Consider the following 72,089-nt stretch of genomic DNA (forward strand, 5'->3'; position numbering starts at 1 on the left):
CCTGTATGCGTTGTCTAATTTTAATTTCATCGGGGATGAATAGGGGCAGCACATTGGATTTAGTATTGTTTATTTTGTAGTATAAGACCCTAGAGAACCCCTGCAGAACGTCCCATACAGCCTTCAGCGACTTTTCGGCATCTGTTACAGTTAAGATCTCATCGTCGGCATATAATGTTAGCGTGTGATATTGTGCGCCGACAGGGATGCCCCTTATGTTGCTATTTGACCTAATGGCCTCGGCAAATTGTCCCCTTTGATTTTTGCACTCGTAATGAAACCAAGGGCATCCCTGTTGCGTGCCGTTTGTGATGTGGAATGACCTGGAAAGAAACCCAGATGCTAATACTTTAGCAGAAGGTCCTGAGTATAACCCCATGATGCCTTTGACAATAGGGAAAATCCAAATTTATGCAACACCCCTTCCAGATACCCTCACTGTACCCTGTGAAATACTTTTTCTGCATCTAGTGACAGGAATAACGTAAGGGATCTGGAAAGCTCTGCCACGTGTAGAAGGTCTATAATGCGTCTGGTTCCGTCCCTGCATTGTCTACCAGCCACAAAGCCTAACTGGTCTATGTCCACCAAGGTTGGTAGAACCTTATGTAGTCTAGATGCTAAAATCTTCGAGAATAGCTTAATATCCGTTTTCAACAAGGATATGGGTCTAAAGTTGCCAGGAGAGTCTGCTGGCTTGCCAGGTTTAGGTAGCGTGACTATAGTCGCATTTAACATCTCAGGGGGAATGTGGCCTGCAGCCGCTGCAGGTACGGAACCAGAGGAGCCCGAAATACTTTATAATACTCATTTTTGTATCCATCTGGACCAGGAGCAGAGTGCAATTTAGCTGATCCTATTGCCTGTTCTATTTCCCGTTCAGTAATAGGGGCGTTCAGAGTATCTAGATCTGATATAGAAATTTGGGGGAGAGAAAGAGGGTCCAGAAATGCTGCGATATCTGCAGGTCTGGGTTGGGGGCTAATACCACCATTCCGTAAGTTATATAAAGATTGGTAAAAATCCACGAAAGTGTCTGAGATTTTTTGGGGATGAGTTACTAGCCGGGAATTATCCATCTTAAGATGAGCGATCCTATTTGTTACATTCCTACGGTTTACCCTTCCAGCTAGAAGAGACCCTGCCTTATCTCCAATATTGTAGTAGGTAGCCTTCAAGCGTCTTATCGAGCGCTCATGGTCATATTGTAAGAGGGTTCTAAGGTTAGCTCTGGCGTCAAATAGCTGCTTGTGGAGAGAAGGACAAGGGTGCAATTTATATTCTGATTCTACTTTGGACAAAGCCTCTAAAGTGTCCGATAGGAGTTTAAGTCTTTGTTTTTTCAGGCGTGATGCTAGTTGTAGTAGAATGCCCCTCATGTACGCCTTCTGAGAGTTCCAAAGGGTTGAGGTTGAAATTTCTGGGCCGTCATTTATGTCAAAGAATTCTCGAATAGCCTTATCAATACTCTCAACTCTGTCTAATCGTTTCAACAGATAGGCGTTGAGCCTCCACTGTGGGGGAGAGGGACTCGGCAAGCCTGTTTGGATTTCTAAAGTTATGGGTGCATGGTCAGACCATGTTGTGAGGCCTATTGCGGAATTAATAGACTTACACAATAAATCGAAAGAGATAAGGAAATAGTCTATTCTGGAGTGCGATAAATGGGACTGCGATAAGAACGTGTAGTCTCGTTCCCCACCATGATGGTACCTCCATGTATCATGGAGCTGGGTTTCTGCTATAAGGGATTTAAGATCCTGTCTGTATGTCGGGGTTTGACTACTACAATCTAATTCAGCATTTGCCGGAATGTTAAAACTCCCCCCACCACAATGGAGCCCGAAGCCATAGATCTGAGTTTACGGAAAAAACGGCGAAGGAAGGATACTTGTCTAGTATTAGGCACATAGACCATGGCTATGGTCACCGGTAAATTATCTGATAGGCCTGTTAGAATAATCTAACGTCCCTTAGTGTCCGTTACCAGGGAGGATAGAGTAAATGCCACATTTCTCTTTATTGCCACCAGACCTCCTGCTTTCTTTTTTTAAAACGCAGGGGAGTAGTATGCAGCATACGGGTAGGTTACCCGACACTGCTAGATTGTAATGTGTATTTCCCTTTAAGCTAGTCAGGCCTGCTTCAGGCAATCCTTGTCATCGCCAGCAGAGGGAGCCCCCAGTTCAGTATAAGTAGGCTAGGGCCTAGCCCAGGGGAGAGAGAAGTTTCTAGACTCAGTGTTGAGAGGTTCAGAGCTCAGTCGGCAGTGCTGAGACTGCATCTCTGGTGTGTAGGGTCCTACTCACCCAGCTTTCCAGGTCAGTGATACCTGAAGAACTCCAAAGGCAGAGCCAACCGTCCGGAGGGAAGAAGACCTCTACCAAGTATTTGCTCAAGGGTTATTACCAAGAATTAGGTGTCTAGACCTTGAGAGTATTACTGCAAGTAGAGTTAGAGGAAAGCCCGGATCCTAGAAGGCCTGTCTCGAAGTTAACCTTGTTGTAAGTGAAAGCCTGAACCTCCACTGTTAACTGCATGATAAAGGGTGAAATAACTCTGGAACTGTATTATCTGGCTGTTTGCCCTATTACGTATCCATGCAGTAAAGTTGACCTGTTGTATGAATACCTGAGTTACTCCATTATTCCACCTATAACTAAACGGCGTGCCACCGTTCAATTGGCACTGGCGTCACGACATTCATCACCTGCCTGTTCCAGTGCTGACCCGTTTGAAGACGACAGTGAGTCCCAGGTTAGTGGGTTACCCTGCACTACAAAGCCCAGCATACCTAAAGTTACACTACTGACCCCCTGGGACACTGCATCGCTCTTTTTGGCGTCACGAACAGGATCCGCATGCTTCTGGAGTGCAGAGAAGTGTGAACTGTGTGCTTTAACTATTCCACCACCGTATTGCAAGGACTGTACCCTTTATTCCCAAGTCGGTGGATTACAATTGTGCCTGGGAGGAATCGGAGGCGCTGCGCTGTGTTGCGCTACCCCCAGGAAAAGAAAATCGTGGTTGTGGATTACAATTTATTAACTTCTCAACAACCCTGCTTGCTGTCAGGGAATGGTGACCAAGATGGCCCCCGGCCGCCTGGAGTGAAGTTTCCCGCGCTGCTGAGGACCTTCGTGGGCGGATCCCTTCAAAGACACCGAAAATCCCGCCCCTCTTCATCATCGCACCGCCGCTGCCCTGTTTCCTCTACGTCACCGCGGTCGCAGGAAGTCCGGAGTCTCTCGAGATTTGGCCTGCGCACACCCGGCGATACCGGTAAGAACTTGTAACCGGAGAGAAGGGGATTGTTCCGGCCCCTTTAGTCACCAGCGGCCACATTGTAATAAGTTAACATGTCGGATCCGGGAGTCGCCGAGCGGCCGGCCCCAGGAGAGCTTGCTGCTCCTAATCATCCTATAACCCCCAGCGTGATGCCCTTTACCATGCCTTACTATTTTGGGGCCCCATGGTTTCCCCGCTATAAAGGGGAGGCCCATACCCTAAGAGACTTTAAAGAAAAGTTGCTGGCATTATTCAAACTGTACCCCATAAATGCCGATCAGCAAATGGAAATCTTGCTAGCACAACTGGAGGGAGCTGCCCGCAGAGAGGTATTATCCTGGCCTGCTGCGGAACGGAGTACTCTAGAGCAGATATTCACCCGCCTCAGGGCCACTTTTGAAACGAGGACTGCCTCAGAGGTAAAGATGCACTTTTTTGGCAAGAAACAGAAGTCCGGTGAGTCCCTCCGTGACTATGCCCTATCACTTCAGGAGGCTTTGGGGGCTGTAATCCAGATAGATCCCAAGGAAGCTGATAACCAGGACCAGACCCTGAGAGAACAATTTATTACCGGAGTGTCTAGTGAGCAAATAAGGACCCAATTAAAGATGCTGTCCGCCCAACACCCTAACAGTACCTTTCTGGACTTTAAAGAACTGGCTATAAAAATTCTGGGGTCAGCAGTATCTACAGAATTGAGCACACCATCTGAGTCATCAGCCTGCAGGTCAAAACCGCTTATCATTAACCGAGCTGAGGCCGGTCAAGCTGTTCAAGCTGCAGCTACCGATACTATCGCCAGGCTGACGGAGCAAGTAAATCACCTCACTAAAAGTCTAGAGAGAGTGTGCAGAAAGATGGAGGAATGGGAAAAACCCATAATGTCAGAAGAAGAGTTCCTGCCACCTCCATACCAAGAGACTCACCCTAGGGGGCCTGGGAGGCGTAATAGGGATCGCAAGCGGCCCGTGTGTACATACTGCAAAAAGGTGGGACACACAGAATCCACGTGCTGGCAGTTAAACGGGCAACCCCTGAGGCTGAGGACCACCCCTCGGGAGGTAGAACACTAGGTCCAAAGGATCCAAATTGGATGCCACGGTATGTAGGGTCCCATCCTAAAATCAATGTAGAGATCAACGGGGTCCCCTTCGAGGCCCTATTGGATACTGGGTCTCAGGTCACTACTATTCAGCTGCCCGCATTTAAAAGATTCTGGGACACCAACCAATTGACCCAGCCGCCTGAATCCTGGGTAGAGATTATCGCCAGCAATGGCAAACCAGTAGAGATTCAGAGATACTGGGAACCCACCCTGCAGGTGGGAGAAGTAACCTTGCCTCAACAGGGGGTGATAGTAGTACAGGCTGGCGACAGAGGAGGACATCCTGTCATTCTAGGCACCAATGTCTTCAAAAACTGTTATTCAGAAATACTTGCCGTATTACACCAGACCCTGCCCACTGCTTCCTCTGCATCCAAGAGGGTGATTCAAAAGACTATCACTGTGTTAAGTGCCCAGCAGAGGTTTGCTAACGGGAAAGGAGAAATTTGTACTGCCAGGATTCGTGATATTAAGCCTGTGACCTTGCCTCCTAATTCCCAAACTCTTTTATGGTGTCGTGCTGTCCTGGGAGTCCAAGGCCGAGATTATCCGGCCCTGGTGGAACCAATCCAGATGGAGAACTACCCTTATGTGAGAGACCAGACGGCCAAGACTACAGCCAAACTGTTCTGGAAACACTTCCTCCTGCCCTACGGATGTCCAGAAAAGATCCTCACCGATCAAGGACCTGCTTCTGAGTCCCATCTGTTCCATGAACTGTGCCGCCTACACAACTGTAAGAAGATCCGGACAACGGCCTACCATCCTCAAGGTAATGGATTATGTGAAAAAATGAATCAGACCTTGATAGAGATGCTGAGGGCCATGCCTCCTGAAACCAGAGGAGATTGGCCTAATCTGTTGCCACAGCTCATGTTCACGTACAATCATACCATACATTGTTCCACCGGGTATACCCCCTTTTATTTGATCTTTGGGCGCCAAGGGATATTACCTGCTGATCACTCCTTGGACGTACACGTACCTGATTGCATCAATCCATTACCTAATACCGACTGGGTTGCTGAGCACCAAAGGCGATTGAATACGGCCCAAGTTATTGTTCAGGAACGTATGGACTATGCTAGGGACCGACAGCAGAGAGACTATGACCAAGCAGCCCAAGCAGAACCCTTGACAATAGGGGGGGTGGTATGGTTAAAGAATAACCGCCGTACCAGTAAACTGGACAGTAAATGGGAGCAAAGTCCCTATGTTGTCACTGCAATCCCAAATGTGGGAACTCACACTTATGAGATCACCCGGGAAGGCAGGGGATCCCAAATTGTACACCGAAACCGGTTAAAGCTCTGCCTGACACCAGAACCCGGTGCCGAGGGTTCCATATCTGAACCCCCTGTGTCAGAGTCATCAATACAACCCGAGGATCCTATGCAGGCTGTCAGTAACCTAAGGTATGACGCTGATCCCATGCATTGGCTTCTGACACCATGGTTGAACTTGTTGGTGCCCGCTCCGGCACCTACTGTACCTTCACTTCCAGAAGAGCCGGTTCAAGATGCCCCGGATCCAGTTCCCCCTCTAGTGGATCCTGTTGTCCCTGTTGTTCCTGACCAAGGTCTCACGGATGGAGATCCTCCTGTTGCTCCTCTCTCTTCTACCTCGTTGCTAAGGGAAGAGGAAACCCCTGTGTTGAGAAGGTCCACCCGGATGACCAGGGGACGTCTGCCAGTCCATTTAGGAGACTTTGACTGTGCTGGTGGTGTCTCCTCCCGAACAGTTGCTACCGGAAATAGCCTGCTTGACGTTTGTGCGCAAGAATGGACTCCTCCACGTGAGCCCTTGCCTGTTCTACACCCACGGGGAAACCCTGTGTAGTTCCTTATTATACTTCAGTCAAGAAAAATAGACTAACCTGGTTCATCTTAAGTCCGCTGTGCCAGGTCAGCGGCCGTGCCTAAGAAGCAAGAAGACGCCCCTTTTCCTTGCGTCATTTGTTCATTAAGTCACAAATGTTATATCTTCTGTGTGAAATAGTTATTTATCATATTTATAATGTAATGTTTAAATTATGCACCATCTGATGCCGGTTCAAGCATGTGTGTGAGTACGAGGCCTTACTCACGTTAAAGTCTGGGGGTGTGCAGCATACGGGTAGGTTACCCGACACTGCTAGATTGTAATGTGTATTTCCCTTTAAGCTAGTCAGGCCTGCTTCAGGCAATCCTTGTCATCGCCAGCAGAGGGAGCCCCCAGTTCAGTATAAATAGGCTAGGGCCTAGCCCAGGGGAGAGAGAAGTTTCTAGACTCAGTGTTGAGAGGTTCAGAGCTCAGTCAGCAGTGCTGAGACTGCATCTCTGGTGTGTAGGGTCCTACTCACCCAGCTTTCCAGGTTAGTGATACCTGAAGAACTCCAAAGGCAGAGCCAACCGTCAGGAGGGAAGAAGACCTCTACCAAGTATTTGCTCAAGGGTTATTATCAAGAATTAGGTGTCTAGACCTTGAGAGTATTACTGCAAGTAGAGTTAGAGGAAAGCCCGGATCCTAGGAGGCCTGTCTCGAAGTTAACCTTGTTGTAAGTGAAAGCTTGAACCTCCACTGTTAACTGCATGATAAAGGGTGAAATAACTCTGGAACTGTATTATCTGGCTGTTTGCCCTACTACGTATCCATGCAGTAAAGTTGACCTGTTGTATGAATACCTGAGTTAATCCATTATTCCACCTATAACTAAACGGCGTGCCACCGTTCAATTGGCACTGGCGTCACGACATTCATCACCTGCCTGTTCCAGTGCTGACCCGTTTGAAGACGACAGTGAGTCCCAGGTTAGTGGGTTACCCTGCACTACAAAGCCCAGCATACCTAAAGTTACACTACTGACCCCCTGGGACACTGCAAGTAAATGTGCGGAAAATCGGGGTGTTTACACCTGTGGGAATCTACTGGTAACAGGTGGGTTTTCTGGGCCATAAGTACATTACATTGGGGAGTAGTGGCATCTGCCCATAACCATCTCCTATTATGAGGGGAGTTTAACCCCTTTACATTCAGAGAATACATTTTAATACCCGTTGATATAATAAAACATACCAGCTCTATGCTGCTCCGATTGCACATACGGAAAATAAGCTTCGCCATTTGCCTGACTCAGTTATAACCATGGAAGAGACTATAACAAGAGAAGCATAAAAAACATGATAAAACAGAAAAGTAGAAGCACTAGTAAAATACTTCATATGGGTAAAGTGGAAGAGAGGGTTATCACTAGAGTTGAGTGGACACCTGGATGTTCGGGTTCGGCAGGTTCGCCGAACTTGAAAAAAAAAATTCGGGTTCGGGACCTGAACTTGACCCCGAACCCCATTGAAGTCAATGGGGACCCGAACTTTTGAGCACCACAATGGCTGTAAAAATGTCATGGAAAGAGCTAGAGGGCTGCAAAAGGCAGCAAAATGTGCTTGAGAGCATGGCAAGTGCTCTGCAAACAAATGTGGATAGGGAAATGAATAAAAAAAAACATAAAAGACCTTAAAAAAATAAAAATTAGGAATGATGTAGGAGGAAGAGGTTGAGGAGGCGGTGAATGGGTGGATGTGGCCGTGGAGGCTCACGTGGCGGTCTAGGTGGAAGCGGCGGCGAAGGAGGAATAGGTAGCCAACACAGATGTGTGTTATTTAGCATTTTTACATAGGGGTATCCCCCCAAAATAATGGGACAAAAAAAAATGTGCACTTGAGTACAAGGATGGATGGTTGAGGCTGTTAGAACTGTCTATTCTGTACAAGGTACAGACAAGTCTTGTGGGATCCAAGCCTGGTTCATTTTAATGAACGTGAGCTTGTCCACGTTGGCTGTTGACAGGCGGCAGCGTCTGTCTGTAATGACGCCTCCTGCGTGCTAAATACACGTTCAGAGAGTACACTGGCTGCAGGGCAGGCCAGCACCTCCAAGGCATACAGGGCTAGCTCAGGCCATGTGGACAATTTGGAGACCCAGAAGTTGAATGGGGCAGAACCATCAGTCAGTACGTGTAGGCGTGTGCACAGGTACTGTTCCACCATGTTGTTCAAATGCTGCCTCCTGCTAACACGCTACATAGCAGTTGGGGCCGGTTGTTGCGGCGAGGTGACAAAGCTTTTCCACATGTCGGCCATGCTAACCCTGCCTTCTGAGGTGCTGGCGCTGACACAGCTGCGTTGGCGACCTCTTCCTCCTCCCCTTCGCCTTGTGCTTCCACTTGTCCGCAGGCGTCAGTCAGGAATTCTCTCAGAAGCGCGTCTACCAGCGTGCGCCTGTAGTCGCGCATCTTCCGATCACGCTCCAGTGAGGGAATTAACCACCTCCGGACCGCCTAACGCAGATGTGCGGTCCGGAGGCGGCAGCCCTGCGCACGACGACGCATATACGCGTCATCTCGCGAGGGCCGGGATTTCCTGTGAACGCGCGCACACAGGCGCGCGCGCTCACAGGAACGGAAGGTAAGCGAGTGGATCTCCAGCGGCGATCGTTCGCTGGCAGGCTGGAGATCCGAATTTTTTAACCCCTAACAGGTATATTAGACGCTGTTTTGATAACAGCGTCTAATATACCTGCTACCTGGTCCTCTGGTGGTCCCTTTTGTTAGGATCAACCACCAGAGGACACAGGTAGGTCAGTAAAGTCGCACCAAACACTACACTACACCCCCCCCGTCACTTATTAACCCTTTATGAATCCCTGATCACCCATGATCACCCCATATAAACTCCCTGATCACCTCCCTGTCATTGATCACCCCCCTGTCATTGATCACCCCCCTGTCAGGCTCCGTTCAGACGTCAATATGATTTTTACGGATCCACGGATACATGGATCGGATCCGCAAAACACATGCGGACGTCTGAATGGAGCCTTACAGGGGGGTGATCAATGACAGGCGGGTGATCACCCATATACACTCCCTGATCACCCCCTGTCATTGATCACCCCCCTGTAAGGCTCCATTCAGACGTCCGTATGATTTTTACGGATCCATGGATCGGATCCGCAAAACACATGCGGACGTCTGAATGGAGCCTTACAGGGGGGTGATCAATGACAGGGGGGTGATCAATGACAGGCGGGTGATCACCCATATACACTCCCTGATCACCCCCCTAAAAGTGAGACTTTGTGAGAAAAAAACAAAAAAAATCAATATCCGCTAACTTATGCAAAAAAAAAAAAATTTCTAGGAACTCGCCAGGCCCCTCATTGAATACCTTGGGGTGTCTTCTTTCCAAAGTGGGGTCACATGTGGGGTATTTATACTGCCCAGGCTTTTTAGGGGCCCGAAAGTGTGAGAAGAAGTCTGGGATCCAAATGTCTAAAAATGCCCTCCTAAAAGGGATTTGGGCCCCTTTGCGCATCTAGGCTGCAAAAAAGTGTCACACATGTGGTATCGCCGTACTCAGGAGAAGTTAGGCAATGTGTTTTGGGGTGTCATTTTACATATACCCATGCTGGGTGAGAAAAATATCTTGGTCAAATGCCAACTTTGTATAAAAAAATTGGAAAAGTTATCTTTTGCCAAGATATTTCTCTCACCCAGCATGGTTATATGTAAAATGACCCCCCAAAACACATTCCCCAACTTCTCCTGAGTACGGCGATACCAGATGTGTGACACTTTTTTGCAGCCAAGGTGGGCAAAGGGGCACATATTCCAAAGTGCACGTTTCGGATTTCACAGGCCATTTTTTTACAGATTTTGATTGCAAGGTACTTCTTACACATTTGGGCCCCTAAATTGCCAGGGCAGTATAACTACCCCACAAGTGACCCCATTTTGGAAAGAAGACACCCCAAGGTATTCTGTGAGGGGCACGGCGAGTTCCTAGAATTTTTTATTTTTTGTCACAAGTTAGCGGAAAATGATGATTTTTCTTTTTTTTTCTTTTTTCCTTACAAAGTCTCATATTCCACTAACTTGCGACAAAAAATAAAAAATTCTAGGAACTCGCCATGCCCCTCACGGAATACCTTGGGGTGTCTTCTTTCCAAAATGGGATCACTTGTGCCGTAGTTATACTGCCCTGGCAATTTAGGGGCCCAAATGTGTAAGAAGTACCTTGCAATCAAAATCTGTAAAAAAAATGGCCTGTGAAATCCGAAAGGTGCACTTTGGAATATGTGCCCCTTTGCCCACCTTGGCTGCAAAAAAGTGTCACACATCTGGTATCGCCGTACTCAGGAGAAGTTAGGCAATGTGTTTTGGGGTGTCATTTTACATATACCCATGCTGGGTGAGAGAAATATCTTGGTCAAATGCCAACTTTGTATAAAAAAATTGGAAAAGTTTTCTTTGGCCAAGATATTTCTCTCACCCAGCATGGGTATATGTAAAATGACAGCCCAAAACACATTCCCCAACTTCTCCTGAGTACGGCGATACCAGATGTGTGACACTTTTTTGCAGCCAAGGTGGGCAAAGGGGCACATATTCCAAAGTGCATCTTTCGGATTTCACCGGTCATTTTTTACACATTTCGATTGCAAAGTTCTTCTCACACATTTGGGCCCCTAAATTGCCAGGGCAGTATAACTACCCCACAAGTGACCCCATTTTGGAAAGAAGACACCCCAAGGTATTCCATGAGGGGCATGGCGAGTTCCTAGAATTTTTTATTTTTTGTCGCAAGTTAGTGGAATATGAGACTTTGTAAGAAAAAAATTAAAATAAAAAATCATCATCATTTTCCGCTAACTTGTGACAAAAAATAAAAAGTTCTATGAACTCACTATGCCCATCAGCGAATACCTTAGGGTGTCTACTTTCCGAAATGGGGTCATTTGTGGGCTTTTTCTACTGTCTGGGCATTGTAGAACCTCAGGAAACATGACAGGTGCTGCTATAACTTTTACCCAAACCATTTTTTTTTTGCCCAAACATTTTTTTTTATCAAAGACATGTAGAACAATAAATTTAGCGAAAAATTTATATATGGATGTCGTTTTTTTTCCAAAATTTTACAGCTGAAAGTGAAAAATTTCATTTTTTTGCAAAAAAATCGTTACATTTCGATTAATAACAAAAAAAGTTGAAATGTCAGCAGCAATAAAATACCACCAGATGAAAGCTCTATTAGTGAGAAGAAAAGGAGGTAAAATTCATTTGGGTGGTAAGTTGCATGACCGAGCGATAAACGGTGAAAGGAGTGTAGTGCCGAAGTGTAAAAAGTGCTCTGGTCATGAAGGGGGTTTCAGCTAGGGGAGCTGAGGTGGTTAAGCACGGCACATTGTCTTTGTAGCGTGGATCCAGCAGGGTGGCAACCCAGTAGTCAGCACACATTAAAATGTGGGCAACTCTGCAGTCGTTGCGCAGGCACTGCAGCATGTAGTCTCTCATGTGTGGCAGGCTGCCCAGAGGTAAGGACAAGCTGTCCTCTGTGGGAGGCGTATCGTCATCGTCCTGCCTTTCCCCCCAGCCACGCACCAGTGATGGGCCCGAGCTGTGTTGGGTGCCACCCCGCTGTGAACATGCTTCATCCCCATCCTCCTCTTCCAGTAGTGGGCCCTGGCTGGCCACATTTGTACCTGGCCTCTGCGGTTGCAAAACTCCTCTTTCTGAGCCACTTCTAAAAGACTGGCCTGAAAGTGTTAGAGATGACCCCTCTTCCTCCTCCTCGTCCTGGGCCACATCCACTTCCATCATCGACCTAAGTTTTTTCTCAAGGAGACAAAGAAGTGGTATTGTAACGCTGATACCGGCGTCATCGTCACTGGCCATGTTGGTGGAGTACTCGAAACAGGGCAACAGGGCACACAGGTCTCGCATGGAGGCCCAGTCATTGGTGGTGAAGTGATGCTGTTCCGCAGTGCGACTGACCCGTGCGTGCTGCAGCTGAAACTCCACTATGGCCTGCTGCTGCTCGCACAGTCTGTCCAGCATGTGCAAGGTGGAGTTCCACCTGGTGGGCACGTCGCATATGAGGCGGTAAGCGGGAAGGCCGAACTTACGTTGTAGAGCAGACAGCCGAGCGGCGGCAGGATGAGAACGCCGGAAGCGCGCACAGACGGCCCGCACTTTATGCAGCAGCTCTGACATGTCGGGGCCTGTCCCCCAAACACATCAGTTTCAGAATGTTTACCCCTGACTGTGCTGAACTTGGTGGTGAAGGTCTGTCGTTGACCGGATGAGGAGGTGGTAGAAGAGGAGGAAGCCGAGTAGGAAGAGGAGGCAACAGGAGGCAAAGAATGATGCCCTGCGATCCTTGGCAGCGGAAGGACGTGCGCCAAACAGCTCTCCGCCTGGGGCCCAGCCGCCACTACATTTACCCAGTGTGCAGTTAGGGAGATATAGCGTCCCTGGCCGTGCTTGCTGGTCCACGTATCTGTGGTTAGGTGGACCTTGCTACAGATGGCGTTGCGCAGTGCACACTTGATTTTATCGGATACTTGGTTGTGCAGGGAAGGCACGGCTCTCTTGGAGAAGTAGTGCCGGCTGGGAACAACATACTGTGGGACAGCAAGCGACATGAGCTGTTTGAAGCTGTTCGTCTCCACCAGCCTGAATGACAGCATTTCAAAGGCCAGTAGTTTAGAAATGCTGGCATTCAGGGCCAGGGATCGAGGTTGGCAAGGTGGGAATTTACGCTTTCTCTCAAAGGTTTGTGAGATGGAGAGCTGAACGCTTCCATGGGACATTGTGGAGATGCTTGGTGACCCAGGTGGTGGTGTTGGTGGCAGATCCTCTGTTTGCGGGGTGGCAGGTGGCACTGTCACTCCAGAGGTGGATGAAGAGGCCGAGACTGCAGCAGAAGAGGAAACAGGAGGAGCCTGAGATCTTTCTTGGTTTTTGAGGTGTCTACTCCACTGCAGCTCGTGCTTTGCACTTAGATGCCTGGTCATGCAGGTTGTGCTAAGGTTCAGAACGTTAATGCCTCGCTTCAGGCTCTGATTGCACAGCGTGCAAACCACTCGGGTCTTGTCATCAGCACATTGTCTGAAGAACTGCCATGCCAGGGAACTCCTTGGAGCTGGCTTTGGCTCTGTCCCTTGCTGCGGTGGGCAGTAGCAGGCGTACTGTCTAGACTCTAGAGGACGGCCGCTCCACTTTTGCACCCGGCTCCCTCTTCTGCTGTGCTGGTGGCTCTGTGCGACCACCGCCTCTTCCTCTGAACAACATAGGTCACTCGCATGACCTTGATTCCATGTGGGGTCGAGGACCTTATCATCCTACACATCATCTTCCACCCAGTCTACACCTTTGCCTTCCTTGTCGGTCTGCACACTTTCAAAGGCCCCAGCAGTTGGGACCTGTGTTTCGTCATCATCCGAGACGTGCTGCGATGGTCCTCCCATGTACTCATCTTGAAAGATAATTGGTTGGGCATCGGTCTCTTCCACTTCTGGGGCAGGTCTAGGTGGATGGCCCTGGGAAACCCTGCTAACAGTCATCAAAAAGTGTGGTCTTTCAGCAGGAGACTGGGTGGGAGACAATGTGAAGGAACTGGATCCACTGTCAGCAACCCAATCTACTATCGCCTGTACTTGTTCAGGCCTCACCATTCGTAGAGCAGCATTAGGCCCGACAAATACCGCTGCAGGTTTTGTCGCCTACTCGCACCTGAGGAAGGGGTTTCACTTGTGCGTGTAGCTGGCACAGATCGACCACGTCATCTCCCTGCAACAGGAGCTCCACCAGCAGCACCACGTCCCTTATTTGACGCTCTCCTCATATTTCTCGAATTTAGGATCTTGCCCTAAATGGGTGTTTAATAGTAAAATAGAACGACAGTATGTAAAGGGTGTATCCCACACTGCCTGAACCAGACTAGGCCTCAATTAAAGATTTGTTTGCCCAAAATGGCTGTATTTCAAATGCCTGAATCACACCCTCTACATACGGAGGTGTATCTCACACGGTCTGAACCAGTGTAGGCCTGAATTCAATATTGGTGCACCAAATGGCGGTATTTCAAATGCCTGAATCAAAGCCCTGTATGTAGAGGGTGTATCTCACACGGTCTGAACCTGTGTAGGCCTGAATTCAATATCTATTTGCCCAAAATGGCTGTATTTCAAATGTCTGAATCAAAGCCCTGTATGTAGAGGGTGTATCTCACACGGTCTGAACCAGTGTAGGCCTGAATTGAATATTGGTGCACCAAATGGCGGTATTTCAAATCTCTGAATGTAACCCAAATGTATTAAGGGTGTATCTCACAATGACATCTGCAGCAAAGGCTGACAAATAACCTTTTTTTGCCCAAACGGGTGTTTGTTTAATAACTCAATATGGCAGCAGTATATAACCCAGGAATTTCAAACGTGCTTATGCTGCAAGGCCTGAAATATTGTGTATTTTGCCCCAAAAAGGGTGTTTTATTAATGACAGAACATAAGCCCTGTATGTAGAGGGGGTATCTCACACGGTCTGAACCAGTGTAGGCCTGAACTAAATATTTCTTTGCCCAAAATGGCTGTATTTCAAATCCCTGAATCAAACCCCTGTATGTAGAGGGAGTATCTCACACGGTCTGAACCTCTGTAGGCCTGAAGTAAATATATCTTTGCACAAAATGGCTGTATTTCAAATGCCTAATTCAAACCCCTGTATGTAGAGGGGGTATCTCACAGGGCCTGAACCAGTGTAGGCCTGAATTCAATACTGGTGCACCAAATGGCGGTATTTAAAATCTCTGAATGTAACCCAAATGTATTAAGGGTGTATCTCACAATGACATCTGCATCAAAGGCTGCCAACTAAATTTTTTGTGCCCAAACGAGTGTTTGTTTAACAACTGAATTTGACAGCAGTATATAAGCCTATAATTTCACACGTGCTGATGCTGCAAGGCCTGAAAATAGTGGTTTTTGTCAGAAAAGTGTGTTTTCAAACCCCAGAAAATGATGGGTGTATTTCTACCTTAAATTGCACACTGACTAATCCAGATGTTGTAGTTTGCCAAAAAAAATGGTGATTTGAGATGTCCCAAAAGCTCAGATGCAGTGCTGGTGCACTGAGCTTGCATAAAATGGCCGCCGCCACCCACCTAACTAACAGAATTATAAAAGTTTTTTTTTTTTTGGTCAATGGCCTCAGGGCAGGGTAAAACGAGTGTGCCCTGCACCCACACAACTATTTCTCTGTATATCACTGAGTTAGATTCTCTCCTACTCTCTCCCTGAAATCACCATGAAGTCCAGCAGCAGCCTCTCCCTACACTTGTAACAGCAGAGTGACGTGCAGCGCTATGTGACTCAAGCTTATATAGAGGCTGGGTCACATGGTGCTCTGGCCAATCACAGCCATGCCATTAGTAGACATGGCTGTGACGGCCTCTTGGGGCAAGTAGTATGACGCTTGTTGATTGGCTGCTGTGCAGCCTTTCAAAAAGCACCAAGAAAGCACCGAACCCGAACTTTTACGGAAATGTTCAGGTCCGGGGTCCAAAAATCCTAAAGTTCGGTACGAACCCGAACTTTATAGTTTGGGTTCGCTCAACCCTAGTCACCATGGTAGGCGCATAATATAACATCGAAAGTTGATAGGGAAGATATCCAAATGGATCGTGGACGTCACGAGTCGGGAGTAGGTAATTGCCGCTCTCCTGCTGCCTTCCTTGGATGTTTCTGCTTTAATAACTTGCCCCAACCTCTCTGGGTGGTTCACAATTAGGAAAAAAAAGGGGGCAAGGCAACAACAGCCAATCAGATTTCAGCCATTGACCTCCCTTGGATGTGGTAGCCCTTTCTCAGGCTCCTTCTCCGGCATCGAACCCTGATTCCCCGTTACCCATGATCACCATGGTAGGCGCAGAAAAGAACATCGAAAGCTGATAGAGCAGACATCCGAATAGATCGTCGCCGTCACGGGGACGTGCAATCGCCCAGAGGTTATCTAGAGTCACGAATGTGGCAGCAGGCCCTCGCCCCTAAGGTTTTTGAGGGTCACCAGCAGGCCATTAATCATAATTTTTCAAGGGTGTGTATGATGCCCTCCTTTATGTGTAATAAAGGGTGTATTGGAATTCCGGTTCCTTGTAATTTTTGGCAGCCCTTTCCCTTAGTGCATAGGCTTTATGAGTGTAGGAGTCCCGCTACCTGAACGATTGTACCACAATGTGAATGAGGCCCTCCTTTATGTGATATACAGGTTGTATCGGAGCCTCTTCCGTGTAATTTTTTGCAGCACTTCTCACTTTATATACAATTGAATATACAGGAAAGAATGTTTGTTTTTCCTGTAAAATTGATTATATTTTGGGGGGGTTTTGTGCGTATTTTTGGCAGTCTGTAAAAATGGCGTACAACTCGGACAACATGGTTCCCAGCAGCGCCCTGGGAGTCCAAGATGCATCCAGACATCGTCCTCATGTTGTTCCCGATCCATTTTGGTGGTGTTTCTGTCACTTTCTGACCTTTTTCAATGGACCAGGCACCATCCCCTCTTCAGAGCAGGGGGTGCCTGGTTGTCTCCCATTGTACTCGGGTGCTCGGCCGAGAACACGAATATAGAAATGTGTTCGGGCTGAACACCCGAATACTTTGGTGCTCGATCATCACTAATGTCGACCTATCAGGGATTTGAAAATTGACAATTTCTTTGCATTTTGCTCATTTCTTATCCTGGCTTGCCATCTGGTGGCCAAAATAAGAATTACAACAATAATGCTCTATGTCTCTTCATATAGACTGAGAGCATTCAGCACATGTACTGAAGTCCCGATTGGCCGCACGGGGCTTCAGTTCTAAACCCAGAAGCGCAAGCTTCCGGGTTTTTGCGCATTTAGGTGCCGTGATCTCACTTGATCACGGCATCTACAGCATTTAATTATCGCTATCAGCATTATTGCCGGTTGCGGTAATTAGCCGCAGGTCTCTGCTATTTGAAACACCAGAGACTTCCCGGCAATGACGCCCGCTGCAGGCGCGAGCGGGCGTCATGCTTGCAAAGCGCAAAGGTTAACAGAATCCAATGATTCTACTTAGTTAGTAGACTCATTCGATTCTTTGAGTTAAAAGAAACGTGTGTCACCAGAAGACCTCCCAAATATCCTCATAACAGTGTGTCATCCGAAAATCCCCTATAACAGTGTAAACTATTATTGTTATTTTATTAAATATTTTGGCACACGAAAAATACGGTACATAGCATACTGCAAGTACACCTTATATACGTGTAACATCTATACCACACTATGACTGTATACCATGTATGACACACACAATACATTACACTATATACATAGCATATTGGAAATACACCTTATATATACACCATATATATCACACTATATACATAGCATACTACAAGTACACCATCTATACCACACAATAACTGTATACCCAACATAACACACAATTTACACTGTAGCTGGCCAGCTAGGACCTGTCCTAGGTTGCTCGTATAGCTTATATGTGTATACAGCTAGACCTGCCAATAGCCTTAATACAGTTCCTATGTTTATGTGTTAAAGACAAAAGCAGAGTTATTTACTGTGACATCATGTTTTGGATGTCATATTACTGTTATATTTTGTGTTCACAGAAGCAGAAAAAGATAATATGCCTTTAAGATTCATTTTGTAATGTAAGGTAAGCTCAGTGACACAGCAGAAACAGAAAGCATAGTGTTAATCTGTTGTTGCTGGGCAGAAGTCTAGACCAATCACAGCCAGCTTCTCACACAGCAAGAGTTTTCACCAATCACAGCCAGCCTCACACAGAGTCTGTCTGGAAATTCTCCCGGCAGGAGCTGCTAGAGTCATTATTCACTAGAGACAGGAGCTGAAGAGACATTCACTCCACTGAGAGCTGAGTTTTATGGGTACAAGAGGCCAAAATAGGTATTTAGAACAGGTATATAATGTTCATATTGTTAGTATTGTGGTTAGAACTGTATACTGAGCTAGATATATATGTGTTTACTTACAGTTCCACCAATTGCAAATACAATTGCAAACTACAAATAGCATACAGATCAGTAGAACTATCGGTCAAATCTTAAATATACCTCTCAGAGAGATCATAAAGTGCTTAAATAACTTAAAGTGAGAGTACAGATACTCAAGAGAGAAATATATCCACCATTTTATGTTGAATGACAAGATTGAACAGTTGAACCACCATCTTATGCATACCGCCATTTTGTGATATCTTTTCAACACGTGTTTTGTACATGGACTATCTGCTGCGGAGGCGGCAGTGTTATATATGAAAAGTTGAAGTTAATAAAGAAGTTATTTCAAGCATTTGGTGTCCTCTTTAAACCTACTGTTTCCATAGAACGGCGCCAGAGGAATTACAGCGTAATGGACAGTCTGGTTAGACTAAAAGTCAGAGATATCGGAATTCTTCTAATGCCAGAGTGCAAAAGGCACTTCACAGTGCTGCGCCCGCCACAGTGGAACTATATACAGAGCATACTGGAAATACACCAAATATACATGTACCACCTATACCACACAACGACTGTATACCATGTATGACACACAATATACTCCACAATATATACATAGCATACTGGAAGTACACCTTATATACATGCACCATATATACCACACAATGGCTGTATACCAGACATGACACAATACACCACACTGTATACAGAGCACACTGGAAATACACCTTATATACGGTATATGTACCATATATACCACAGAATGTATACCAGACATGACACACACAAAGGACCTATATACATCACAATATATACCGTACATAGCATACTGGAAATACACCTTATATATACACACTGTATATGCACATATCATATATACCTCAGAATGACTGTATACCAGGCACATACGACACACAAAATACACCACACTATATACATAGCATACTGGAAACACACAATGTATATACACATTATATACATCTGTATGTAGGTGTGCACCATGCTATATATACAATATCTACACCAGGTGTCACTCTATATACGTGTATACGCCATTTATATCATACTGTATATAACTATTCTATAAATGCATCATGTTTGCCATATCACATAAACAGTATATATGCTGCAGCCCACATGTACATGCCACGTCACCTATGTACTTACCATGTATGGTACTGTATGTATCCTACACACGCACGAACACATGTGCAGACAACCTTATACCATGCCGCGTACATACCATATATACCACAGTATGACATACACCATGATACCTCCCATGTGTGTCAGTATTTGGCTCCGTTGTAGTACAGTACAGGAGTACTGCTGAGTACTTACACAGTAGAAGTTGGCAGTTGTCGGGTCCTGAGAGGGTTCGGTCCGTGCAGGGCCACTATCCTCCCTCGAGGTACTGGCATACTATGATGACGTGGTGTAGGTGGCACTGTGTGGCACATTGGTTCTTTGTAGTGCTGGCCTATCCTACATAATAAAAGCCCTATGTGCGTGTGCTGTGTCCGTGGCGATTTTTACACTGGGCAATGCCGCCTGCACCACCCACACCAGCGCGCCTACCAATCATCACACGGCAAGGTCTCAGCCATCCTTTTAACTGCGCATGCGCTGCTCGCTGAACAAGCATCACACATTGTGTGCTTTCCACAGCTGCGCGCCGTCATTACTGTCTGTGCATCACAGAGCCGCACAGTCCCAGCACTCTCAGCCACAGACAGCAGCCGCTGCCAGCAGTCTCAGCCATCAGTCACAGTGCCAGCAGTCTCAGCCACCAGTCACAGCGCCAGCAGTCTCAGCCATCAGTCACAGTGCCAGCAGTCTCAGCCATCAGTCACAGTGCCAGCAGTCTCAGCCATCAGTCACAGTGCCAGCAGTCTCAGCCATCAGTCACAGTGCCAGCAGTCTCAGCCACCAGTCGCTGCCAGCCGTCCATTGCCATTTAATATAGACTGTGCCTACTAATGTTTATGCACTACTGCTCTAGCGCCTGTTATTGTAACAGGCTTAATGTCTAGTATATATATAATACAGAGAGTTAGTGGGAGATAGTCAGTGTAGGTTAGATCGTTATATAGTGTAGCGGTTTTAGCGCAGTGTGATAGGAATTACTGTTTCTCTGCTGTCCATACATACAGGCTACAGACATAGTGCTGGGATGTCACAACAATACTTAATGCACCAATCAGTAATATCTACTCAGACCTGCTAAAATGTGAAGTTGCACGTCTTGCGCAAAAATATGCGCATCATTAATTGCCGATTTGCGCAATCGCGAATATATTGGAGCACTCTATCTGCATATAAAGTTATTGTAATGTTCTCAGGATACTTCTAGCAGCTTGAAAAATGTAGCAAAAGTGACCAATGCCTGTATTGCACGCGCAATACGCGCATATTACATTGCCGATTTTCGCAATCCAGAAAATAATGGCGAATTCACGAATATATAATGAATATTCTCCCAAATATTCGCAAAATATTGCAAATTCGAATATTGCCCCTGCCGCTCACTATTGTTCATGTTTAGTGCAACTGTCTGTATTATGTATGTGCACCCCTTATCATATGTACAGCGCTATCGATTGAATGGCGCTTTAAGAATAAAAAAAAAAATAATAATAATATCTATCAATTCAATTTATCAGACTAAATATTTCTGAATATACCTGACTAAATATATCTAAAGTATCCTCAAACTATACCTGCAACACGCTAAGATTTCTTTTGTCTGTAATTGGTGTCTGCCAGAGCAGCTAGACATATGGCACACATGTAATGTCCCGGAATGCCATTACCACTCCTTTTGCATGTTGCTACCCTTTTCTATAAGCTAATTTATGTCATCAAATGTGTTAATATCATCTGTGTATAAGGTGCATATTTATTCTTATATATTTCCTATGTAACTGTTGTATTTATGTAATTGCCTGGTCTACCACTAGGTGGCAGCAACGTTTGGCAGAGCACTAGTTACAGGGTCTGGAATCCTATTCCAGACTCTATGCCTCTGCAATGTCCCACTGGGCACACCTGGGGGATCCCTTACCCCTCTAGAGGTATCTACGAAATATGTCCCTCTGTTAGAGTAAGTAGTCGTGACGCCAGCTGCAGTTAAGCAGCGGAAGCACAGGGCTCCCTTTGTAAGATGGAAGTAACCCAAATGTAGGAAGGCCAGAGTGGTGTTGCATAGGCCACAATATCCCTGGAGATGTTGTGTAGCACTTGTCATGATGCCCCTACCTTTGGATATGGATGGAATCCCAGATGTGGTGGTCTGAAGCAGTGCAAAGGAGGAAAAGTAACTTGATGGGGTAGAAATAAAGTTGATTCCAGACTTGGTATAATGTTAAACAGTTGATTTTACTGGTAATAAATGTTTCCAAACTGTTTCCAGACTTTCTCTTGGTCTCCAGCAGGGTTTAGTATATTTTGGCAGGTAAACTCTTGCTCTGCAAACAAACTCTTCTCTGCTATGCAATGGCTCTCTTAGCTCATCTATGTCAGTAGTAGCGATCTTGTAGGGTATCCTAAGGACTTCTTGTCTTGGCTTAAAGCACATCAAGCTTCGGCTCAGGTTGGGCTTGACCAACCTCCAGTGATAAGGCTGGTGTAGATCTAACAGTACCTGTTCCGTAGACTGCCTTAGGCAGGGCACAAGGCGACGTGCCCCAGCCCTTGCTTCCTTCTCCCAGCAGGGAGGAAACTAGACTGCCTTTTCCTAGCCAAACTCACTCCTCCTCTCCTACTACAATCCAGTCCATCCTCTGTAACTAGTTCTGCCAAGTATATCTGCCACCTTGTGGTAGACCGGGTTATTACACTCAAACAATAGATTACATGGTAAATACATAGCAATAGATATGCACAATATACAAAATGACATAATCAGCACATGGAAAGTGGTAGCAAGGTGTGAAAGGAGTGGCAATGGCACTCCAGGACATTACACCTCTCTTAGAGAGAGTAGGAGTTAGTCAGAGTCAGTCAGTTCCAGCCTACCCTCCTTAGGGAGAGGTTGAGTCTAGCTTTCCCCCTCCTGGGGAGAGGTTGTGTGCAGAGTCTAAGCTACTCCCTGCTGGGAGAAGGCAGCAGGCCTGGTCCTGTCCGGACAGGTTCTGTTTGTCCTAGCTAACCTTATCACTTGAGGTTATGCACCTTGGTTGCATGTCCCCTCCTGGGCTTGCATTGCCTCCATCCAAGCTAAAGCTACAGCTTGAGGTACTTTATGCCAGGACAAGAAGTTCCTAGGATTATCTACAGTAAGAGACAGACTATTGCTAACATAGCTGAGCTGAGAGAGCTACTCAAAAGAGGATACAGCAGAGAGAAGTTTGTTGTTGCAGAGAGAGTATTTGCCTGCTGAAACCTATTGGAGATAAAGATAAAGTCCAGAAACTGTATGGATTACCGTTTATTACAAGTAAAAGCAACTGTTCAACCGTTTACCAAGTCTGGACTCAACTTTGTTTTACCTCATCCAAGTTACCAATCCCCTTTGCACTGCTTCGGACCACACTACGTCTGGGATCCAACCATATCCTAAGGTAGGAGCACCGTGACAAGTGCAACACAACATCTCCAGAGATATTGTGGCCTATTTAACACACTCTGGCCTTCCTACCACTGGGTATCATTACATCACTACAAAAGGGAGCCTTGTACATCCGCTGCTTAACCGCAGCTGGCGTCACGACTACTTGCTCTAACAGAGGGACATATTTTGTAGATTCCTCTAGAGGGGTAAGGGATCCCACAGGCACAGCCAGTGGGCACGTTGCACACACATCCTTTCACAGCTGTAGCTGAGCTCACAGTGACATGATTTGATCATTGCAGTCTATGGGAGAAGTGATCAGACGTTCCTTAAAATAAGTTAAAAAAAATGTTTAAAAATATATACAGTGGGCAAAATAAGTATTTGATACACTGGCGATTTTGCAAGTTTTCCCACCTACAAAGAATGGAGAAATCTGTCATTTTTATTGCAGGTACACTTAAACTGTGAGAGACAAAATCTAAAAAAAATTCTGAAAATCACATTGTATGATTTTTTTAGTTAGTTTAGTTTGTTAGTTTCTCTTTAAGAAGCCCTCCTACTCTGCACTCATTACCTGTATTAACTGCCCCTGTTTGAACTCGTTACCTGTATAAAAGAGACCTGACCACACACTCAATCAATCACACTGCAACCTCTCCACCATGGCCAAGACCAAAGAGCTGTCTAAGGACACCAGGGACAAAATTGTAGACCTGCACAAGGCTGGGATGGGCTACAAGACAATAGGCAAGCAGCTTGGTGAGAAAGCAACAACTGTTGGCGCAATTAACCCCTTAAGGCCATTTTTCACCTTAAGGACCAGGCCAATTTTAGCAAATCTGACATGTGTCACTTTATGTGGTGATAACTTTAAAACGCTTTTACATATCCAGGCCATTCTGAGATTGTTTTCTCGTCACATATTGTACTTCATGACAGTGGTAAAATTGAGTCAAAATATTTCATTTTTAGTTATAAAAAAATACCAAATTTACAAAAAAAATAGAAAAATGTGCAAATTTCTATTTCTCTGTTATAATAGATAGTAATACCTCCAAAAATAGTTATTACTTTACATTCCCCATATGTCTACTTCATGTTTGGATCATTTTGAAAATGACATTTTATTTTTTTGGACGTTAGAAGGCTTAGACGTTTAGAAGCAAATCTTAAAATTTTTAAGAAAATTTCCAAAACCCAATTTATTCAGGACCAGTTCAGTTATGAAGTCACTTTCTGGGGCTTACATATTAGAAACCACCGATAAATCACCTCATTTTAGAACCTACACCTCTAAAGCTATTTAAAACGGATTTTTACTAACTTTGTTAACCCCTTAAGTGTCCCATGAGAATTAAAGTAATATAGGAATGAAATTTTAATCTATTTTGCAACACATCAAGGGTTAACAGCCAAACAAAATTCAAAATCTATTACCCTGAATCTGGAGTTTACAGAAACACCCCATGTGTGCTCAAAAACTGATGTATGGGCACACAGCATGCGTCAGAGTGGAAGGAGCACCATATGGTTTTTGGAGAGCGGATTTAGCTGGAATGGTAATTGGGAGCTATGTCGCATGTGAAGACACCCTGAGGTGGCCCCACAGTGGAAACCTCCAAAAAGTGACCCCAATTCGGAAATTACAACCCTCAAGGAATATTTCAAGGTGTGTAGTGAGCACTTTGACCCATCAGGCGTTTCACAGAATTAGGAAACACTTGGCAGTGAAAAGGAAAAATTAAAAAAATTTCCAGAAAAAGTTGCTTTATACCCACATTTTTCACTTTCTCAAGGGGTAACAGGACAAAATGCACCCCACATTTTGTTACCCATTTCCCCCCGAATACGCCAACACCCCATATGTGCTCAAAAAATGATGTATGGGCGCACAGCAGGGCTCTAGAGGCAAAGTGCAAAATATGTTTTTTGCAGGCTTGAATAAACAGACATGAATTTTAGGTGCCATGTCACATTAAAAAAATTCCAGAGGTCCCCAGAAATGAAAAACCCTAAGAAGTGACTCCATTTTGGAAAGAGCACCCACGAACATTTTAAGTGGTAGAAAGGGTACTTTTCAGCAAACAGGTGTCTCACAGAAGACAGAAACATTTGTTAAAGGTTTTTAACCGCTACAGGACCGCCGCACGCAGGGATGCGTCTTTGCGGCGGCCCTGTAATTTCTCCTGGACGCGCCGGCGCGTCCTCTCGCGAGACGCGAGATTTCGGGCAGAGCCGGCCCGCGCATGCGCATTGCGGGCCGGCAAAAATTAAAGAAGTATTTCGTCACCAGCCTGCCAGCCAATGATCGTGGCTGGTGATTTTCAAAAAATCGAATCACAAGCCATTTAACACATTATATTTATAAATATAAGGTGTTAAATGGCTGCTGTGCTCCTCTGCTGGTCCTTTTCATCAGTTGGTCCCAGCAGAGGAGCACAGTTCACAGTGAGTACACCCAACACAACACTTAGCCCCCAGATCACCCCCCATCACCCCAATTAACCCCTTGATCGCCCCCTGTCAATCACTAGTGAAAGGGAAAAAAGTGATCAGTGTAAAATGTCACTTTTTTTTCCCCACTGTTATTGACTGATAGGTTTAGGATAGTTTAGGCCCCTTTGTTAGGCAGTTAGCGCCCAGCCCACCGCACCGCAGTCACTGATTCGCTGATTAGCGTATCGCTAATCAGCATTTGTACTTTTATAGTATCTGTAAGTGATCAGAACTGATCACGGTCAGATCTATAATTGTATTAGTGTCACCTTAGTTCTCCCTCCACCCAAAACGCAGTGTTTGCCCGATCAGGCCTGATCGGTCGCCCACACGTGCGTTCACCCACGCCCGCCCCACCGCAGTGTCAACTTTTTGATCACTGTGCAATCACTTTACAAGCGCTGCGGCGATAAAAAAATCAGTTTTGATATTTTTTTTATCAATCGCAGCGGCCTCCGGTACTTCGCTAGCCTCCCCTTTGTAAGACAGGCTTGCTTTTTTTCTTGGGTAGTCTCAGGGAATACCCCCTAAATTTAGTTGTCCAAATGTCAAACAGGGGGTATTCCTCTGAAGAGGCCTACAGGCTTCTGACCCAGTCGGATGAGGAATGGGAACCCTCATCTGACGAATCCAGCGGGTCAGAATACGAACCTGTAGAAAGCAGTGGCAGTTTGACCCAAAGTTCGGACGAGGAGGTTGAGGTCTCTGATACCACCAGGCGTACCCGGCCCCGTGTCGCTAGACCGCAGGTTGCGCAGGATCTGCTTCAATGGCAGCAGAGTGGGGCTGGCGCTGTCGGATTACGTGGTGAGGCATACACCAGCAGCGCAGCCCATCCTGGACCTAGTACCAGCACTGCCGTACAACATGGTGAAGTGGCGAGCACCAGAAGGGCAGTTGAAGCTGGTACGGTGGCACGTGCATTAGTTCCCCCGTCGCAGCCACCGCACAGACAGGCCCGTAGGGCCCCTAGAGTCCCTGAGGTGCTGGCAAACTCTGATTGGCAGTCCCCAACTTCAGCCGCACCAGTAGTTCCCCCTTTCACCGCCCAGTCTGGAGTTCGGGTTGAGACAGCTCAGATCGGATCGGCACTGGGGTTTTTTGAGCTGTTCTTGACTGCGGAGCTCTTGGACTTAGTCGTGGCAGAAACAAATCGATATGCCACTCAATTTATAGCCGCCAACCCAGTGGAAACCCGTCCAAGTTTCTGAATTAAAAATTTTTCTGGGCCTTCTCCTCAACATGGGCCTAACAAAAAAGCATAAATTGCGGTCATATTGGTCCACGAACCCAATTCATCACATGCCCATGTTCTCTGCTGCTATGTCCAGGACACGATTTGAGACCATCCTGTGTTTCCTGCACTTTAGTGACAACAGCACCTCTCGTCCCAGAGGCCACCCTGCTTTTGACCGGCTCCACAAAATTCGGCCCCTCATAGACCACTTTAACACCAAATTTGCAGATATTTATACCCCAGAGCAAAACATCTGCGTAGACGAGTCCCTTATACATTTTACCGGGCGCCTTGGCTTCAAACAATACATCCCAAGCAAGCGCGCCCGGTATGGGGTCAAATTCTATAAGCTATGTGAAAGGGCCACAGTCTATACACACAAATTTCGTGTCTATGAGGGTAAAGATCATACCCTGGAGCCGGTCGGTTGCCCTGACTACCTGGGGAGCAGTGGGAAGACAGTCTGGGACTTGGTGTCACCCTTATTCGGCAAGGGGTACCATCTTTATTTGGACAATTTTTACACAAGTGTGCCCCTCTTCAGGCATTTGTTTTTAGAACGGATTGGCTGCTGTGGCACCGCGCGAACTAGTCGCCGGGGCTTCCCCCAATGGCTCGTTACCACCCGTCTTGCAAGGAGGGAGAGGGCTGCCTTGTGTAACGAAGAACTGCTCGCGGTGAAATGGAGAGACAAGCGTGACGTTTACATGCTCTCCTCCATTCACCCAGACACGACAATCCAAATTGAACGAGCAACCAGTGTCATTGAAAAGCCCCTCTGTGTCCACGACTATAATTTGCTCATGGGAGGGGTGGACTTCAATGACCAGATGTTGGCTCCTTATTTACTTTCCCGCAGAACCAGACGCTGGTATAAGAAGGTGTCTGTATATTTGATTCAATTGGCTGTATATAATAGTTTTGTTCTCTACAGTAAGGCTGGAAGAACAGGATCCTTCCTCAAATTTCAGGAAGAGATCATCGAGAACCTCCTGTATCCAGGAGGGTCCGTGCCCCAACCACCAGTGTAGTGAGCCATCTACACGAGCGACATTTCCCCAGTGTCGTTGCTGGTACCTCAAACCAACCGCCACCCCGAAAAAAATGTTGTGTCTGTAGTAGGAGTGGAATAAGGCGTGACACCCGCTATTTCTGTCCTGACTGCCCTGACCACCCTGCCCTATGCTTAGGGGAGTGTTTTCGGAAGTACCACACACAGGTACACCTAGCATAGGGATCATCTCACCAGGACAGGCACACAGGGCTATTAGGGCCCATTCACTCACTGCTGCTGCATAACGCACTTCGCCACATCTCTGGGCGATTTGCGCTTTGCACATTGTCCCATGGGGAAGGAGAGGTTTGTCCTATAAAGGTAAAAAAAAAAAAAAAATCACAGGTAAGCAAAAAAAGTTAATGTTCTGTTTCAAAAGTTCATAAAAGTTAATGTTCTGTTCAAATGTTATTATAAAGTTCATGTTAATAAATTTATTGCGTTGCGGCCTGGTTTTTTCTTTTTTGTTTTGTTTTTTTTACCTTCTAGGTGGACCAACCGATCGACCAGCTGCAGCACTGATGTGCATTCTGACAGAAGCATTGCGCTGCTGTCAGATTACACAAAAGTCGGTGTATGCCGCGCTGCAAGACGAGATTTCTCCTCTGCAGTAAAAGATACGTTTGCCGAGGCATATGAGCTGAGGGGGCGGCGGTGTTCATATGCTTTGGCAAACACTTTGTATATAAAAAAATAAAAATAAATCCCGGCAATGATTTATTCATCCACATCGATTGATGTGAATGGAGAAATCGTGTTTGCCAGGGCATACGAGCTAAGTGGGTATGGATGTTGGGCGGAGCTCCTATGTCCTGGCAGACGCCTTTCCCCTCCTTTTTTTTTTGGGCAGAGATTTTTTCATCCACATTGATCGATGCGAATGAAGAAATCTGTGCCGTTCATTTTTTCTTTCAGCCCAGAGGCTGAACGGAAAAAAAAAAATCTCATTACCCGTATGCTCAATATAAGGAGAATAGCAGAAACTCCTAATGCTGGCCATACATGTAATGATTGCGGAGACCCTCAAATGCCAGGGCAGTACAAACACCCCACAAATTACCCCATTTTGGAAAGAAGACACCCTAAGGTCTTCGCTGATGGGCATAGTGAGTTCATAGAAGTTTTTATTTTTGTCACAAGTTAGCGGAAAATGATGATTTTTTTTTTCTTACAAAGTCTCATATTCCACTAACTTGTGACAAAAAATAAAAACTTCCATGAACTCACTATGCCCATCACGAAATACCTTGGGGTGTCTTCTTTCCAAAATGGGGTCACATGTGGTGTATTTATACTGCCCTGGCATTTTAGGGGCGTGACAATAGCGGGTGTCACGCCTTATTCCACTCCTTGTAAACGCTATAACTTTTGCGCAAACCAATAAATATACACTTATTGCATTTTTTTTTATCAAAGACATGTAGAACAATAAATTTAGATAAAAATTTATTTAGAAATGTAGTTTTATTTGAAAAATTTTACAACTGAAAGTGAAAAATGTCATTTTTTCGGTAATGAAAAATCGGTATATTTTGATTAATAACAAAAAAAGTTAAAATGTCAGCAGCAATGAAATACCACCAAATGAAAGCTCTATTAGTGAGAAGAAAAGGAGGTAAAATTCATTTGGGTGGTAAGTTGTATGACCGAGCAATAAACGGTGAAAGTAGTGTAGTGCAGAAGTGTAAAAAGTGGTCTGGCCATTAAGGGTGTTTAAGCTAGGGGAGCTGAGGTGGTTAAAGCACACATTTGTGAAAAAAAATTACTAGCAGACCCCAATTTTTTCCACAAGGCATTAAAGGAGAAAATGCACCCTAGTATATGTTCCTCATTTTCTCCCTATTCAGGAAACATCCCATATGTGCTTTTAGCCTGCTGTATGGGCGCACAGCAGGCAAACCGATAAATATGGATTTTGCTGACCTGAATTGGCAGACATGGATTTTAGGTGCCATGTTACATAAAAAAAAATCCTGAGGTCCCCAGAAATGAAAAACCCCAAGAAGTGACCCCATTTGGGAAAGAGCACCCACATACAAACATTTTAAGTGGTAGAAAGGATACTTTTCATCAAACTGGTGTCTCACAGAAAAGAATATGTAGTCGTTGTTGGAAAGTTGATATGCAAGCGAGGTGGACTAAATCAGAGATATAAAGTGGAAAAATTACAGGGAGCATAAAGGATGAAATTAAATTAATACTCCATGGATGTGTGGTAGATTCTGAAACACTCCTGCATGCACAGGCCAGGTTTTTTCAGAGCAGGTTTCGCAGTGGTAAATGGTGTCTTTTCCTAATCCCCCTTTTGGAACACACCCTGCACCTTTTTTGGGTCCTTCCCTTCCTTACTGTCTGGGGGTCTTGACCTGGAAAATGTTGCCCTGGTACAACACGGGCACCATGACTTCCAGAAGTACTGGGACCCTTTCCGGCCTGGGTTTGAAAAATTAGGGCCTTGATAACCACCTCTTGGAACTGAAGGAAAGTTCCTGTGTGGCCTGAAGATTGAAATAGCACGTACGCATTGTACATTGCCATCTGTACAATGTGTACGGACAGATTTTTGTACCACACATTCATTTTTCGTGTGGCACTGTAGGGCATCAGAAGTTGATTTGAGAGATCCACCCCTCCCATGTGCCTGTTATAGTCCAGGATACAAACTGGTTTGGGGACCGTGGTTGTGGTACTTTTTACAGGAGCAGGGGAGCTGGTGTTAGTGTGAATGGTGGTCAATACAAGTACGTCCCTCTTGTACTTGACCACCAGCATGTTCTGATGGAGGAGAGCCCTGCTTTCACCCTTTCTCAGTGGTTGCCCTACCAGGGATCTAGGGAAGCCTCTCTGAATTTTGCGCACTGTGCCGCAAGCCACAGTACCTCTGGTAGTTAGGAGTATGCTGGTATACTATTTATCCGCATAGAGGTGGTAGACCTTATTCAGCAGTGGGTGCAGTAAGTCCCACATGATCTTCCCACTAACATCTAGGAGGGGGAGCATTCTGGGGGTTCTATCCGGGAATCTTTCCATTCGTAAATGCGGAACTTGTGGGTGCACCCGGAGCTACTCTCACAAAGTTTGTATAACTTTATGCCATACCTTGCCCGTTTGCTAGGCAGGTACTGGCGGAATCTAATCCTCCCTTTGAAGAGTAATAGGGACTCATCTACACAGAGATTTTTATCTGGGTTGTACCCCTATGCAAACATGGTGTTAAAGTGGTCAATGACAGGCCTAACCTTGAACAGATGGTCAAATGTTGGGTCGTTTTGGGGTGGGCACTGTGAATTGTCGTTGTAGTGTAGGAATTTCCTAATTGATTCAAATCGCTTCCGGGTCATGGTCTGACTCCAATATTGCGTTTGGCTTCTTTACTACGCCCATATGCAGCACGAGTCCCCAAAACTTCATCATCTCTGCTGCACTTACTGGGGTCCAACCTAGGGGTCTAGCGTATGGCGATTGTATGGTTGTGAGCAATGAATTGTTGGGCGTATAAATTGGTTTGGGCCACCATTAAATTTATAAGATCTTCAGAGAAGATTTTGAAAAAATCTAGTTCAGTGAAGCCCGCACAGTCTATCTGTATTCCGGAACTGCCCTCAAAAACCGGAATTTGGGGCTGATAATTCTCAGGGGGTGGGGTCCATGTGGGCTCACTCTGGGGGGATCTGCCTCCGCTGTTGTTCTGGGGCGCCTTCTAGAGGGTCCCTCATCAGCGGATGATGATGATGATGAGGGGGTAGAGGAGTAGAGGAAAGTGGCATCCTCTTCTCCCTTACTGGCAGACTTGGTATCGGAGGCAAGCATGGCGTATGCCTCTTCACGTGTGAAATGTATAAACCTTTATTTCGTGAGGGGTGTGTATGTTGTGTTTTCACACGTGAAGGGGCTTGTTAAAAACTTGAAATTAAATTTAGAAGAAAAAATAAGTTACAAAAAAAAAGTCTTCTGCACAAAAAAAAACTTGCAGTGCAAACTGAGCAGACGCGATCAGTAATGGACACTGATGATCGGTGGTCAGTAGTTGCAAAATGTACGTACGCAGATGGTATGTTCGTGCAAAATTCAAAACTGGCACTAACTGAAATTTATATATATATATAACTAACTACCACAAAAAAAAAAAAAAAATGTGCAGATGTATATGAGCACACTACTGATTGGTGCTCTGCAGCACACACGCACACAGATCATGCGTGCAAAACCTGTAGTATAAAAATTCACTACAGTGCTGTGCAAAATGCACGCACACAGATGGTACGCTCGTGCAAAAATCTAAACTGACACTAAGGCCTCTTGCACACGAACGTGGCCGTGCTGCGGCCCGCAATGCAGGAACATCGACCGTGGGGCAGCCGCAGCGGATCGCGGACCCATTTACTTTAATGGGTCCACAATCCGTCCATTACGTAAAAAGATAGGACATGTTTCTATCTTTTTGCGAAACTGAAGTACGGAACGGAACCCCACGGAAGCACTCCATAGTGCTTCCGAGGAGTTACGTTCTGTGCTTCCGTTCCGCATCTCCGGACCCATTCAAGTCAATGGGTCCGCATCCGTGATACGGAATGCACACGGAACGTTGCCCGTGTAATGCGGTCTGCAATACGGCCAAGGAGCGCACACGTTCGTGTGCAAGAGGCCTAACTGAAATCTACCTTATTTTTCGCTTTATAAGACGCACCCGAAGATAAGACGCACCTAGGTTTTAGAGGAGGACAATAAGAAAAAAATATTATTTATTAGACCTCAGCTCAGACCAGCAATTAGACACCAAATGTTAATCAGACCTCATCTGACAGCCCCAATCAGACCCCCAATGTTAATAAGACCCTCAATCAGAACTAATATAAGCCCCCCAATGTTAATAAGACCCCAGTAAGACCTCAGATCAGCCCCCCATGCCATTTATCAGCCCCAGTGCCATTTATGAGCCTCCATTATGAGCTCCCATGTGATCTATAAGCCCCAGTGCCATTTATGAGTCCCCATGCCACAGATCAAATAAAATAAAAAAAATCACTTACCTCTCCTGCCCGGACGCCGCCACTCCTCACCTCCAGCGTGCTCTGTCTTCTTCCAGCTGCGGCTGTGCTGTGACCCGATGCGCACAGCGTGAGGTCACAGAGGGTCCTCGTGTTGTGCGCAGCCACAGCACAGCCGAGGACCAGGAAGCGGTGAGTGCAGGGCCTTCAATGCCTCCCGGTCCTCCGGTACTAATGAGCGCTTCTGCAGCCAGCCAGTCGCAGGGGCAACACGTGAGGTGCACGGTGGACCGATGAGGGGCCAAATAATGCAACACACAGTTCATCAGTTTACTCACGGTTAGCAGATAGCCTCCCTGGGCCGGCAGCACAGTGTTGAGGTGGACAACACGAAATCCTCCGGGGCACGCTCTGTGGTAGGAAGCATCAGCCAAGATGGTGGTTGAGGTGCCCTTGATGTTAGGGGTGCTTAGGGTGCTTGTTGCGGCTGAGTCCCTTGATGGTTTTAGTCGTGACGCCAGTACCGTTAATGGTGGTACAACCATAGGTAGTAATAATGAGGTAGACAGTGGTAAGATGCAACTCACAACTATTACTTTGGATGTCTCTTGGTTGCAGCAGTACAATTATGCAGTCTCTAGATGGTACAGAGTTAATTCTGCAAATCCACTGTTTAGGGCTTGTCAGGTTTCTTGGGTTTTGGAGCAGTGGGTTACTTCAATGTCAGTGGAACTTCTGGTGAGGTTGCCGGAGGCTATGGTATCCTTCACCTAAAATATCCCAAAGGTCCTATATGCCTGGTTTACGGCTTTTATCCTTTGGATGTATTTGGAATCTATACTTTCCTCTTGTCCCCTTTCTGGACTAAAACTTATTTTTAGAGCTGAAGTGCTGAATCTGCACCTTTTCACTCTCTGATCTCCACACTGACCTGTGGTCTCAGCTGAACCTGTAACTACTCTGACCTGTCTGATCTGTCTCACTAGGCCTGACCTGAATAAACATATAAGCCGTATTAGCAACCTAGGACAGGTTTTGGCTTGCCAGCTACACCGATACCTGATGGGAAGGAGCCCCCTCCCTCCACAAACTCCGTACATGCTGCAGTCAGTACTGACAGCGGCATACAGAGGGTTAAAGTGCCAGCATCTGTGTAGACAGCAGGGGCTCAGCTGTTATAAAAACATCTCCTGCACCTGCCTGATCAGCGCACCGTATATGTACGGATGTTGGGAAGGGGTTAAAAAATAAAATCAAAGCATAAAACAAAAACAAAAACGGAACCATTTCCAACCAAGAAAATATAGAACTAACCATCAATGTGTCATTGGCCGGCCATTTTACTGGAGCTCTCCCGGGAAGGGCGGGGGGAGCGTCCTGCCAAGCTTTGTGTCTCTTCACATTTCTATAGACAGTATCACAAAGCAGAGCTCCATACACTGCTCAACTACACAGACATACAGCTCTGCTACATACACTGCTTATCTACAGACATACAGCTCTGCTCCATACACTGCTCAACTACACAGACATATAGGTCTGCTCCATACACTGCTCAACTACACAGACATACAGCTCTGCTGCATACACTGCTCAACTACACAGACATACAGCTCTGCTGCATACACTGCTCAACTACACAGATATACAGCTCTGCTCCATACACTGCTCAACTACACAGACATACAGCTCTGCTGCATACACTGCTCAACTACACAGACATACAGCTCTGCTCTATACACTGCTCAACTACACAGACACACAGCTCTGCTCCATACACTGCTCAACTACACAGACATATAGGTCTGCTCCATACACTGCTCAACTACACAGATATACAGCTCTGCTCCATACACTGCTCAACTACACAGATATACAGCTCTGCTCCATACACTGCACAACTACACAGACATACAGCTCTGCTGCATACACTTTTCAACTAGACATACAGCTCTGCTACATACACTGCTCCACCACAGACATACAGCTCTGCTACATACACTGCTCAACTACACAGATATACAGCTCTGCTCCATACACTGCACAACTACACAGACATACAGCTCTGCTGCATACACTTTTCAACTAGACATACAGCTCTGCTACATACACTGCTCAACTACACAGATATACAGCTCTGCTCCATACACTGCACAACTACACAGACATACAGCTCTGCTGCATACACTTTTCAACTAGACATACAGCTCTGCTACATACACTGCTCCACCACAGACATACAGCTCTGCTGCATACACTGCTACCAAGACACCTTGTTGTGTAGACGTAGCCTTAAAGGGAACCTGTCACCTCCAGAAACGATCTGAAGCAGCCAGCAGTGTGTTTCTGACGATGGTTTTGTTCCTGAAGGCAGATGTGGCAAAAGCTCTGAAAACGTTCTTTTATCCCCTGGCGGCGCGCTTCTCTAGACATGCTTGAAGTCAAAGTAACCACGCCCCCCTTCCCTACCCCTTTGCTGTGACTGACAGATCCTATGCACAGCCAAACTGACGGCTGTCAGTCACAGCAAAGGGGTAGGGAAGGGGGGCGTGGTTACTTTGACTTCAAGCATGTCTAGAGAAGCGCGCCGCCAGGGGATAAAAGAACGTTTTCAGAGCTTTTGCCACATCTGCCTTCAGGAACAAAACCATCGTCAGAAACACACTGCTGGCTGCTTTCAGGTACTGCTGGCGGCTTCAGATGGTTTTTGGAGGTGACCGGCCAAAGATAAGGAAAAGAACAGCAGGTGGCGCTGTACAGATCCAGTGTATTGAAGAACTCATTACCTGCGGTTATAACAGACATGATGGCGGAGGAGACCACAGACACCCAGATGATAGGACCGACAACTCTGATGGGACAGAAGTAGTCAGACATTTATTCCATAAAAAGGGAAAAAACACAACAAATGCCGCGTATAGTGCGGAAAGAAGCGTCACATTGTCACATCTCTACAGAAATAGGAAAAGCTGATTAATAATTATATGTTCCCCAAATGTGTCCCCGAACCACAAAGAAGCCCCTACAGCGACCTCAGTGGAGGACGGGGAAGGGTTAATGATGCCCCCATGAGGTACGTGCACTCGGCGGTGTATCTCCGCTCCAGGATCCACACCTGTTACCTGCAGATCCTGACACGGATTTCCCCAGATCTCCCCCTCTGCATTGTAAAGGGAGAAATCCGCACGGACAATCCACCGGCCGCAGATCTCCGGATCCGCTCCGCAGGTCACTCCTGACGCAGGAAACTTCCGCTCCGTGTAGATGAGATACTGAGAATCCCATCTGCTTAGGCGGTATTATTTCACTCTGGAAAACCAGCAGGTAATACGCACCGTGCGCTTGTACCCGAAGGCCATCTGCGCACGTTGCGGAATACGCTCAGTCTTTCCAGGCGAATTCCCATGTGGAAAAACCGTAAGGAATTACAGCACCAGCAAAGTGTATGAGATTACCCCGATCACGTACACTTCGCCGATTATTTCCGTGCTGATTCCCAGATCTGCGGCCTGTCAGTTATGTTTGTGGTTTTAGCTACGGATTTCACCCTTTTCAGTGGAAAACTGCATCTTATCCGCACCAAAAACCGTAATCACACATTGCAGGTATTGGTGCGGATACGCTGCGGATCTGATGTGCATTCACCCGAACTCGTGTGCAGACGACGTAACTTTTCATTTGTTTAAAGCATCGATTCTGGATCTGATCTCCGAGGAATATAAAATAATCGTACAGTAACCCCCCCCCCATAGAGCCGCCATATACATTGTGTGATCGGAGGCTCCGCCCATACAGCGCTATATAGTGACTTATAGATGGAGATTATAACGGGACGTGGACGCATCGGCCTCAGCTTATTATTCTAACAGAGGCTTCATCCCACAAACAAAAGGCAACATGTAGGGGTTGAGAGAAGGAGGCGGTGAAGGTGTGTAAGTGTCTGATGGGGTCACACAGCTGATAGAAGGACAGACGCCCGGCCTCATAGTCTAAGAAGACCCCAAGTCTAGGACATGTTGTATCTACACTGAGGGGGGATGTGACTGAGTTGTGACACGCTTCACATGGTACATCAGACATATCCAGACACCAAGATTTATCATTACATCCAGTACAAGACTCATCTCTTTTCCTTTCTATACTGGGATAGGACAGTCCAATGTGAAATCCTCCTTCCTGGTTCCACTCTACCTCCCAGTAATGTCTTCCTGAGGAGAGGTCACATCTGCTTAACACCCGACCCCTATCCAGGTACCTTCCAGATGTATATTCCCTTGTTGCTGTTTTCAGATCTTCTGATATCTGCACATTTCTATAAGCAGTGTCCTCATCCAGCAATATGTCTGGAACATGGAGCCCGAGCTCTGATGTGACATTGGTGACAATATCCCTCATAGATCGGTGTAAGGTCAGTGAGATCAGAACCTCATCCAGATCATCCTCAGACCTGCCCTCTCCACCATCTCCCCCTATGTCCTCATCGTCTCCATGACCACATACTGTAATGTCACTTTCTTGTAGGAGTCTTATTGGGTCGGTGACATGACACATCTCCTCCACGTGACGCATCTTCCTGGACAGCTCGTCCTCCTCTAATTCCAGCTTCTTGATCAGATCAGATATCTGGGACACAATCTTCTCCTCCTGCCTGGAGATCTCGCTCAGCGCTTTCTTTTCTGCCATTTCCAGTTGCTCCTTAATGTCCATAAATAACTTCCTGACGTTCTTCCTCTTATCAGAGGCCTTCTCCTGGATATTCCTCTGATGATCCTGCAGATTCTGAAGTCTTGTCTGAATTTTTGCTTTTTGTGGGTTTAGTTCCTCCAGATATTTCCTCAGTTTCTTCTTCTTCTTCTCAGAGGCCTCATCTAGAAGTTCCACCTGGTGTCCCCTGTGCTCGCCGACCAGACAGCAGGACACACACAGACAAACCGTGTCCTGCGGGCAGTAATACTCCAGAACCTTCTTATGGAGAGAACATTTTTTGCTGCCAAAGTTTCCAGTGGGTTCTGTTAATATATGATCCACCATCTTGTTGTGGGCCATCAGGTGGTTATCACATAGAGACATCTCACACTGCAGACATGTCCTTACAGCCGGTACAGGAGACTTAGTACAGTAAGTACAGAAGATCCCGGTCTCCTCCATATCAGGCCGAGCAGATAAGAAACGCTCCACTATGTTCCCCAGCTTCCTGTTCTTCTCCAGGGCCGGACGCTCCGGATATTCTGCTCTGCAGTCAGGACAGGAATACACTCCAGCTGCCTCCTGTGCATCCAGCGCACTCACAATACAGAAGCGGCAGAAGTTGTGTCCACATCTCAGGGATACGGGATCTTTATAGAGGCTCAGGCAGATGGAGCAGTCCAGCTCGGCCCTCAGATCAGCAGACGCCATTGTGGTACGGAGGAGCGGGAATCGAAAGTGGAAATGTCTCTTCCCCTAAGAGGGCGGAGAGCTCCTGTAGAGGAATTAACCCCTGCAGCTCAGAGATTGTGTTTACTGCTGATTCATACTGAGGAAGACAATGATGAGTGATCACTGACGGGATCCGGTGCGGATCTGCAATGAGCAGGACACTAGTACAATGCAGTGGGTCAGGATATGTGTATGAAAGTCTATGAGTAGTTTGTGACGCCAGTTGCAGTTTGCGCAGGTACTGTAGCAGGGCCCTTTAAGATGTTATAGCTCACGTACCAGGTGAGGAATGCCAGAGGGGGATAATGTCTCTGTGTAGCAGATATTGTAGTGTCAACGGTGTCTTCTACCTTGGTACGTCTGGACTCCTGCATCACTTGCAATAAATTGAGTGTTGTTAATAGGAGTAATTGAGGAACTTTGATAGCAGTAAATGAGATCCAAACAGGTAATATGATCCCACTTGTCTTTACTGAATGGCAGCTTTAATTCCATACAAGTTACAGCAATAATCTTGGGTCCCAGCAGGTATAGGCAATGTATGGCAGGGATCAGTATCTCTTCTGCTTCTATACTATGTGCCTGGAGAATCTGGCAGGTATTTATCTTCTTTTGTCTTCTGCTTAGTGTGGACCTGACTGGCTGAGGAGGAATTTGGCTTCTCCTGGACTCTGGATATGTACTCACAGCTTGGCTCACAGGGGATGCTTCTTCCTGGAGGCTGGAGGTGCTGCTTTTCTTGTCAACCAGCTGAGGCTGATGGCTCAGGCTGGGAAGAGTGATCTTTGCCTCAGCCGAGGCGGGATCCAGGGTTGGGATCCCTGGTTCTGGAAGCTCCTACCAACACAGCCTGCCCCTGGCAGGGGTGGCTGGTACACTAACTAAACTTCCTCTCCTCCTCATGAGACAGGACATGGGAACGTCGCACTTCTGCTCACACAGGGGAGGTTAGACTGGAATAGACTATTCCAGGCTAGATACACTAACTGGTTATGGTCTGCTACATATTGCTGCCACCTGCTGGCGGAGAGGGAAATTACAGCAAATACATAATACAGGCCTGGAAAATACATATAATGAAAATGCACAGTTAAATTACACCAGATGACAATACATATACACGTAACATGTTGTAGCAGGGAGAAAGAGTTTGTGCTTTCCTCCTACTCTGTCCTCTATGAGCCCCCCAACACCTAATGCCCCCCCAAAATACCCAGGGGGGGAGTAGGAGGAAAGCATATTGTCCTCTATGAGCCCCCCCCCCCCCCCCGTCCTCTATGAGCCCCCAACCCCTAATGCCCGGGGGGGGGGGGGGAGTAGGAGGAAAGCACACTGTCCTGAGCATTTTGGGGGGCATTAGGGGTTGGAGGGGCTCATAGAGGAGGGGCTCAATGAGTTAAAGGGGTTTGGGCAGTGGCGTACTGCAACCATTTAGGGTAAGAGAAGTGATGACAAGATGGCGCTGGAAGCAAAGGGGTTAAGATGTGGGGGATGGCCTACATTTGGCTTTAGCACAGTGGACACAGGCAGGAGGAGCGATATGTGCAGTGTCCCACTACGTGGCCGTGGGCACCGCAAACTTGTTTTATTGTGTTTTAATGTCATATATTATGCCTGTATGCTGTATTTCATCTCATGTCATATTCCCCCATCTCACTATGTGATTTTATGTGTAAGATCCTTTACACAGGCCTAGTTAGGGTGCACTACACTAGTTTCTCCACTAGATGGGGCAGTGTTACAGTGTATATATAGCTTAGCTCACGCCTAGTTAGGTAAGTTTTTCCCTGAAGTCTAGTCAGAGAGCAGCCATGATGTAGCTGCCTGCTGGAGGGAGGCCTCCTGCCTCTCTGCTCTCTCCCTGTTGGCTCCACAGTCCAGGGTTAAAGCCACAAGATTCCACCTAGAGGTGAGAAGTCCACTTCTACAGCTCACTCTTCTGGGGTGACCAGTGTCCAGCTACTAAAGCAAGTATCCAAGGGGATTTTTATATTGCCTTAAAGTCAAAGGATAGCAGACGGCCATACTTAACCGCCTCCGGACCGCCTAACGCAGGATCGCGGTCCGGAGGCGGCTGTCCCAGGCACAGTGACGCATATACGCGCCATCTCGCGAGACGCGAGATGACGCGCTTTGCCGGCCCGCGCATGCGCATCGCGGGCCGGCAAAACTTCGAGGAGGATCACGTCATCAGCTTGCCAGCCAATGATCGTGGCTGGCAAGCTGATGATTTTTAAAAAATCTAATCACAAGCCAGTTAACACATTATATTTATAAATATAAGGTGTTAAATGGCTTCTGTGCTCCTCTGCTGGTCCTTTTGGTCGGTTGGATCCAGCAGAGGAGCACAGTTCACAGTGAGTACACCAAACAGCACACTTAGCCCCAGATCACCCCCCATCACCCCAATTAACCCCTTGATCACCCCTGTCAATCACCTAGTGAAAGGGAAAAAAGTGATCAGTGTAAACTGTCACTTTTTTTTTTTCACTAGTATTGACGGTTAGGTTTAGGATAGTTTAGGCCCCTTGGTTAGGCAGTTAGCGTCGGTTAGCGCCCAGCCCACCGCACCGCAGTCCCTTATTCGCTGATTAGCGTATCGCTAATCAGCATTTGTACTGTTATAGTATCTGGAAGTGATCAAAACTGATCACAGTCAGATCTATAATAGTATTAGTGTCACCTTAGTTCGCCCTCCACCCAAAACGCAGTGTTTGCCCGATCAGGCCTGATCGGTCGCCCACACGTGCGTTCACCCACGCCCGCCCCACCGCAGTGACAAAAAAAATTTTTTTTTTTGATCACTGCACAATCACTTTACACGCGCTGTGGCCATAAAAAAATCAGTTTTGATATTTTTTATCAATCGCAGCGGCCTCCGGTACTTCGCTAGCCTCCCATTTGTAAGACAGGCTTGCTTTTTTTCTTGGGTAGTCTCAGGGAATACCCCTAAATTTAGTAGTCCACATGTCAAACAGGGGGTATTCTTCTGAAGAGGCCTACAGGCTTCTGACCCAGTCGGATGAGGAATGGGAACCCTCATCTGATGAATCTAGCGGGTCAGAATATGAACCTGTAGAAAGCAGTGGCTCTCTGACCCAAAGTTCGGACGAGGAGGTTGAGGTCCCTGATAGCAGCAGGCGTACCTGGCCCCGTGTCGCTAGACCACAGGTTGCGCAGGATCCGTTTCAAGGGCAGCAGAGTGGGGCTGGCGCTGGCGGATTACGTGGTGAGGCATACACCAGCAGCGCAGCCCTCCCTGGACCTAGTACCAGCACTGCCGTACAACATGGTGAAGTGGCGAGCACCAGAAGGGCAGTTGAAGCTGGTACGGTGGCACGTGCACTAGTTACCCCGTCGCAGCCACCGCACAGACAGGCCCGTAGAATCCCTAGAGTCCCTGAGGTGCTGGCAAACCCTGATTGGCAGTCCCCAACTTCAGCCGCACCTGTAGTTCCCCCTTTCACCGCCCAGTCTGGAGTTCGGGTTGAGACAGCTCAGATCGGTTCGGCCCTGGGATTTTTTGAGCTGTTCTTGACTGCGGAGCTCTTGGACATAGTCGTGGCAGAAACAAACCGGTATGCCACTCAATTTATATCCGCCAACCCGGGAAGCTATTATGCCCAGCCTTTCCGGTGGAAACCAGTCCAAGTTTCCGAAATTAAAATTTTTCTGGGCCTTCTCCTCAACATGGGTCTAACCAAAAAGCATGAATTGCGGTCATATTGGTCCACGAACCCAATTCATCACATGCCCATGTTCTCTGCTGCTATGTCCAGGACACGATTTGAGGCCATCCTGCGTTTCCTGCACTTTAGCGATAACACCACCTCCCGTCCCAGAGGCCACCCAGCTTTTGACCGGCTCCACAAAATTCGGCCCCTCATAGACCACTTCAACCAGAAATTTGCAGATTTGTATACCCCTGAGCAAAACATCTGCGTAGACGAGTCCCTAATACATTTTACCGGGCGCCTTGGCTTCAAACAATACATCCCAAGCAAGCGCGCCCGGTATGGGGTCAAATTGTATAAGCTCTGTGAAAGGGCCACAGGCTATACCCACAAATTTCGGATCTATGAGGGTAAAGATCAGACCCTGGAGCCGGTCGGTTGCCCTGACTACCTGGGGAGCAGTGGGAAGACAGTCTGGGGCTTGGTGTCACCCTTATTTGGCAAGGGGTACCATCAATTTTTACACAAGTGTGCCCCTCTTCAGGCATTTGTTCCTAGAACAGATTGGCTGCTGTGGCACCGCGCGAACTAGTCGCGCGGGCTTTCCCCAACGGCTCGTTACCACCCGTCTTGCAAGGGGGGAGAGGGCTGCCTTGTGTAACGAAGAACTGCTCGCGGTGAAATGGAGAGACAAGCGTGACGTTTACATGCTCTCCTCCATTCACCCAGACACGACAATACAAATTGAGCGAGCAACCAGTGTCATTGAAAAGTCCCTCTCGGTCCACGACTATAATTTGCTCATGGGAGGGGTGGACTTCAATTACCAGATGTTGGCTCCGTATTTAGTTTCCCGACGCACAAGACGCTGGTATAAGAAGGTGTCTGTATATTTAATTCAATTGGCGATGTACAATAGTTTTGTTCTCTACAGTAAGGCTGGGAGAACAGGATCCTTCCTCAAATTTCAGGAGGAGATCATCGAGAACCTCCTGTATCCAGGAGGTTCCGTGGCCCCAACCATCAGTGTAGTTAGCCGTCTACACGAGCGACATTTCCCCAATGTCGTTGCTGGTACCTCAACCCAAGCGCCACCCTGATAAAGATGTCGTGTCTGTAGCAGGAGTGGAATAAGGCGTGACACCCGCTATTTCTGTCCTGACTGCCCTGACCACCCTGCCCTATGCTTTGGAGAGTGTTTCCGGAAGTACCACACACAGGTACACTTAGCATAGGGATCACATCTCACCAGGACAGGCACACAGGGCTATTAGGGCCCATTCACACACAGAGCTGCTGCAAACCTCTCCTTTCACCTGGGACAAAGTGCATAATGTACTTCGCCACATCTCTGGGCGATTTGCGCTTTGCACATTGTCCCATGGGGAAGGAGAGGTTTGTCCTATAAAAAAAAGGTAAAAAAAGCAAAACAAAAAAAATCACCGGTAAGCAAAAAAGTTAATGTTCTGTTCCAAAAGTTCAATAAAGTTAATGTTCTGTTCAAATGTTATTATAAAGTTCATGTTAATAAATTTATTGCGTTGCGGCCTGGTTTTTTCTTTTTTTTTTTTTTTTTTACCTTCTAGGTGGACCAACCGATCGACCAGCTGCAGCACTGATGTGCATTCTGACAGAAGCATTGCGCTGCTGTCAGATTACACACAAGTCGGTGTATGCGGCGCTGCAAGACGAGATTTCTCCTCTGCAGTAAAAAAGATACGTTTGGCGAGGCTAATGAGCTTCATATGCTTTGGCAAACACTTTGTATATAAAAAAAAAAACAAAAAAAAAACGGCAATGATTTTTTTTATCCACATCGATTGATGTGAATGGAGAAATCGGGTTTGCCAGGGCATACGAGCTAAGTGGGTATGGATGTTTGGCGGAGCTCCTATGTCCTGGCAGACGCCTTTCCCCTCCTCTTTTTTTTTGGCAGAGATTTTTTAATCCACATTGATCGATGCGAATGAAGAAATCTGTGCCGTTCATTTTTTCTTTCAGCCCAGAGGCTGAACGGAAAAAAAAAATCTCATTACCCGTATGCTCAATATAAGGAGAATAGCAGAAACTCCTAATGCTGGCCATACATGTAATGATTGCGGAGACCCTCAAATGCCAGGGCAGTACAAACACCCCACAACTGACCCCATTTTGGAAAGAAGACACCCCAAGGTATTCGCTGAGGGGCATATTGAGTCCATGAAAGATTGAACTTTTTGTCCCAAGTTAGCGGAAAGGGAGATTTTGTGAGAAAAAACAAAAAAAAAACAATTTCCGCTAACTTGTGCCAAAAAAAACCTTCTATGAACTCGCCATGCCCCTCATGGAATACCTTGGGGTGTCTTCTTTCCAAAATGGGGTCACATGTGGGGTATTTATACTGCCCTGGCATTTTAGGGGCCCTAAAGCGTGAGAAGAAGTCTGGAATCCAAATGCCTAAAAATTCCCTCCTAAAAGGAATTTGGGCCCCTTTGCGCATCTAGGCTGCAAAAAAGTGTCACACATGTGGTATCGCCGTACTCAGGAGAAGTAGGGCAACGTGTTTTGGGGTGTCTTTTTGCATATACCCATGCTGGGTGAGATAAATATCTGTGTCAAATGACAATTTTGTATAAAAAAATGGGAAAAGTTGACTTTTAGAGAGATATTTCTCTCACCCAGCATGGGTATATGTAAAAAATACACCCCAAAACACATTGCCCTACTTCTTCTGAGTACGGCGATACCACATGTGTGACACTTTTTTGCAGCCTAGGTGGGCAAAGGGGCCCACATTCTAAAGAGCACCTTTAGGATTTCACAGGACATTTTTTATACATTTGAATTTCAAACTACTTCTCACGCATTAGGGGCCCTAAAATGCCAGGGCAGTATAACTACCCCACAAGTGATCCCATTTTGGAAAGAAGACACCCCAAGGTATTTCGTGATGGGCATAATGAGTTCATGGAAGTTTTTATTTTTTGTCGCAAGTTAGTGGAATATGAGACTTTGTAAGAAAAAAAAAAAAATCATAATTTTCCGCTAACTTGTGACAAAAAATAAAAAGTTCTATGAACTAACTATGCCCATCAGCGAATACCTTAGGGTGTTTCTACTGTCTGGGCATTGTAGAACCTCAGGAAACATGACAGGTGCTCAGAAAGTCAGAGCTGCTTCAAAATGCGGAAATTCACATTTTTGTACCATAGTTTGTAAACGCTATAACTTTTACCCAAACCAATAAATATACACCTATTGCATTTTTTTTTATCAAAGACATGTAGAACAATAAATTTTGATAAAAATTTATATAGAAATGTAGTTTTATTTGAAAAATTTTACAACTGAAAGTAAAAAATGTCATTTTTTTGCAAAAAAATCGGTAAATTTCGATTAATAACAAAAAAAGTTAAAATGTCAGCAGCAATGAAATACCACCAAATGAAAGCTCTATTAGTGAGAAGAGAAGGAGGTAAAATTCATTTGGGTGGTAAGTTGTATGACCGAGCAATAAACGGTGAAAGTAGTGTAGTGCAGAAGTGTAAAAATTGGTCTGGTCATTAAGGGGGTTTAAGCTAGGGGGGCTGAGGGGGTTAAGAAACAACTGGAAATGGCAGAAAAGAAAGCGCTGAGCGAGATCTCCAGGCAGGAGGATAAGATTGTGTCCCAGATATCTGATCTGATCAAGAAGCTGGAAATAGAGGACGACGAGCTGTCCAGGATGATGGGTCACGTGGAGGAGATGTGTCATGTCACCGACCCAATAAGATTCCTACAAGAAAGTGACATTACAGTATGTGGTCGTGGAGATGTTGAGGACACAGGGGGAGATGGTGGAGAGGGCAGGTCTGAGGATGATCTGGATGAGGTTCTGATCTCACTGACCTTACACCGATCTATGAGGGATATTGTCACCAATGTCACATCAGAGCTCGGGCTCCATGTTCCAGACATATTGCTGGATGAGGACACTGCTCATAGACATGTGAAAATATCAGAAGATCGGAAAACAGCAACAGAAGAAGAAGACGAGGAAAGAGAACAGGACAGACCAGAATCACCAGGAAGTTTCCTGTATTGGGACCAGGTGTTAATCAGATGTGGCCTCTCCTCAGGAAGACATTACTGGGAGGTAGAGTGGAACCAGATAGGAACATGTGGCATCGGACTGTCCTATCCCAGTATAGAAAGGAAAGGAGATGAGTCTGGTATTGGATGTAATGATAAATCTTGGTGTCTGGAAATGTCTGGTGCAGGATGTGCAGTGTATCACCGCTCAGTCAGATCCCCCCTCAGTGTAGATACAACATGTCCTAGACTTGGCGTCTATCTGGACTATGAGGCCGGGCGTCTGTCCTTCTATCAGCTGTGTGACCCCATGAGACACTTACACATCTTCACCGCCTCCTTCTCTCAACCCCTACATGTTGCCTTCTATGTGCGGGATGGAGCCTCTGTTAGAATAATAAGCTGAGGCCGATGCGTCCACGTCCCGTTATAATCTCCGCCTATAAGTCACTATATAGCGCTGTATGGGCGGAGCCTCCGATCACACAATGTATATGGCGGCTCTATGGGGGGGTTTACTGTACGATTATTTTATATTCCTTGGAGATCAGATCCAGAATCAATGCTTGAGAGAAATGAAAAGTTACGTCGTCTGCACACGAGTTCGGGTGAACGCACATCAGATCCGCAGCGTATCCGCACCAATACCTGCAATGTGTGATTACGAGTTTTGGTGCGGATAAGATGCGGTTTTCCACTGAAAAGGGTGAAATCCGCAGCTAAAACCACAAACATAACTGACAGGCCGCAGATCTGGGAATCCGCACGGAAATAATCGGCGAAGTGTACATGATCGGGGTAATCTCGTACACTTTGCTGGTGCTTTAATTCCTTACGGTTTTTCCATATGGGAATTCGCGTGGAAAGACTGAGCGTATTCCGCATCGTGTGCAGATGGCCTTCGGGTACAAGCGCACGGTGCGTATTACCTGCTGGTTTTCCAGAGTGAAATAATACCGCCTAAGCAGATGGGATTCTCAGTATCTCATCTACACGGAGCGGAAGTTTCCTGCGTCCGGAGTGACCTGCAGAGCGGATCCGGAGATCTGCGGCCAGTGGATTGTCCGTGTGGATTTCTCCCTTTACAATGCAGAGGGGGAGATCTGGGGAAATCCGTGTCAGGATCTGCAGGTAACAGGTGTGGATCCTGGAGCGGAGATACACCGCCGAGTGCACGTACCTCATGGGGGCATCATTAACCCTTCCCCGTCCTCCACTGATGTCGCTGTAGGGGCTTCTTTATGTTTCTGGGACACATTTGGGGAACATATAATTATTAATCAGCTTTTCCTATTTCTGTAGAGATGTGACAATGTGATGGTTCTTTCCGCACTATACGCGGCATTTGTTGTGTCTTTTCCCTTTTTATGGAATAAATGTCTGACTACTTCTGTCCCATCAGAGTTGTCGGTCCTATCATCTGCGTGTCTGTGGTCTCCTCCTCCATCATGTCTGTTAAAGATGTGTGAATTTTATTCTATATTTTGTATCTCTAGGACTGTAATGAGTTAACTTTTTCTTCTTCAAGTGCCTCCCACCCCCCTCTTTGTTTTAAGACTGGAGAAGAGAGGGGGGGCAAAGGGCTGTGCTGTGAGAAGTGTCAGTTTTCTCATCTTTGTACAGGTGTCCCAAGGGAGTCATATAGACTGTGGAGGAATGCATAAGCCAATCATATGGGTTGATGATATATACCTATTCTTCACTGCCTATAGAGAAGCATCTCCTTGAAGTGTCACATATGACGTATGCAGTATTATTGTTAGGATAAACGCCATTACAAAATGGCGACGATAACCAGATGTTTACATTAGTTCACATTCCAAAGTAGTGCCCAGTTCGCAGAAGCCAGGGTGCTATCTCCTCTCTCTTATCTCTTCTTCCCTTTGAGCCAATGAAATAATGCCTGGGCCTCAGAAAATACTGCCCTTTTCTGAAGATACATATACCACTTACTCTGTGTAATAAAAGTTAGAGATTGCTTTGACCAACTTCTGTGTCAGTGCCCAGTCTCTCAACCACGCGTGGATATTAACCCCTTGGGGGTACATTGATTTGGAGCACCAGAGTGCATCTCAAATGCTCTAATTTAGGGCTACTTTAACAAATGGTGACCACGAAGGGACCCCAAGGCGAAGGGAGCATCAACAGCCGACACACAAGAGGCCCCAGGACTTGACGAACGGCAGAGAGGAGATGGCCGGCTTTAATAGAACGGTAAGAATACTCTTACCCGCCTTTCTGCCATTTAGTTCATCAGTTCATGTTGGCATAGTCTGCTGTGAGGTGGTACCCATGTAAGTATAGTAGTCGGCTAATATGCTGAAAGCCTGGGGTCCATAGAACCATAATCTGAATTGATAGATCACTCTGGTGTGTATATGTGTTTATGTGTGTCAGTGTGGTCCGAGGAATGAATTGAGCATGGACAGTAAGACCACAGACAAAGGGAGGGGACAGTAACCTCCTGGTTTGGAAGGGGGCGCTGTAGCACCGAGGTGTGGGACAAAGTAAACTCTGGCTGACCTGGCCAGGAAGACGCGTGGAGCCGTATGACCCTTAGAAGGGAAGACTGCAGAGATATTCTCCACCTGACCTGACCCCCAGGAAGATGCGTGCCTGACCCCTGGAGAGGGGAAGATGTGCGGGGAGTCCCAGCTGACTAGTCAGACGTGATAGTCAGATTTGAGCCAACCAGAGGGGAGGGTGAATCCTTTGTCTGTGGAGGAAAGGGTTAAAGGTGCCTCTTTACTCCTCTGTTTCGTGTGTGTCAGTCTGAAATACTGCTGTTGAAATGGGTCAGTCCCAGTATTATGAAGAAGGAGAAAATACAGCCCCTAGCTAGTAGCGAGGGAAGAGGGAGATTATAGGATGTGATATTAATGGAGAATTGAAAGTTAAAATGTGAAAAAGAATGTTAGAGAAAGTGTGGCCCCGGACAGCAGGTCGCCCGGCTGGCAACAGGGATGAAAATCTGTAAGAATCTGTGAAGTTAGAGCTTACAGACTGTGGGCATCAGAACACCTGTGATGTTGAGGGGGGGGGGGGTTCTAATGAGTGAGAAAACAAGCAGTGTCAGGATGTTAATTGATGGCACTAGCAAGAAAGAAAGTGCCCCAGTGTCTGCAAACAGAAAGGCGCTTGTATTAAATGTTCCGAAATGAACTGGCTGGTTAAGTTTTGTTACCCTAATGATATGTGTGTGTTTAAATAGGAAAGATCCTAGCACTAGCATTAGAGATTACAGCAGTAAAAGATGGTCAGTTAGTGGATAAGTATTGTATCTAGTGTGAGAAGACGCAGTATTGTCTGGTGCAGTATCTGTAAAAGTTTGAGGAATATTAAGACGGTTGAACGTTCTGTGATGGACTGATTCACTTCCCCCACCTTAACAGAAACATTCCTGAGATAAGAGAAGCAGGCGAAGAAAAAAAGGGGGGAGGGAATGAGGGAATCATGCAGAGTAAGTGATGTGTAATATATTATACAAGACGAAGAATTGTTCAATAATTTTCTTTTTTCTTTCCCAAGCAGTGTAATGTGGGAATCCAGCTTTTAACAAAATGACTGTATGATTATAACATGTATATTGTCTTCTTATAAGAGTTGATTAATCACAGAGTGAAGACCAGAAGACATTGGAAAAAACAGCACAACAGAGAACATCAGCAATTCTGGGTGTGGTGTGGCTATCTGTTTTCAGGAAAGCTGTGTTTGTCTGTGCTGCAAGTTTTGGGATGAAACAATGTGGGTTGGAAGACATAAATGATCCAGTGGAATGTGAATGGGTGTGGCTTTGAGTTGTAGTTGAGTCGAAAATGTGTGAAGACTGATGGATGTTTTTAGCAGAGCTGTGAATGCAATTCATATTTTATGTATGAGGGCGTGGTTATGAGCCGTTTGTGAAAATGAGTACATGAAAATGTGAATGCATATGGAGTACGATATTTGTTTTTAAATAATATGCGCATTGAGAATTTTATTTTATTTTTCTTGGAAGATTTTTGGTTCTTTATTGGTGCCAACAGTGTTGATTGAGCTGTACATTTTTTTAAATTGAAGTCAATGAAAAGTTTCTTATGGGCCCTTTGTGTGTTCATGTCTGTATTGTCAGATCTGTTTGTTTCAATGTTTGAAGTTACGTGTTACATGTTAAGTGTTGTGCTTCACATCAGAGCTCTGTTCTTATGGACAGCTGGCACACTACTGACGGACAAAAGGAGGACCACAGCGTCCGACTGAAAGGGGTGGACTTAGATGACGCGGAGGGAGGAGGATAGGGGTGGACGTTACAGACAACGACAGCCCTTGAGCCCATCCCCTAGTTATAAGACACTCCCATGGAAGATGAGAAGTCCTGTTTTCCAGTCTATTAATTCCGCGATAGGAAAAGTTGGATACTTCTGTAAGCCAAAATGCAGAGTAACATCAAGCAGCATTGGGTGGTTCAGTGGTGCCAACCATAGGTAGTGTTCCTTTGGCATTGCTTCAGCCCTGATATCAAACGCATCATTGAAGTGAGGAAAAAGTATGTCTGCCACCCTATGATGGGCCTGCAGAGTCTGTGGGACCCAGATTCCAGAAGAGAGAGTGTTGTGCTGTGTGTGGTACTCCTGGTCCACACCACATGGGAGGATTGTATTCTATGTTGACCATGCCCGGATCACTGTCCGTCCCCACAGACACCCATGTTTTTTTGTCATAAGGAAAACACAAAGACAGGTGAGGGGGGGGGGGAGTTAGGTCAAGATTAGGAAACAGGAAATCCAGTATCGGCTCTACTTTTAAACATTTTTAGCAGATTCAGTCTGGCCCAATGATATCCCTCATTCTGGGTGATAAAAGAAGTAGTCCCGTTTTTGATTGATCCTGGAGCAGCCAAGACAGTTGTGCACAGCAAACATGGCCTCCCCTGATTTACTCTCCAAGGACACCAGTCTTTGGGTAGAAGTGGATGGGAAAGTAGTACGCTCCCTTTTCAACAGAAACCATTCATATTAGATTTTCCCCTAACCAAGATGCGCTTGCCCGTTTGCTGGTTAGTGGTAACGCCCCTTGTTGCCTCCTGGGTGCAGATTTGCTTGCAAAAGTACGTGCTAGTATCTCATATCAGGAGGACGGCACTGTGAAGCTTACAGGTGCCCTCAACGACCAGGAACTTTGTTTGTTGGCCATTAGTGATAAAATTCCCTGGTCCATGTTTGTATCAGTACTCCCAGAAGCTGAGAAAAGCAAACCACTCACCATTGGATGGTACATGACCTACATGCCGTTAATGAAGCCACAGTTTCTAACACCCACATCGTGCCCAACACACACACACACACACACACCTTGTCGGCTCAGGTTCCCATTACCTCTACTCACTCCACTGTGATTGATTTGTCCTTTAGTCCCTACCGCCTCACAGATGAGGTGGTAGATGCTTTTTATGCCTAGAACTGGCAATTTTGTGTTCCCCCACACTGGGCCTATCAGATTATTACATTTAGATTGTATTGTTATGAAGTGAGTGGCCATGACTCAGCAGTCCTCACCCAACTGCATGGCCAGCAATAACGCCCCGTAGCATATTATTCAGTCAGACTTGATCCCGTGGCCAGAGGTGCCCCTTTCTGCATCAGAGCTGTAGTAGTTGTACTAGCTATGCTTGATGAAAGCTCTGAGATAGTTCTGAACCACAAAGTTATGGTGATATTACATCTATCCTCATGAACGTACAATCCAAATAATTGTTTTGTTGCCTGTTATTTTAGAATGCAGTGTTCCATTTTGTTGCCTGACAAGGTTGCTCTCCAAAGGTGTATTACTTTGGACCCAGCCACCCTGTTGCCTCTGGACCAAGGGGGGAGGGAAGAGTTAGGGCACCGCACTTTAAACTTTTCTTCCAGATTCAAAGGAAGAGGCTCCTGACTGTTTGCAGATGATGTCACAAGAGGTAGTGGGATTTGGTAAATCAGCCATTAGGTAATCTAGATCATGTGCTCTTTGTGGATGGATCGAGGTATGGCCAGGATGCAGGTACTACACAGGTTGGGCAGTGGTGATTAAACGTGAACTACCACACATGTTTGCTCAAGAAGTGGAGCTAAAAGACTCTGAAGATGGCTTGCAGATATGCAGATGGAAAAACAGCCAACATTTACACTGATTCCAGGTGTGCTTTTGGGATAGCCCATGACTATGGGCCCATATGGAAAGCCAGAGACTCCTTGATCGCTTCAGGTAAACCCATCGAAAATGGGGAAGCAGTGAGGTCTCTGATGGAAGCCCTCTTGTCACTAACATGAGAGGTGATGATAGCAACAAAAGGCCACTGTAAACAGATGCAGAGGAGGCAAAGGGGAAAGCCACGGCAGATCAGGCGGCAAAAATGGCTGCCAAATTGCCTAAGTAGACCTCTGTCTTAAGTGGCCACAGTTCAGGTCCCTGAAATAACTCCTCCTGTCTCCCGAAAGTTCTTAAGACCTTACAGAACCAGATGGGGAAGGAGGAAAGGGACTGGTGGATGGAAAAGGGGGGACTACAAATAAGAAGGGAAACTTTTCCTTCCCAGGTCCCTCTACTCCACGATGCCACAGGCAACCCATGAAGTGATGCACCAGACAAAAACTGCTATGTGTGATTTAGTACGTAGCATATGGTACGCCCCAGAGTTCAGCACTGTAACAGTCAGACATACTCAAGAATAAATGATTTGTGCCCAGAACAACGTGGGCAAGGTGGTTAAGGTACCCAAGAAATACGCCTTGCTTTTTGTATCTGTTTCAACGTTTTCAGACTACTTTCAACTACCCAAGGTGGGCATGTATGAGTATGTATTGATATGTGATGACTTGTTTTCAGGATGGCCAAAACCGTACCCAAAAAAGTAAAGAAGATTATGGCCGAAGTTGTGTGCAGGTATGGGGTACCTTAGATCATTGAAAGTGACACAGGTGTTCACTTCACAGGTGAAGTGATGCAGGAGATGATGAAGGTTTTGGGTGTAGGACAGGCCTTACATGCTTTGTACCATCCACAAAGCAGCAGTAGAGTAGGAAAAAGGAACTGAACGGGACGCTAAGTTAAAGATTCAAAAAGCCTTAATAGAGTGTCTGCTGGTAGCCCTCTTTTAGTAAGGTATACGCCTAACCGTGAGACAGGCCTTTGTCCCTATAAGGTCCTTTTTGGGTCAGCCCCTAGGATAGGATTTTATTTCCCACAGCAGCTTCAGATGCAACATGGTTGTCTGACAGATTATGTGATCAGTTTTGTACAAGCATTTGACTAAAGTACATTTTCGAGTTTTTGCTTCACTTCCAGGCTTTGATAAAGTACCAGGAACCCACCCACTTGTGTCTGGAGATTGGGTGGTAGTAAAAGACACGTTAGAAAAGTCCTAAAACCCTGGTTTGATGGTCCATTCCGAGTGTTGTTGACCACAAGCACAGTGAAGCTCAAAGAAAAGCATAATTGGATTGATTTCAAGGAAGTGTTGGGACTGGTTTTCCCTTGTGTGACTGTTGATCATGACTCAAAAGAATATGGAAAAATTGTATGAAAACTTCGATCCAGAAAATCAGAAGCACTGATGACCTCCAGTCCCCCCATATAATGTCAACGCCAGTTAGGGAAAGATCATCTGACTTCCCCGTGCTCAAATCCAGTGTCACGGGAGGCTGTTCGCTAGGAATGGCTTGTCGTGGAAGCTGGTGAAGAGGAGGCGGAGCATTGGGACAGATGTTTAGGTTTAGGGAGAGAATGAAATTCAAGGGGGGACTGTTAAAGATGTGTGAATTTTATTCTATATTTTGTATCTCTAGGACTGTAATGAGTTAACTTTTTCTTCTTCAAGTGCCTCTGTCACAACCAGACATCTGAGAAGCTCTGACAGATGCCTTTCAGAACCTCCCCCTTGAGCTCTCTGTTGTTTTGGTTTCAGTTTCTTATCTCGTTGGCCTGTCTCAGCTGTCTTGTACTTGGACTGATTGCATCCCTTTAAATTCCTCCCCTTAATGCAGTAGGGTGCGGTTTATACAAGTTCCTGGACTGTGTGTGCTTGCTTTCCTGGTTCCCTGCCGGCTACTAAGTTAAGTTCTGTTTATCTGTTATTTTCGGTTTGCTGGATCCCAGGTGACCCTGACTCCCTCCGTGTCTGGAGTAGGGAGCCGGTGGTCGTGTCCCCTCACTTTTGTAGGGTGTTCAGGTGTTAGATAGTCGAGGTACGTGGCTATGCAACTGTCCACCTCTGGGATTGTTGCATAGGATAGCAGCCAGGGAAAGTGCCAGGTCTGATACAGGGGACTCCCTCTTGGTTCCTTAGCTTTGGATCCAGTGAGTCTTATATGCATGTTGGATTGTCTTGTTTCCTGTACACTGTCCGTGACATTATAAACCGCCAAAACCGTCTCAAGCATGGATCCGGTTTCACTTTTGGCTGAACGCTTCCAGGGTCTTTCATTGGAGGTAGCTGATCTCCGTAAGACTCTTTCTCAGCTTCAAGTGACCGGTTCAGCGTGCATTTATGGAGTTTGTTCTGAGCCTAAGATCTCGCTCCCGGATACGTTCTCCGGGGGTAGTGAGAATTTTGTGCGTTTTAGAGAGGCTTGCAAACTCCATTTTCGCCTTCTTCCCCATTCTTCGGGTGATGAAGAACGGAGGGTATGGATCATTATATCGCTGCTCAGGGGTAACGCTCAGTCTTGGGCCTTCTCGCTGCCGGAGGGGGCACGGCCCCTCCGTTCAGTGGATGAATTCTTTTTAGCCCTGGGTCAGATATATGATGATCCGGATCGTATTGCTCTGGCTGAGTCTAGACTACGTCTATTATGCCAGGGTAAACAATCCGCAGAGATATACTGCTCAGAATTTCGGAGATGGGCAGCTGATACTGGTTGGAATGATGCTGCACTCCGAAGTCAATTCTGCCATGGTCTTTCAGAGGGATTGAAAGATGCATTTGCCTTTCATGAAAGACCTACCTCCTTGGACTATGCTATGTCCCAGGCCGTTCGTATTGACAGGCGTCTTAGAGAGAGAGGTGAGATCTCTCCTTCCTGTCATACTCAGTCCCAGGACAGTGCAGCGGTCCCATTCTGCGCGCAGGGGTCTCAGTCGCTGTCAGCCCCTTCTGAGCAGGAGCCCATGCAGCTGGGGTTGATTGCTTCTGACAATAGAAGATTCAGCCCGCATGGGAGGGTTTGTTTTTGTTGTGGAGGTATAAATCATTTGGCAAATATTTGTCCCTCTAGGAGATTCAGGCAGTTCTCTGGGAGTAATAAAGAAACAAAGAGGAAAAAATCTTTTAAAAATGTTCCGTCTGTTACTATTGGCAGGGTTGAGGCGGAAATTGAAGGTTTTCCGTTTGCTTGTAGTTCCCGTTTTGTCCTGCCTGCTAGGGTGGCGCTAGAGAGCAAGAGCATTTTTTGTGAGATTTTTGTGGATAGTGGAGCAGCGGTCAATCTCATTGATAATCAATTTGCAATAACTCATGGTTTCCAGGTGCGCACTTTGGGAAAGGATATTCCTGTTTTTGCCATTGATTCCGCTCCACTTTCTCAGAAATCATTAAAGGGCATAGTTCACAATATTCGTTTGATTGTGAGTGATGCTCATGTTGAGGATGTGTCATGTTTCGTTCTTAGCGGTTTGCCTGCTCCTCTGGTGTTGGGGCTACCCTGGCTTACTAAACATAATCCCACCATTGATTGGCAAGCGAGGCAAATAAATGGTTGGAGTGACTTTTGCAGAGAGAATTGCCTCACGACATCTGTTTCTGAGGTTGCTACTAAGACGGTACCATCTTTTCTCTCTGAATTTTCTGATGTCTTCTCTGAGAGTGGAGTTCAAGATTTGCCCCCGCACAGGGAGTACGATTGCCCTATTAATCTCATTCCAGGCGCCAAGCTGCCTAAATCTCGTTTATACAATCTTTCCCAACCTGAAAGGGTCGCTATGCGTGCTTATATCTCTGAGAGTCTGAGAAAGGGACACATACGACCCTCGAAGTCACCTGTTGCCGTTGGTTTTTTCTTTGTTAAGAAAAAGATGGTTCTTTAAGACCTTGTCTGGATTTCAGGGAGCTGAACAATATCACAATTCGTGACCCTTATCCGCTCCCTCTGATCCCGGACCTGTTTAACCAGGTTGTTGGGGCTAAAGTTTTTTCCAAATTAGATTTAAGAGGGGCATACAACCTGGTCAGGGTCAGAGAAGGAGACGAATGGAAGACGGCCTTCAACACCCCTGAGGGCCATTTTGAGAATTTGGTTATGCCTTTTGGTTTGATGAATGCCCCAGCCGTTTTTCAGCATTTCGTGAACAGCATTTTTTATCATTTGATGGGAAAATTTGTATTAGTGTATTTGGATGACATTTTGATTTTTTCTCCTGATTTCAAAACTCATAAGGAACATTTACGTCAGGTCTTGCTCATCCTGCGGGAGAATAAATTATATGCGAAACTGGAAAAATGTGTGTTTGCGGTTCCAGAAATTCAATTTCTGGGATTTCTTCTCTCCGCTTCTGGTTTTCGCATGGACCCCGAGAAGGTCCGCGCTGTGCTTGAGTGGGAGCTTCCTGAGAATCAGAAGGCACTGATGCGTTTTTTGGGCTTTGCCAATTATTACAGGAAGTTTATTTTGAATTATTCCTCTATTGTTAAACCACTCACTGATATGACCAGAAAGGGGGTAGATTTTTCCTCTTGGTCGGTAGAGGCGCGTAAGGCTTTCTCTAATATCAAGGAGAGTTTTGCTTCCGCTCCCATCTTGGTGCAACCCAATATTTCTTTACCCTTCATAGTTGAGGTTGATGCTTCTGAGGTGGGTGTGGGGGCGGTCTTGTCTCAGGGTTCCTCTCCTGCCAAATGTCGACCGTGTGCCTTTTTCTCGAAAAAACTCTCCTCCGCAGAGAGAAATTACGATGTGGGAGATAGGGAATTGTTGGCCATCAAGTTGGCTTTTGAGGAATGGCGCCATTGGCTGGAGGGAGCCAGACACCCTATTACCGTGTTTACTGACCATAAAAATCTGGCCTACTTGGAGTCAGCCAAGCGTCTGAACCCGAGACAGGCCAGATGGTCTTTGTTCTTTTCAAGATTTAATTTTGTTGTCACGTTCCGCCCTGGGGTTAAGAATGTGAAGGCAGATGCCCTGTCACGTTGTTTTCCGGGAGGCGGGAATTTTGAAGACCCGCGTCCCATTTTGGCCGAAGGTGTGGTGGTCTCTGCTCTTTTTTCTGAATTGGAGGCAGAGGTGCAGGCAGCCCAGTCAGAGGCTCCTGATCTTTGTCCTCCTGGGAGGTTGTTTGTGCCTCTCGCTTTAAGACACAAGATTTTTAAGGAACACCACGATACGGTCCTTGCTGGGCACCCGGGGGCAAGAGCCACAGTGGATCTCATCGCTCGGAGATTCTGGTGGCCTGCGCTTCGTAAGTCGGTTGAGGGTTTTGTGGCAGCTTGCGAGACTTGTGCTCGTGCCAAGGTCCCTCATTCACGGCCGTCAGGTCCTCTCCTTCCCCTACCCATTCCTTCCCGTCCTTGGACACATCTGTCCATGGACTTCATAACGGACCTGCCTCGTTCCTCGGGGAAGACTGTGATTCTGGTGGTGGTGGACCGTTTTAGCAAAATGGTCCATTTCATCCCTTTTCCTGGTTTGCCCAATGCTAAGACCCTGGCACAGGCATTTATTGATCACATTGTCAAATTGCACGGTATTCCCTCAGACATAGTCTCTGATAGGGGCACGCAGTTTGTTTCCAGATTCTGGAAGGCTTTCTGTTCTCGCTTGGGGGTTCGGTTGTCATTCTCTTCTGCTTTCCATCCGCAGTCGAATGGCCAGACAGAGCGCGTCAATCAGAATCTGGAGACATATCTGCGCTGTTTTGTGGCGGAGAATCAGGAGGATTGGTGTTCTTTTTTGTCCCTTGCTGAGTTTGCTTTAACCACCTCCGGACCGCCTAACGCACATGTGCGTTCCGGAGGTGGCAGCGCTGCGCACAGTCACGCATATACGCGTCATCTCGCGAGACGCGAGATGACGCGAGTATGCGCCCGCGCGTGCGCAGTTCGTGCCGGCATTTAATCGAGAAGTATTTCGTCAGCAACCTGCCAGCCAATGATCGTGGCTGGCAGGTTGCTGATTTTTAAAAAAGCCAATCACAGAGCCATATATCAGATCATATTTGTAAATATGATCTGTTATATGGCTGCCTGCTCCTCTGCTGGTTCTTTTCGTCGGTTGGATCCAGCAGAGGAGCAGGCTTCACAGTGAGTACACCAAACACTACACTATAGCCCCTGATCACCCCCCTGAACCCCAATTAACCCTTTGATCACCCCTTTGATCACCCCTGTCAATCACAAGTGAAAAGAAAAAAGTGATCAGTGCAAACTGTCACTTTTTTTTTTTCACTGTTATTGACCGTTAGGTTTTAGGTATAGTTTAGGTCCCTTGGTTAGGTAGTTAGCGATCAGTTAGCGCCCAGCCCACCGCACCGCAGTCCGTTATTCGCTGATTAGCGTATCGCTAATCAGCATTTGTACTTTTATAGTATCTGGAAGTGATCAAAACTGATCACGGTCAGATCTATAATTGTATTAGTGTCACTTTAGTTCGCCCTCCACCCAAAACGCAGTGTTTGCCCGATCAGGCCTGATCGGTCGCCCACACGTGCGTTCGCCCACACCCGCCCCACCGCAGTGACAAAAAATTTTTTTTTTGATCACTGCACATTCACTTTACACGCACTGCGGCGATAAAAAAATCAGTTTTGATATTTTTTATCAACCGCAGCGGCCTCCGGTACTTCGCTAGTCTCCCCTTTGTAAGACAGGCTTGCTTTTTTTTTCTTGGGTAGTCTCAGGGAATACCCCTAAATTTAGTTGCCCACATGTCTAACAGGGGGTATTCCTCTGAAGAGGCCTACAGGCTTCTGACCCAGTCGGATGAGGAGTGGGAACCCTCATCTGATGAATCCAGCGGGTCAGAATACGAACCTGTAGAAAGCAGTGGCTCTCTGACCCAAAGTTCGGACGAGGAGGCTGAGGTCCCTGATACCACCAGGCGTACCCGGCCCCGTGTCGCTAGACCGCAGGTTGCGCAGGATCCGCTTCAAGAGCAGCAGAGTGGGGCTGGTGCTGTCGGATTACGTGGTGAGGCATACACCAGCAGCCCAGCCCTCCCTGGACCTAGTACCAGCACTGCCGTACAACCTGGTGAAGTAGCGAGCACCAGAAGGGCAGTTGAAGCTGGTACGGTGGCACGTGCAGTAGTGACCCCGTCGCAGCCACCGCAAAGACGTGCCCGTAGAGCCCCTAGAATCCCAGAGGTGCTGGCAAACCCTGATTGGCAGTCCCCAACTTCAGCCGCACCTGTAGTTTTCCCTTTCACTGCCCAGTCTGGAGTTCGGGTTGAGACGGCTCAGATCGGTTCGGCCCTGGGATTTTTTGAGCTGTTCTTGACTGCGGAGCTTTTAGACATAGTTGTGGCCGAAACAAACAGGTATGCCACACAATTTATAACCGCTAACCCGGGAAGCTTTTATGCCCAGCCTTTCCGGTGGAAACCAGTCCAAGTTTCCGAACTTAAAACTTTTCTGGGCCTCCTCCTCAACATGGGCCTGACAAAAAAGCATGAATTGCGGTCATATTGGTCCACGAACCCGATTCATCACATGCCCATGTTCTCTGCTGCCATGTCCAGGGCACGTTTTGAGGCCATCCTGCGGTTCCTGCACTTTAGTGACAACACCGCCTCCCGTCCCAGGGGCCACCCTGCTTTTGACCGGCTCCACAAAATTCGGCCCCTCATAGACCATTTCAACCAGAAATTTGCAGATATTTATACCCCAGAGCAAAACATCTGCGTAGACGAGTCCCTGATACATTTTACCGGGCGCCTTGGCTTCAAACAATACATCCCAAGCAAGCGCGCCCGGTATGGGGTCAAATTGTATAAGCTCTGTGAAAGGGCCACAGGCTATACCCACAAATTTCGGGTCTATGAGGGAAAAGATCAGACCCTGGAGCCGGTCGGTTGCCCTGACTACCTGGGGAGCAGTGGGAAGACAGTTTGGGACTTGGTGTCACCCTTATTCGGCAAGGGGTACCATCTTTATGTGGACAATTTTTACACAAGTGTGGCCCTCTTTAGGCATTTGTTTCTAGAACGGATTGGCGCCTGTGGTACCGCGCGAACTAGTCGCGCGGGCTTCCCCCAACGGCTCGTTACCACCCGTCTTGCAAGGGGGCAGAGGGCCGCACTGTGTAACGAAGAACTGCTCGCGGTGAAATGGAGAGACAAGCGTGACGTTTACATGCTCTCCTCCATTCACGCAGACACGACAATACAAATTGAACGAGCAACCCGTGTCATTGAAAAGCCCCTCTCAGTCCACGACTATAACCTCCACATGGGAGGGGTCGACTTCAATGACCAGATGTTGTCTCCGTATTTAGTTTCCCGACGCACCAGACGCTGGTATAAGAAGGTGTCTGTATATTTAATTCAATTGGCTCTGTACAATAGTTTTGTTCTCTACAGTAAGGCTGGGAGAACTGGATCCTTCCTCAAATTTCAGGAAGAGATCATCGAGAACCTCCTGTATCCAGGAGGTTCCGTGGCCCCATCCACCAGTGTAGTTAGCCGTCTACACGAGCGACATTTCCCCAGTGTCGTTGCCGGTACCTCAACCCAACAGTCACCCCGAAAAAGATGTCGTGTCTGTAGCAGGAGTGGAATAAGGCGTGACACCCGCTATTTCTGTCCTGACTGTCCTGACCACCCTGCCCTATGCTTAGGGGAGTGTTTCCGGAAGTACCACACACAGGTACACCTAGCATAGGGATCATCTCACCAGGATAGGCACACAGGGCTATTAGGGCCCATTCACTCACTGCTGCTGCAAACGTCTCCTTTCACATGGGACAAAGTGCATAACGCACTTCGCCACATCTTTGGGCGATTTGCGCTTTGCACATTGACCCATGGGGAAGGAGAGGTTTGTTCTATAAAGGTAAAAAAAAAAAAAAAAAAAACACCAGTAAGCAAACACGTTAATGTTCAGTTAAAAAAGTTAAAGTTACATGTTCTGTTGCAAAGTTAATAAAATTATTGCGTTGCGGCCTGGTTTTTTTTTTTTTTCTTTTTTTCTTTTTTTACCTTCCAGGTGGACCAACCGATCTACTAGCTGCAGCACCGATGTGCATTCTGACAGAAGCATTGCGCTGCTGTCAGATTACACGCAAGTCGGTGTATGCGGCGCTGCAAGACGGGATTTTCTCCTCTGCAGTAACAGATATGTTTGCCGAGGCATACGAGCTGAGGAGGAGGCGGCGTTCCTATGCTTTGGCAAGCACTTTGTATATATATATATATATAAAAAAAAATAAAAAATCCCGGCAATGATTTATTCATCCACATCGATTGATGTGAATGGAGAAATCTGGTTTGCCAGGGCATACGAGCTAAGTGGGTATGGATGTAGGGCGGAGCTCCTATGTCCTGGCAGACGCCTTTCCCCTCTTTTTTTTTGGCAGAGATTTTTCCATCCACATTGATCGATGCGAATGAAGAAATCTGTGCCGTTCATTTTTTTGTTTCAGCCCAGAGGCTGAACGGAAAAAAAAATCTCATTACCTGTATGCTCAATATAAGGAGAATAGCAGAAACTCCTAATGCTGGCCATACATGTAATGATTGCGGAGACCCTCAAATGCCAGGGCAGTACAAACACCCCACAACTGACCCCATTTTGGAAAGAAGACACCCCAAGGTATTTGCTGAGGGGCATATTGAGTCCATGAAAGATTTAAATTTTTGTCCTAAGTTAGCGGAAAGTGAGACTTTGTGAGAAAAAAATAATAATCAATTTCCGCTAACTTATGCAAAAAAAAAAAAATTTCTATGAACTTGCCAGGCCCCTCATTGGATACCTTGGGGTGTCTTCTTTCCAAAGTGGGGTCACATGTGGGGTATTTATACTGCCCTGGCTTTTTAGGGGCCCTAAAGCGTGAGAAGAAGTCTGGGATCCAAATGTCTAAAAATGCCCTCCTAAAAGGAATTTGGGCCCCTTTGCGCATCTAGGCTGCAAAAAAGTGTCACACATCTGGTATCGCCGTACTCAGGAGAAGTTGGGCAATGTGTTTTGGGGTGTCATTTTACATATACCCATGCTGGGTGAGAAAAATATCTTGGTCAAATGCCAACTTTGTATAAAAAAATGGGAAAAGTTGTCTTTTGCCAAGATATTTCTCTCACCCAGCATGGGTATATGTAAAATGACACCCCAAAACACATTCCCCAACTTCTCCTGAGTACGGCGATACCAGATGTGTGACACTTTTTTGATGCCAAGGTGGGCAAAGGGGCACATATTCCAAAGTGCACCTTTCGGATTTCACCGGTCATTTTTTACAGATTTTGATTGCAAAGTACTTCTCACACATATGGGCCCCTAAATTGCCAGGGCAGTATAACTACGCCACAAGTGACCCCATTTTGGAAAGAAGACACCCCAAGGTATTCCGTGAGGGGCATGGCGAGTTCCTAGAATTTTTTATTTTTTGTCGCAAGTTAGTGGAATATGAGACTTTGTAAGGAAAAAAGAGAAAAAAAAAAAAATCATCATCATTTTCCGCTAACTTGTGACAAAAAATAAAAAGTTCTATGAACTCACTATGCCCATCAGCGAATACCTTAGGGTGTCTACTTTCCGAAATGGGGTCATTTGTGGGGGTTTTCTACTGTTTGGGCATTGTAGAACCTCAGGAATCATGATAGGTGCTCAGAAAGTCAGAGCTGTTTCAAAAAGCGGAAATTCACATTTTTGTACCATAGTTTGTAAATGCTATAACTTTTACCCAAACCATTTTTTTTTTGCCCAAACATTTTTTTTTAATCAAAGACATGTAGAACAATAAATTTCGTGAAAAATTTATATATGGATGTCGTTTTTTTTGCAAAATTTTACAGCTGAAAGTGAAAAATGACATTTTTTTGCAAAAAAATCGTTACATTTTGATTAATAACAAAAAAAGTAAAAATGCCAGCAGCAATGAAATACCACCAAATGAAAGCTCTATTAGTGAGAAGAAAAGGAGGTAAAATTCATTTGTATGGTAAGTTGCATGACCGAGCGATAAACGGTGAAAGTAGTGTAGTGCCGAAGTGTAAAAAGTGCTCTGGTCATGAAGGGGGTTTCACCTAGCGGGGCTGAAGTGGTTAAATAACCGTCGTCAGGAGTCCTCTGATAAGTCACCATTTTTTGGTGCATATGGGTTTCATCCGCAGTTTGGGACTTTCTCGGGAGAGGGGTCTTCTGGTTTACCTGATGAGGACAGATTCTCCTCGTCTTTGTCATCTATTTGGCAAAAGATTCAGGATAATCTAAAGAGCATGAGTGAGAGATATAAGCGTGTGGCAGATAAGAGACGTGTGCTTGGTCCGGACCTGAATGTTGGTGATCTGGTGTGGTTGTCTACCAAGAATATCAAATTGAAGGTTCCCTCCTGGAAGTTGGGTCCTAGGTTTATTGGGCCTTACAAAATCCTGTCTGTCATCAATCCTGTTGCCTACCGTCTTGATCTTCCTCAGACTTGGAAGATCCATAATGTTTTTCATAAGTCCTTATTGAAACCTTATGTTCAACCCATTGTACCCTCGCCTTCGCCTCCTCCTCCTCCGATTATGGTTGATGGGAATCTTGAATTTCAGGTCTCTAGGATTGTGGATTCTCGTCTTGTCCGCGGTTCTCTCCAGTACCTTGTTCATTGGGAGGGTTATGGTCCTGAGGAGAGGATGTGGGTCCCAGTCACGGACATTAAGGCCTCTCGTCTCATCAGGGCTTTCCATAGGTCCCATCCTGAGAAGGTGGGCTCTGAGTGTCCGGAGTCCACTCGTAGAGGGAGGGGTACTGTCACAACCAGACATCTGAGAAGCTCTGACAGAGGCCTTTCAGAACCTCCCCCTTGAGCTCTCTGTTGTTTTGGTTTCAGTTTCTTATCTCGTTGGCCTGTCTCATCTGTCTTGTACTTGGACTGATTGCATCCCTTTAAATTCCTCCCCTTAATGCAGTAGGGTGCGGTTTATACAAGTTCCTGGACTGTGTGTGCTTGCTTTCCTGGTTCCCTGACGGCTACTAAGTTAAGTTCTGTTTATCTGTTATTTTCGGTTTGCTGGATCCCAGGTGACCCTGACTCCCTCCGTGTCTGGAGTAGGGAGCCGGTGGTCGTGTCCCCTCACTTTTGTAGGGTGTTCAGGTGTTAGATAGTCGAGGTACGTGGCTATGCAACTGTCCACCTCTGGGATTGTTGCATAGGATAGCAGCCAGGGAAAGTGCCAGGTCTGATACAGGGGACTCCCTCTTGGTTCCTTAGCTTTGGATCCAGTGAGTCTTATATGCATGTTGGATTGTCTTGTTTCCTGTACACTGTCCGTGACAGCCTCCCACCCTCTCTTTGTTTCAAGACTGGAGAAGAGAGGGGGGGGCAGAGGGCTGTGCTGTGAGAAGTGTCTGTTTTCTCATCTTTGTACAGGTGTCCCAAGGGAGTCATATAGACTGTGGAGGAATGCATAAGCCAATCATATGGGTTGATGATATATACCTATTATTCACTGCCTATAGAGAAGCACCTCCTTGAAGTGTCACATATGACGTATGCAGTATTATTGTTAGGATAAACGCCATTACAAAATGGCGACGATAACCAGATGTTTACATTAGTTCACATTCCAAAGTAGTGCGCAGAAGCCAGGGTGCTATCTCCTCTCTCTTATCTCTTCTTCCTTTTGAGCCAATGAAATAATGCCTGGACCTCAGAAAGTACTGCCCTTTTCTGAAGATACATATACCACTTACTCTGTGTAATAAAAGTTAGAGATTGCTTTGACCAACTTCTGTGTCAGTGTCCAGTCTCTCAACCACGCGTGGATATTAACCCCTTGGGGGTACATTGATTTGGAGCACCAGAGTGCATCTCAAATGCTCTAATTTAGGGCTACTTTAACATGTCTTTTATAACCGCAGGTAATGAGTTCTGCAATACACTGGATCTGTACAGCGCCACCTGCTGTTCTTTCCCTTATTTTTGGCCGGTCGCGCTGAGCTGGTCGCACGCGCTCAGTTTAAGGCGACGTCTACACGACGAGGTGTCTTGGTCCCAACTATATACATTGTGTTTGTGTGAGAACATACCGCTCGCTCCGTATTGTGCCGCCTATAGAGCTCCCATTGTTGTGCTCGCCGCCTGGACTCAGCACTTTTCTAACTATCCCTTGTAATGGTCGCCTTCACTGCGGCGCAGCATGTCGGACGGCGCCCGCGCTATGTTACTGTCGGCCGCATTTCGCCATGTCTAGTGATTAGGAGCTCACGCACGCAGCCATAGTTTTTTTCCACATCTGGACCCATTCATTTCAATGGGGCCACAAAAGATGCGGACAGCACACAGTGTTCCGTTTCGCGCCCCTGCAAAAAAGATAGAACATGTCCTGTTCTTGTCCGTTTCGTGGACAAGAATAGGCATTTCTAAAGGGGGCCGGATGTACCGATCTGCAAAATGCGGAATGCACACCGCCAGTATCAGTATTTTGCGGATCCATAATTTGCGGACCAAAAAAAACCCACAACAGCCACAACCCAGGCACCAGGATGTAAGGTTGGAATGGAGCGGCGGACACGATTTGCCCTGGGGACTTGATTTGCTCCTTCTTGGACCCATTGCCGCTGCTTCTGACAGCCCAGATCCTGAACCAGTGTGTCCTCTACGCTTCCATTCAGACCAGCTGCTCCCAGTGCCTTCATTACCGCTCTGAACTGGAACTGCAATACTGTGGTCGCACCTAGAAGCGCCCCAGGTCGCCCGACTCTCAGCCGCACATACTTCTACCTCCACTCCGCACAGTGGTCCAGCTCTTTCCTAGCGTGGCCCAATATCCTACCTCCGCTGGATCTGCTTTGGAGCGTGATATGAAGCATGAAACCTTCTTCCCGGAAACCTGTAGGTCCTAGAACGTTAGCCCTGACATTCTGATGACGCCTCTGGCTTGTAACTGCAACAGTAAGCGTACATCCACAAGGTATTTTGAGGTCCGCAAAAAAGGGATCTGCAAAATACGTATACCGTCCGCGTTGCATCTGCATTTTTTGCAAACCCATTGACTTCAATGAGTCTGAGGTCCACGTCTGTAGCCAAGTACAGGACAAGTTGTAACTTTTGCGGATAAATGTCTTCTCTATGTCTGTTCTGCAAAAGATAGAACATGTCCTGTTCTTGGCCGCACATGCAGACCATGGGCCCGTAGAAGTCAATGGTGACATCACAAGGACTCTATCCCTATTTGCGCTATTTTTATGGTTGAACGGAACGGAAACACGTAAATACGAAAACGGAATGCATATGGTGTACATTCCGTTTTTTTTGCAAAACCATTGAAATGAATGGTTCCGTATACAGAATGCAAAAATGTTCGTATGAACGAGTCCTAAGGCCTCTTTCACACGAGCGTGACGGATTAGATCCGGATGCGTTCAGTGAAACGCGCACCATTTTGCAAGCAAGTTCAGTTAGTTTTGTCTACGATTGCGTTCAGTTGTTTCCGCGCGGGTGCAATGCGTTTTGATGTGTTTTTCACGCGCGTGATAAAAAATGAAGGTTAACAAAAAACATCTCTTAGCAACCATGTGAAAAACACATCGCCCCCGCACTTGCAATGCGTTTTTCACTGAAGTCCCATTCACTACTATGGGGCCGGGGCTCCGTGAAAAACGCAGAATATAGAACATGCTGCGTTTTTCAGAACTGATGCGTAAAAAAAAAAAGCTCATGTGCACAGACCGATTGAAATGAATGGGTCCGGATTCAGTGCGGGGGCCATGTGTTCAGGTCACGCATTGCACCGGCGTGGAAAACTCGCTTGTGTGAAAGGGGCCTAAGTAATATTGGTTTTGGGGTCAGACAACCCCCTCAATGAATCCCTATAATGCACTATGCCCTACGCCATCCGCCGTTCTAGATGATATATGAATAAGCACATAGAGGGTATATGTGATGCCTGGAAACTGCAGCCCTGAGCAGAGCCTTATATAGGAAGCAGCAGCACCAGGGGCCGACTGGCCATAGACCCGACAAGGAAATTACCCAGGGGGTCGCCCAAGCCCACCGCCTCAATTACTGCTAGAAGACGTCCCAACCACATCCTAAGGCCTCATGCACACGACCGTTGTGTGCATCCGCGGCCGTTGTTCCGTTTTCCTTTTTTTTCCACGGACCCATTGACTTTGAAAAATCGGAAAATGCACCATTTGGCATCCGCGTCTGTGATCCGTGTTTCCAGTCCGTGAAAAAAATATGACCTGTCCTATTTTTTTCACAGCCATCGGTTCACGGACCCATTCAAGTCAATGGGTCCGTGAAAAATCACGGATGCACACAAGATTGTCATCCGCGTCCGTGATCCGTGTCCGTTTTTTCCTATCATTTCAAAGGCAAACTTGACTTAGATTTTTGTTTTATTTTTCATGTCCGTGGATCCTCCAAAAATCAAGGAAGACCCACGGAAGAAAAAACGGACACAGATCATGGAACAACAGAACCTCATTTTGCGGAACGGAACACAACAACGGTCGTGTGCATGAGGCCTAACAGTGACACAATTATTTTGGGGAATCGCAATGACTCCTCGCCCCCCGAGTGCCCAGGACACGTTGCTCTTTTCGCTCATCCGGGGAAGGGAAACTACTGTGGGACAGAGCAGAGGATCTCGCCGGCAGGATTCTTTAGGGTTCATGCACTCTCAGCTTTACGCGTCATCCTCCTCACCTGAGAGCGGGGGACCAGTGGACGGCTGCGTAGTGAGCCTCAGACATCGCACATTCCAACGTCCCCTTTGTGCTGCTGAGTAAAGGTAAAGGGGTTATCCGACCCCTGTAAACGCCTGGGCCCCTCACACACAATGTACTTACCTCGCTCCCCGGCACCTCCGTTGCTTCTAACGCCCGCACACCCGCCGCTGCATCTCCCCGTCAAGCAGATGAAAACATCCAGAATTGTTTGGGGCCAGCCAATAGCAGGCGGTGACGGGGACGAGTACCCCTAGCATTGTGGGTGACGCTAGGAAGCCTCCTCCTCATCACCGCCTGCCATTGGCTGTCCCCCCCGAATGTTTTCATCCGCACGACCGGAGGATGCAGCGGCGGCCGTACGGGCATCAGAAGCGAAGCAGGTTCTGGGGAGTGAGGTAAGTACATTGTGCGTGAAGGGCCCGGGCATGTGGGGAAGGGGGGCATTTCAGGGGTCGCATGACCCCCTTTAAACTGTAGCTTTAGCAGCATGTTAACAGAAGGAAAAAATAAATCTCTAAGGGCCGCCTGTCTTTTCTGCCACCCTAGGTAGTGGCCCACAAGAGCCTAATGTGTGGTAGGAGACATGGGCGTCACTAGGTTAAAACATTCTGGGCCTGGACCCCAGAACTACTGCCTGACTACTGACCAGGAGGCTGCAGAAGCTGAAGGACCTGTGGTGACATCACAGTCATGTGATCTGTGCTAGAGGCAGAGCTCCGAGGAGGACAAGGACCTGCGATGATGTCACTGTCATGTGATCAGAGAGGGAAGGGGCGGAGCTCAGCTATGAAGAGGAGAACTAATAGGGGAGACCTTGTGATAACTTCTCTGACAGGAGGAAAGGTAAGAGAGCCAGAGGAATGCTGGGAGTTGTAGTTCTCCTCTCTTACACCACCTCTGTATGTTAGGGCTGAAGGGAGAGGTGTTATTTGCATGGGACTGTATGATGGAGGGGAGTGATGTTTTCTTACATGGGGACTGTATGTTGGAGGGGCTGAAGGCAGGGGAGTGATGCTATTTACATGGGACTGTATGTTGGAGGGGCTGAAGGGATGGAGTGATGTTATTTACATGGGACTGTATATTGGAGGGGCTGAAGGGAGGGGAGTGTTATTTACATGGGACTGCATGTTGGAGGGGCTGAAGGCAGAGGAGTGATGTTATTTGCATGGGACTGTATATTAGAGGGGCTGAAGGCAGGGGAGCAGTGTTCCCTCTAAGCTGCGCGGGTGAGCGGCTGCGCAGCAATTATTGTGCCCCCGCTCACAAGTTTAATAAGTCCGCTCAGCGGCCGCTCACCCGCTCACCCTGCTTGCAAAAAATGCCCACACTCATGATGAGTCTGACTTCTTCAACACCTCCTGCTGTGCGGCTCAGCGGCGCGCCGCCTACCACATATTCCAGCGCTACTGCTGCCTCCTCCTTCTTTTTCTGACCAAAGAGGAGGAGCAGCAGTGCGCAGGGAGAGGTAACGTGGAGGCGGCATTGGCGGCGTGTTAGGTGTAGACTGTATATAGTGTAGGAAGGAACAAGGGGCCATCATTGACGGTCGGTACGTGTCACCGAGGTTCCTGGCCCCGGTGAGGTAAGAGCTGTTTTTTCCCCCCTGAAGTGTCAGTATTGCAGATTGCGTCTGACACTTCAGCTGGTTGGTATGGCTATCAAGCTGATCCGGGACGGCTCTTACTGGGAGCAGCCAAAGTGCTGGGTGGGTGGCTCCTCCCCACGTTCCAGGCCGGGTCTTGGCAGGCTTATAAGCAGCCAGCACTGCCAGGTGGTGTGGATTACCTCCCTCTGACAGTGGAGAGCTCTGCGCTGAGGGCTGAAGGCCGTGTGTCTGGCGAGCAGCCGCCTCACAGCCTGAAAGTGGACTTTCTGAGGCTGAGCATTTGGCCAGGTGTGAACTGACTCCCAGGATACCAGGTGAACAAGCCCCAAGCCTGAAAAGGGACTGTTCTGTTATGTTATGGCCTCATGCACACGACCGTTGTTGTGGTCCGCATCCGAGCTGCAGTTTTTGTGGCTCGTGTGCGGACCCATTCACTTTAATGGGGCCGCAAAAGATTCAGACAGCACTCCGTGTGCTGTCCGCATCATTTTCTCTGTTCCGTGGCCCCGCAAAAAAAAAATATAGCATGTCCTTGTTTTGCGGACAAGAATGGGTATTTCTACAATGGGCCGCCCGTTTCCGTTCCGCAAATTGCGGAAGGCACACTGGCGGCTTCCGTTTTTTGCGGATTGCAAAAAACGGAACGTCGTGTGCATGAGGCCTTATGAGTGTAAATAAACACTGAAGATTGAGTTAAAACCTGGTCCGTTGCCTCTATACTGCGTCCGCTAACCTGCCTACCAGAGCGAATCCCCACAATAGGTGTAGGCTGTATATCTATCTCACAGGGGTTATATTGTCCGGCATGGCATAACCTCCATACATTTACTGTACAGTATACAGTATAATCCCTGCACCATGCTGTTCAATATACAATATAACACCTAAACTGTGGGGTTTTGTTGTATATTGTAAGGCATGGTGTATAGATTATACTGTATATTGTACAGCATGGTGCAGGGATTATACTGTACAGCAGTGCAGGGATTATACTGTATATTGTATGGCATGGTGCAGAGATTATAATGTATACTGTACGGCATGGTGCAGAGATTATATTATATATTACACAGCATGGTGCAGAGATTATAATGTATACTGTATGGCATGGTGCAGAGATTATAATGTATACTGTACGGCATGGTGCAGGGATTATACTATATATTACACAGCATGGTGCAGAGATTATAATGTATACTGTATGGCATGGTGCAGAGATAATGTATACTGTATGGCATGGTGCAGAGATAATGTATACTGTATGGCATGGTGCAGAGATTATAATGTATACTGTATGGCATGGTGCAGAGATTATAATGTATACTGTATGGCATGGTGCAGAGATTATAATGTATACTGTATGGCATGGTGCAGAGATTATAATGTATACTGTATGGCATGGTGCAGAGATTATAATGTATACTGTATGGCATGGTGCAGAGATTATAATGTATACTGTATGGCATGGTGCAGAGATTATAATGTATACTGTATGGCATGGTGCAGAGATTATAATGTATACTGTATGGCATGGTGCAGAGATTATAATGTATACTGTATGGCATGGTGCAGAGATAATGTATACTGTATGGCATGGTGCAGAGATAATGTATACTGTATGGCATGGTGCAGAGATAATGTATACTGTATGGCATGGTGCAGAGATAATGTATACTGTATGGCATGGTGCAGAGATAATGTATACTGTACGGCATGGTGCAGAGATAATGTATACTGTACGGCATGGTGCAGAGATAATGTATACTGTACGGCATGGTGCAGAGATAATGTATACTGTACGGCATGGTGCAGAGATTATAATGTATACTGTACGGCATGGTGCAGGGATTATAATGTATACTGTACGGCATGGTGCAGGGATTATAATGTATACTGTACGGCATGGTGCAGGGATTATAATGTATACTGTACGGCATGGTGCAGGGATTATACTGTATACTGTACGGCATGGTGCAGGGATTATACTGTATACTGTACGGCATGGTGCAGGGATTATAATGTATACTGTACGGCATGGTGCAGGGATTATAATGTATACTGTACGGCATGGTGCAGGGATTATAATGTATACTGTACGGCATGGTGCAGGGATTATACTGTATACTGTACGGCATGGTGCAGGGATTATACTGTATACTGTACGGCATGGTGCAGGGATTATAATGTATACTGTACGGCATGGTGCAGGGGTTACACTATATGCTCTTTAATGTGACAATTATGTAACTATTGCGCATGCGCCGCTAATGACGTGAAAACACAACAAAGGAGGCGGTCCATCGGCGCATGCGCATTAATTACTGTGATGCCATACAAGGAATGGGCATCGCAGTGCGCATGCGCCGGCCGACGGACTGAGTGCGCGGGATCTCGGCGGAATAACAAGTTAGTAGAAAGGCGGTCAGAGGGAAAGGATGGGCGCAGGGTAGGAAGGGGCGGGAGGACGCAATGAAAAGGCTGAGCAAGCAGGGCACCTACGAGGGTAACGCCGACCCTGGGCACTTGCGAGCCCTCATTTGCATATGTTACAAAGATCGTTTTTGATGGTTTTATAAGTCCAGGATTGATGCCAGAGGTAACGTTTTTATTAACTGTAAGCATGCTAGGGAGCTGTGGGAAGGGTTACAAAAGTGAAATGCTGGTGACAGACTCCCTTTAAGGGAGGGGTGTTATTTACACGGGACTGTATATTAGAGGGGCTGGAGGGAGTGATACTTACATGGCACTGTATGTTGGACAGGCTGAGGGAAGTGGTTATTTACATGAGACTGTATGTTGGGAGTGATGTTATTTACATGGGACTGTATGTTGCAGGGGATAAAGGCAGGGGAGTGATGTTATTTACATGGGACTGTATGTTGGAGGGGAGGGATGTTATTTACATGGGACTGTAGGAGGGGAGTGATGTTATTTGCATGGGACTGCGCGTTGGAGGGGCTGA

General features: G+C 46.7%; 2 protein-coding genes across 2 annotated transcripts; one reads left to right on the forward strand and one right to left on the reverse strand.

Moving 5' to 3' along the window:
- Positions 1–35,385: 35,385 nt before the first annotated feature.
- Positions 35,386–37,984, reverse strand: LOC122945010 (E3 ubiquitin/ISG15 ligase TRIM25-like). The gene has a single exon (XM_044303798.1). The coding sequence runs from the start codon at positions 37,946–37,948 to the stop codon at positions 36,401–36,403; it is 1,548 nt and encodes a 515-aa protein (XP_044159733.1). The 5' UTR covers positions 37,949–37,984; the 3' UTR covers positions 35,386–36,400.
- Positions 37,985–45,235: 7,251 nt separating this feature from the next.
- LOC122945538 (tripartite motif-containing protein 16-like) lies at positions 45,236–46,099 on the forward strand. Its single transcript, XM_044304602.1, has one exon. It carries the CDS (start codon positions 45,236–45,238, stop codon positions 46,097–46,099), a length of 864 nt encoding a protein of 287 aa, XP_044160537.1.
- Positions 46,100–72,089: the final 25,990 nt, after the last annotated feature.

The sequence above is a fragment of the Bufo gargarizans genome, chromosome 8, assembly GCF_014858855.1.
Source record: "Bufo gargarizans isolate SCDJY-AF-19 chromosome 8, ASM1485885v1, whole genome shotgun sequence".
Lineage (NCBI taxonomy): Eukaryota > Metazoa > Chordata > Amphibia > Anura > Bufonidae > Bufo > Bufo gargarizans.

Coding starts and splice junctions, on each gene's coding strand:
- LOC122945010 (XM_044303798.1), bottom strand. CDS start 37,948: ATGGCGTCTGCTGATCTGAGGGCCGAGCTGGACTGCTCCATCTGCCTG.
- LOC122945538 (XM_044304602.1), top strand. CDS start 45,236: ATGGCAGAAAAGAAAGCGCTGAGCGAGATCTCCAGGCAGGAGGATAAG.